Below are 72,089 nucleotides of genomic sequence, written 5' to 3' on the forward strand. Positions count from 1 at the left end.
ATGTGCGTGCGCGGCGCACGATTAAGCTCAAAGCTCGAGGTGCACAGGCATGACGCTGCAGAAACAGGAGGCCGAGGATAAGCGGCAACGTCCATGAAACGCTGCACTTCAAAAGCGCGAAGCGGGTGCACACATCGTGAGCATGCCGTATAGTACGGGAACGTGGGGAGCACGTAAGGCGACAACGCCGGCAAGACATTGTACTCCTAACCATACTGCTCTATGGTTATCGAGCTCCCTCTGTTCATGTGTCTACCACGTGACACCAAGCGTGTTTATTTAGTAAGCTTATGTGTATCGCAATTCGTGCCTGTCAGTGCATCTACGAGCCTTGTAGTACGTGTACTGGCCTAACGTGTTGATATCGCATTCATTGCTTCACGCTTGCGGTTGAACTGTTTTTTAATAAAAATTATCAATAAATAAAATTGCCCTGTGACCAGATTTGAATAGAGAACCCCTAGCACAGAAGCCATTACGTAACCATTGCGCCATTGGCGCTAATCTCCCGCTACGGCGAAACTGATAAACACATCCCCGTTTTGGCATTTAAAGCTCGAGAAATTATTTAATTTAACTACCGCACCATGAAACATCAAAATGAGGGCGGATCCGGAAAATAGTGCACTCTGTAAATGTAAGCCCATACCGTTTATAGTGCAGTTAAAATTGTTGGCTGGTCTCGAAGACCGTGCAGTCGAAACAAAGTTTACAATGCGATACTCCTCCTACGCCCCTCTCTGAGTGGTGACGTGTTCGAGGACGGTACGCAGTGACTGCATCCCTATCTCAGCAACTCGCTCAGCAAGGTTTTGCCTTTGATCGACTTCAAGTGGAAGTTAAATCGTTTTCCAGCAATTTTCTTGTCTTTCATTTTTCTTTTCTTGCCATTTTCCCCCCTCTTTTTACTAATGGCGCGCACAGGAGTGCGACGAGTCATGCAGGAAAACCTGATACCGTTTGCCGCGCCCCCCGGCGCACGTGCCCGTATCACTTGTCACACACGACGACTTGGAACACATGGGGCGGGTATGCGCGAGCGAGTGAGTGGCACGTAAGCCCCACCCGGATCCAGAGACCCTGCATCGATTATCGCGGCCAGTATAAGCCGTACAACGCGAAAGCCCGTAGTAAAGGGGTCGCGATTGGTAGCTCACATCTGAGGTCGATAGTACGCTCAGAAGATTTCGTACTCTCTTCAGGAAGTACAAAACAAACATCTCTGCGCGGCATTGCTTCGTTTCACGCGAACGTTGTGAATGAGAGCGCGTCACCGCGTCCGATGAAGACTTAAAATTATGGAGTTTTACGTGCCAAGCCCACTATCTCATTATGAGGCACGCCGTAGTGGAGGACCTTTAACTGCACCTAAATACACACGTGTTTTCGCATTTTGCCCCCATCTAAATGTGGCCGCGGCGGCCGGGATTCGATCCCGCGACGTCGTGGTCAGCAGCCCAACACCATAGCCACTGAGCGACCACGGCGGGTACGATGAAGACTTCACAAGGCCCGCCGACCACTTGCGACTCCGCACTCGAGTCAGTATACCGGGTGTTTTTGTACAAGAAGAGATTTAGCAACGTTTGAAAGTGGCCGTTCTCAATTAACACCACGCTGCGGCAACGTCGAGCACAGCGGAGCCGCAGGGCGCTGGCTGCCCCCCGCTGGGTGAAGTCGACTCGCCTCGAGGAGCGCCGCTACGCGCGTGCTGCAACCAACCACCTTCGGCTTCGCGCGCTCAAACAACAGAAATTCGTTGGGTAATCGCATTATTCCAGATCAAAAAGATGATATATAGCGTTCGCGGAAAGCTCTCTTCAATATCCCAATAACGCTTAACCCACTGAGATAAAGGTTTACTGTTATATTTTCATTATTTAGCGATTAATTGCCCCGTTTTAGCCATCACCTCATGATCGCCACCGCTAAACAGCACGTCTAAGAAAGAACCGTCCCTTTATTTCAAGACAGCCATACTTAAATACCAGTGAACGTCTTCGTACAAACGCCCAATTCGCGCGAGCGCCACCACTGGAAACACTAACGCTACTGCCGGCGTGACGGGGGATCAGAGATTACGTGGGTGGAGCTGTGCCGCGTAGGCCGCGTCTGAAGCAAAAGTGGGCTGTGAAGAAAAGCTTGAGCAGGGAAGGCCATAGATGCTCTGTGGTTCGCTGCACAGTTCTAATAAACAATGAGACCTCAAAAAGAATTCAGCAGAAAATACTCGATCGTTGCGGAGGGCTATCGCATGTCACCATGGGCAAGGAACTCTCTAGCTGCATAGCGAAGGTATCTTGCAATGACTACAGATGCGATCGCACAACGATGTTTGCGTTTGTCCCATCGAATGCTAATATATGCTGCCACCTAACCGGCCAAAGCGTTACGTGCAAGTAGATTCATTACGTATAGATTTACTATGCTCGTGGCTAAAACGATAAAACGAAACCGGGCAGAAATCTGGACAAGAGCGGACAATACACAGCCTTTATCTGTAGGCAGTTCACTGCTCCGCTGTGCTCCATCGTGTTATGGCGGGAAATATACCTAGCTTCAATTCCGGCAAGCTTGCAATATACAGCTATTTTATTTCGCGAGAATTCTTAATTGCCTTCAAACCGCCATTCAGCCCGTTGAAGTTCGTTCCCACAGATCGCTGACGTAACTTCCACCGCGAACCTCAACGTGCCAGCAACCATATATGAAAATATTCCGCAAATAACTTTTTCATTCTTCCCTCGCGGTTACATGTTGAAATTCTGCAGTCATCCATGCCCAAGGGAAATAATAAGATTCACAGCAATTACGACATAAGTTTCACCAAAATGCGCTACCAAATATATTGACGCTGCTGTTAAGTTTCACAAGAGCCTATCTCGAAAGGTTCTAAAAGGTAATGTCTGCAACGCCCATAGGTATAGTTTAGCATACTTTGGCGACGGATAACTCGAAAGTGATTCTACACTCACGAATTCTACTAAATAGACATGCGTTCGTTGCATGTCAGTTTTAATTTCACAAAAATATAAGACAAAAATGGAAAAAACTCTGTTGGTGGATTTTTCTTATCAGTTACATGGTAAATCAAATTTCTCATGCAAGTTGCAGGTAATGCCGGCCTCGTCATATGCAATCCACCTGAACAGACCGAATCGCGTTATTTTTCGCAGGCGACCTCGAAAGACTCGCTTCAATTAAAAGAATTTGGGCAGACTCACCTACAAAACTGACATCCATTCCTAATGCGACGCCGTGCGCGAATCGCTGCAGCATGACGCGCCCACGCACGTCGAGCTGATGGGGCCCTGTAGCGGCCATATATGCGCGCTTTAGTGCTTTGCGATCGCCTATAGTGTTTGAAGACGTCGAATTTACGAGCGCAAAAGCGAATGTATTCCTTGCCGAACACTCGAATAGGATTTGTTCTTTGATGATCTGGAGCGCCTGCGTAGCCACGAGTTGGTTCGCGTGTTTTGCTCCAGGTAATATGATAGCGGCCAGAAGGGCGCGTAGAAAACAAATTTCTGCCAGCCAATGCTTTTTCTTCGGTTCACTATACCTGAAGAACGAAAAACACTAGTAAGAACTCTCGAAAAAACTCCAAATAAATGTAACAATTTACGGATATTACACCTTTTATTATGGATAAAAGTGAGGATTTTATTTGGACGAAGATGGAGTTTTAAAAACACTAAAACAATATTGGCATTCGCTGCTCATGACTTTCAAGCACATTTGAAGAAAAGGAAATTGCAAAATGAATTGCTCGTCGTCAACAAACTCGCGCATTAAAATGATCAAGCAACACCTCCATGCATTCAACACTACCACTGCACAGTCTGCGAGAGCCTCTAACACGTAGTTGGTTTTCCGCAGGCCTAGATGGTCGTTCTTTTGGCAAAGCTGTTTTGGCGGCGGTTCCAACGGCGTTCATTCGCCGCCTCTATCTTCACGCTCTCTTGCAGCCATTTGCTCTGTCCTGTCGATGCTAGCGGGGACAACGCCCACAGGGCGTCGATGGCTCTCCTGCTGCCCGTTCGTCGTTGCATTATGTTCGGCCATCAGGCACTTCGCCTACCGAAGCCACCGCCGCGATCCGGCGCACCGGGTTCTCCAACTGCCACGTCATGAACAAACGATACCCCCTGCGCAGCCTGTTGGACACACGAGTCACGCAACAACCGTGGAAGGCGCCGGTTACGAAAAGAACGACGAGTTTCCAGACGAAACAGTTGCGCTCAAGCGCTTTGAACGCCGTTGCCTGTATGACCAAGGAGAATACTGCTACTGATGTCACCATGGCGATGTAGAACAGGTCGCTCAGCAACGCTCGTCGCAGCCGCATGTCGTTCCGCGAAACATAGTGGAAGAACCGGCGCGTGCTTCCGGGTTGGGCCGCCATCGGGAAACGCTTACCGCAGAGCTCGCAGATGTCGACGTTCCGCTCATTCAGCCAGTGCTCCAGGCAGGACACATGCACGAAGCCCATGGTGCCAGAGCAGTTGCAGAGGGACACCAGTGGATCCTCTTGGTCACCTTCATGGCAGATCCGGCACATGGGTCCACTGCTCGCAGCCGCGTTAATGTAACTAGTGGGCTTATCGGAAGAGACGAAGTTCCGCCCGGGGTGATCCTCAGAGTCGCTTATGGCTGCAGGACTTCGCAGCAACGACAGTCGAGCATCCTCGTGGTCTTCGCCCTCCAGGCTCGAGTCCACGTGTGCAAGCTGGGGTGGGATTGCACTTGATTGTGAAGGCTCGCAGTCAGAGGCCGGGATGTGGCGAGGGCCATAAGCCTCTGGGTATTGAGAAGAAGGCAAAGATGAGGGAAAGCGGCAGCTCTTTTCTTCTGGTACTGAATCATTGTCCTCGTTTTCGCCGCGGTACCGATTCCGTAGTGTTCGTACGTTAACTCGACGAAAACAGGAGTGGTGGTTGCGCTTACCAGATTCCACGCGGGTATCCTCGTTCGAGTTTTTGTAGTGGTTGCTGGCCATTGTGCTGTTCTTCTGCCCCTCCTGCTAGCAAACGTTACGAATGGCTGAGCAAAGCGGCTGGCAGTGCTCTTTATACTGGTCTCTTCCTTCGTACTCCAGAGTGAAATGTCATCCACACGTGAGTACAAGTCTGTAGAAACCTCTCTCACCTTCTCGCCTTCCGTTATCAAGCAATAGCGCAACATATATATTGTACCATAATGGTGCGGCCAGCGACACGCAGTGTTACATCTTTCGCAGTGTTTTTCCATATCGAGTGACCGCCCACCATCAACGAATGCAAGGTTGATGTTATACTTAACCACAAAGGAATGTTTCGACACTTTAAGGCGATACTGGCCATCTGGTGATAAAGGAGCTGCTGCGCTACCGGGCACTCTGGGCGATTCTCGAAAGGCATTACTATCATATCAAAGTACTCTTCAAAGGGCTGGCGCCATCTTCCAGTTATACGTTAAACAGAAAACATTCTAATCAGCAAGGCACGCGTAGATGTTCTAGCGTTGTATTATGCGCAGACGCTTGACAAAACCGCAACTGCATGACCGATAAGTCGAAAGTTCTACACGCTAGTATTTAACCAGACCAAAGAACAAGAAAGACGGTACCGCCACTGTGAAGCCTCTAGGGTTCCCCACCAGGTTTGAGCCTTGCAAAAGAGCAACTGTGGTGCCTAGATAGTGCGGTAACTATTGTGTCTGCAAAATATTACACCGATGAATTCGCTAGAAAACGTGAGAATTCAATGAAAATTCTGCGCAGCCTTATTGAAGGGACCACTCCGAAAAAGACTATAGATGACGTCACACGTGTGGCGTCACCCTGTCAGAGCCCATATAACCAGCGTCGGTGTGAAAACTCTGGGGTTCCCGTGAAATGCAGTGAGGAAAACAGGCTCTGAAGACGTTGCGGTTCCTGCAGGGAAGCCGAGTTCGCTGTCATTTCTTGCTCTCCTAAACATTTGCCATTTTTGTTGTCGGTGTCTGTGCTGATTACACAACTATGTCATGTCATGTCAAGCCAACAAAGAAAGACACCAAGGACAACACAGGGGAAATTACTTGTACCTACTTGGTGAATAGAAGAAATGATAAATTAATGGCAATGAAAGTGGAAGAAAAAACAACTTGGTGCAGGTGGGGAGCGATCCCATGTGTTGGCATTTCGCGTGCGACTCCAAGCAATTGATCAACCGCGGCGCCGTTTCCCCATCCACTATCTAGGGTATTTATGTGTTATTACTAGAACTAACCTTGGGAATGTTACCTATTGCCCCCACTCACAAACCTTGGCGGTAGTCGTGGAACATCCTTTCTTCCGCAGGCGTCGCGAGTACTTTATCTTTCTGGGTGAAGGCAACTGCTCAAACCCGAACATGCTACCTGAAGGCATCAATGGTGCCGGATTCGAGCCCCTCGTTATGTAAGAATTACAAGAAAGGGGGTTAACCGAGGGGCCCTTTTTTATTAATCATATTATGAGAAGCCAACAAAGAAAGACACCAAGGTCAACATAGTTAAAATTACTTGTCCTTACTAATTGAGTTAAAGAAATGATAAATTAATGGCCATGAAAGTGGATGAAAAAAGTATTTGCCACAGATGGGGAACGATCCCACATCTTCGCATTACGCGTGCGATGCTCTAAGCAATTGATCGACTGCCGCGCCGTTCCCTATCCACTTTCTTGGGAATAACACCCGAGCACCAAGTATAATACCGAATAGCACCAGGAATCTACTTTCGCGAGGACGTCAGCCGAATAGGCGCTCCACACCAACTGCTGACGGACCGTGGTAGTACATTTCTTTCTAAAGTCATCGCCGACATCCTGCAGTCCTGCTCAACCAAGCACAAGCTGACTACGGAGCGTCTGAATCGCACCCTAACAGACATGATTGCAAAGTATGTGTCATCCGACCATTATGGTTGGGATCTTGCCCAACCCTATGTCACTTTTGCATATTGTCACGTGGTGGTGACGTTGAAGAACACAGTAGCAACACTGTGAACGACTAAACTAAATTTTATTGGGCGAACCTGTGCCCACAAAACAGGCTACACTTATAGCACAACGATAGCGGCGAACACAGTCGGCGATCGTCGAAAATCTGATCAGCGGGCCAAGCGCGTCGGCTTTTATACAGCAGTCGTCGAATGTTCCACACTAATCGTTGGGACCCGCGTGCCTTCCACAAAGTTCTACACCATTCGCGTCACGCGATGAAATCTGATAACACAAGGTTCGGCGACAATAGACAGCTGGATAGAAGCATCGATAACTTTCCAGAAACTTCGGATGCATGCAGGCGCGTCCCGCGCTGTGCGATAACATTTGTTAGGCGGCGAAACGTGGTCGCCCGATAAAGATAAGTACACGTGTCAATATAATTCTTCGCGTCACCTCACTGCCGGTTATTCCCCGTTATGTCTGTTGTTCGGCCGAGAACGCGCATTGCCACTGGACGCATCCCTTCCATTCGCCAAAGCAGAGACCAGCGAGTATGCACTTGACGCCATCACCAGTGCAGCTCAAGCACGCGAAATTGCCCGCGCTCGCCTCCTGGCCTCGCAAGAGAAGCAACGGCGTTTGTACGATCGCCAACACAGAGACGTCCACTTTTCGCCTGGATCTCTGGTATTCCTGTGGTCTCCTCCGACTCGTCACGTTGGCCTGTCAGAAAAACTCCTGTCTCGGTACACAGGCCCATATCGAGTGCTGCGTGCCGTGACTCCAGTTACGTACGAAATCGCCCCAGTCAGTACCAGTGCCTCATCTGCCCCGAATTCTACTGACGTTGTGCACCTTACTACTCTCCTGTTATCACCGATATTTAGACGCACCGGGACGGTGCTTGCGCCACCGGGGATAATGATACATGCATATTGCGTGTTTCTTGTGGACGATGCACGCGGCCGCCCCGGCGAAGATGACGATCGCTCTCTGGTTCTCGAGCTGTCAGCTGAACTGGCCAGCGCTGCATTAACCTTCGTAAACATACATTGTAAATAGTCTCCAGTTCTTAATACTTCGTTCGCGTAACAATATGATACGTGTCTGTACCGCTTTGAGACTGTGCGGAACATTGCTGCAGAACTGCGACAAGAACCATTTAGAAACAGTGGGGTGCAGCACATACATGAATAACCTTATGTGAAATATTCATAACCAAGGCTAGACCTGCGGCCACAGACGAGAATATAGGAGACATTCCTAAATGAACTGTACTGAGCCAGGAACATACATATGTTGTGCAGGACATTATCAAATGAGCGGCTGTCTTAGAGTATGGCGCAAAAAACGTTCTTGCCCAATTTGTGTTACCAGCCCCACGCTTAGCAGCTAATCTGCGAACCGCTACCATGTAAGCGCATGCGGGTTTTGCTAGAAATGCGCTTGCTGGCGAGTAATATAGCGCATATTTTTCTTCGATCGTAATGCAAATACTTTGTGAGTTTGCGAACGTTTGTTCTATGTTTAACTTTCCATTGTGTACTTTATTTTTGAAAAGGTGGAGGCAGGTAGAAATAAAGGATATTTCTACAATCTAATACTGATGAAACTTTACAGAACATACGTATGTTTTATAACAAGATTTGTTCTAAAGATCATGGGCGTCACTGTAATCTCATTTTATGTGTGTGCGGGTATGTTTATCGAATTATTATGCAGTTTTTCTTGTGACTGATCAATAAAGATTTCAACCTATTAAGAGAAAAAATGTCCCATTTGAGTAACTCAGCGACTACAGATTACATCCAATTGACCAAGCAAAAGTGCAGGAGCTCCTTATGAAGGAATCAAATATTCCCCAAATGTAAGTATTGCGAATCCCTTCTAACATGACCATGGCTCTACATCGTGAGCGCTTTCACACTATTCGGAAGAGTACTAGCACTCTGTTCTGAGGGAGTGCAATCTCTCGCTCAGGACTAGAAGCACTCTGGGGGGAGTAGAAACACTCGGTTTTGAGGAGTAGGTGTACTCGGTTTGGAGGAGAAGCACTCTGTCCGGGGGAGTACTATTGCCCTTTTGGGGAGAGTATTAGTATTCTGTCAAGACTACTAGCACTCGCTTGCGTTGGAGTAAAAAAAAAACTCTGCCAGATGGAGTCCTAGTCTCTCTCAAAGGGAGTCGATCTATTCTCGAAAAGGGAGGGAAATATGGGACAAGCAACTACTCCCTCGGAGAGAGTTTCTGGAACTCTGTTTTTAGAGTACCCGAGTATAAGTGTTACTAACGCTTTAAGCAACGAGAATATACACGCTAATGTACTTTTGTCTGGAGGCACGGTACCTGGAGTGACAACTGTCTCGTAATATGTGAAGTTGATCATGATACATGTTATGCCGTGAGGCGACATATCATTTTCATAGCATACTTTAGTTTCGTGGTGCAAGAAGAATATGCTGTTGAAACTTTAAACGCGTTGAGTTCTCAGTTTATTTCCTCGCAAGAAATTTAGCGGCAACAGCAAACAGCGCTCGTTCCAGCTATGGAGCGTCCCACCTAGGCCAGCACCGCTAGTTTGCTTTCCGACACTGTACACACACCGAGATTCTATTACAACTGGTTTATTTTGTTTCCAAGTCATGAATTTACCCTAATACAAGTGGCTTTGCTCAAAGGGAAACCCTCGCTAAATTTTGCAAACCTGTTTGCAGAAACTCCAGCTTGGTCCGATTGGTTGTTATTCACTACTCGCGTTTCACTAGGGTTGCAGAATTCCTACGGGCAGCGGGTGTCTGCCGTGTTCGGCCCCCCGAACCCTACCTCGAACACTGCGTACTGCAAGCATGAAGAAGCACCAGTCATCGGACGCAAACGACCTTTTCATACGTATCAGCTAATTATAAAAACGAAGGTGCGGCCCCGACTTATAAACGGCGCTCTCATTTATCTTCATCTCGAGACACACTGACCAGGTATACCGTTTCAGTTTTTAGCCGCAGTTCAGAGCACCCGTATGTAGCTTCTGAAACGAACAGAGACGATACTGCCTAAAATTGCCGCACGACTGGCATGTCCAGGCAGTTAGCGTGTATTCGAGGGCTTCTATCCCGCTTGGAAAAAAAAAATATTGAGCAACTATTGAGCAAAAGAAAGCTGTATTGGCGCTTTCTCATGCTGCTCTACAATTTTCGCATTGACACTTTTATTCTAACTATATTAATTGGAAAGTTGATTACTTAATGAAGAACGGAATGCAAAATATAATCTGAGTAACTCCAAGCGACGCCAAACAATACTATCTTGGTTTGGTCCTGCAACGTGGCATTTGCACAATTTTAAAGTTTGCCTCAAGTAACGTGAAACACCCTGTACATTGTGAGATGTTTTATGCGATGTACTACAACACGAGGCGCAGTGCGGTGTTGCCTATAGATGTTTAAAACATTCTAATGCGGTACCTGTACCAGTGGACCAACGCCGCAAACAAGTACTTACACATTTCGGAGGCCGGCTACGCACAAACACCTCCATTTTTTTAAATTCTCGGGCTCGTTTGAAAGGTTCCTTGTGTTAAAAAAAACAATCTGATGCAGCTTCCTGAGCCGGTTGGACGTTTGCACGCACAGCGAAATGACTTCCGCAGTTTTTTTGGCTGAAAAAATTAAATTATGGGGTTTTGCGGCCCAAAACCACTTTCTGATTATGAGGCACGCCGTAGCTGTGGACTGAAGAAATTTAGACAACCTGGGGTTCTTTAACGTGCACCTAAATCTAAGTACAGGGGTGTTTTCGCATTTCGCCCCCATGGCGATGCGGCCGCCATGGTCAGGGAGTGGATCCCGCGGCCTCGTGCTTAGCAGCCCAACACCATAGTCAGTAAGCCACCACGGCGGATGGCTTTTGGCTGAAATCCTTAAACCTTTCAAAACAACGTAATCGGCTGCACGGGCCCGTTCGGCTTCAACAAACACCTCGATTTGACGCCATGAACGAGGACCGCGTGAGCGCAGCAACAAGCGAAAGAGCCGCCGTGAACCTGGGTGCCCGTAGCTATCTCTGTTTTACATCTTGAAGGACTACCACAAGACGACTAAGACAGAAAGCGGCAGTTAATACACAGGACAACGCTCAACTCGCAACTGACTTTATTAGAAAGCATGTACATAAGTACTATCACCTATACGAACGTGCTCTCCCATCGATGGTCTCCTTATAATGGCACAGGCAAACAGTAAAACCCTGTAATCTAACGCATACTCTGAAGCGGTCTAAAATGTCAAATTCACTGTCATGCAACATGAAAGCATGCTTACACAACGCGTTCTATTTTTCCTGATATGGTAGGCCTCAATAATCTCCCTCATAGTTTGATTGCTTTCTGAGGAAAGAATCGTGGTATCTCCAACTTTGCATGACCCTGAATTTGCATTTTCAACCGCTTCAAAGTATAGCATCAGAGTACAGGGTTTTGCTGTTTACATGTGCATTGATAATGACGCCATCGATGGGAGAGCGCACGTGGGTATAGGCGGTAGAACTGAAGTATGTGCTTGCTTTCTGATAAGGCTAGTTGCGAGTTCAGCGCTGCCATCTGTCTTTCCTACTTTTTATATTAGTCGTTTTGCGCTGCCCCTTCATGATGTTCAAACAGCGCCGACTTGCTCAAATCTCAATTCTTCTACACCTTTCTTTATTTGGACACTGTGGCCAGCACAACTAAACGATTCTGGAGTTGTCAATCTGTCACATTGTCTTCGGTATCGGCCGACTTTGCAGTGACACTTCCTTGCCAGGGCCAGCCAGGTTATTTGGGAAATGACATAATCATACAACACTCGCCAGTCGCCATGCATAACAGGCTGCATAATGACTGCAGGCGTAAAGCGCAAGCGTTGGAACTATCAGCGTGTGAGTGCCGCTCTCCGCACATGTAGATGTGGAGCCTAGTAGTTAGTGGCACATACGCACTTTGGGGGATTGGCCAAGAACCAGGTAGTTCAATATAACGAAAAGAAAAAGAAATATAGAATATTCTAAACAATATTCGTGAATAGGTATACGAGATGTAATAGATTGTAACTTATGATTTTAATAGAAGAAGGAATAAATGAAAACAAAAATACAGGTAATCGAAATCGATTTTGTAGGAAGATACTGAACATTAAGTTCTAATTTATAGTCGAAATCTCTCTTGCCCTGCAATAAACTCCTGGATGCCAGCACCAACCTTGTTGTCGCTGTGTTCAGGGGTCGAGGCCCCCAAAGATAAGAAGGCGAAACGGTTTTTCTAAAGTTCTTTTTCGAAAATCAGGTCTTCGAGAATCAATGAGAAAATAAGCAATTGTTTCATGTTCCACACAAAAGGGAAAGTTCTGTCGGGAGGTCAGACCAGCTCTGTGGAGGTAAAAATTTAGAAATAGAATTCGGCAGCCTATGGTCTAGCGTTAGCGACTTCAAGTGCTCACGCTTGACAGTTTCCTATTCGAATAATGCTACAAGTGCTGAAATTCAGAGGAGCTAATTAATGAAGGGGCGTGAAATTCATGCAGCGTCATTTGTCTCCATATTCTAGCCCCTACAATCTTAAAATAAAGTTAGTAAATAGCTAGTAAATGCACACGTTTACTAGATTAATCTGTATTTTACTACCTTCTCACTAGTTCTGTACTAGCCGGCGGCTATCGTAAAGCTAGTAAGTGTTGCCTTTAACAACAAGAAGGGCTTCTTAGTAGTTTTCACTAAGTAACTACTAAGCCACAACTACCTCGCCTGGTCGTGACCTATTACGCTGTAATTGTGAAAGTTTTATGAAAAAGTGAGATAAACTGCAGTGTTGTTCATTATGTTGCACTAACAGTTATGTGCGACGTCGTAGCACACATATATGAAGACAGTAGGATTCAGAAATTTGTGCACAAGGCTTTGATTATTTAACCAAATACATAGGTGCTCTCCGGTGCAGTATGTGCTCCTTCAAATTGGGGTTATAAATACTCTTGAAGTTGCTTTTTGAGTAAGTGCCACGGAGCGCCTCTCTCATTCTGTATGTGTGCTTTGCATACCATCGCTTGTTAGAAATATGAACGTGAGAAGAAAGGGGGGTTAACCGAAGGGCCCGATTTTTATTGATCATATTATGAGAAGCCAACAAACACAGACGACAAGGACATGATAGGGGAAATTGCTTTTACTTACTAATTGAATTAAAGAAATAATAAATTTAAGGCAAGGAAAGTGGATGAAGAAACAAGTTGGCGCAGGTGGGCAATGATCCCACGTTTTCGCATTACGCGTGCGATCCTTTAACCAATTGAGCTACCGCGGCGCCGTTGCCCCATCCACTTTCTTGGGTATTTATGTTTTACTATTACAACTAAACTTGGGAGTGTTAGCCAGCGCCACCCCTCACAAACCTTGGCGGCGGATGTGGAACATCCTTTCTACCGCAGGCGTCAGGAGTACGTGATCTTTTCGGGTGAAGGCAACTGGCCAATAAACTCATACACGCTACCTTTAGTATGCTACCAGACATGTAGTGCATCCTTACCGGAGTTAGTGCACCTTTATGTCCCTGGTAAACATTACCTCTATATTGTGCTTAATTTATGCCTTAATATACAGCGAAAGGACGCAGTTCTCTTTTTTCCGTATATATATATATATATATATATATATATATATATATATATATATATATATATATATATATATATATATATATATATATATATATATTTACGTTCTTGGGCTTTTACAATACCATCGACTTCGCATGCCAATGCAAGCGGCACTTATGAATGGAATAGGCTTCGTTGTATTGTTGGTAATTATATTTCGGTTGCGTTAACTGCCCTACCCAGGTTGTATTTACTTAGTACTAAGTCAGTGCCTTTTGCTAGCTTCAGCAGGTAGTGAAAGTAATAACTATCATTTTACTACCAGCATTTGTTAAGAAGGCGGCAGTTTTTGGGACAAGTAACGTGTTAGTATTTAGTAAGTGAAAATTACGACCACTTTTTTTTCTTTAAGAGTGTATGATAAAAACTGATGCCGGTAGAATTTGAATTACCGGGCTATTCAGGGACACTTTCGCCAACGAATCTGCCATTTCGTTTGGCAATAGGTACTTATGGCCTGGCACCGAGAAGAATCTAATCAAGGCTAAATGAGGGGGACTAACGATTTGAAACTTCGCATAACCTGGGAATCCTGAAAAGCAGTGTTGGAGGAGCACACAGACAGAAAATCCGTCACGAACACTGTGGAACATGCTGATATATTTAGTTTACGGAGTTCTAGAATTACAGCTAAACATTTTGCTAGAAAGAGAAAACGACAAATCGAGAATAGGAGAAATATTTCCAATTCCAAACTTTGCTTCGTTTTAGGAAAAGTCAGTGGCCATAATTAACTAAGGGATGCGCGGAGGCTTGCGGGAGTGAGAACGAGGGTGGCGTGGTGTCGCGCTGATGATCTCACCTCCCGTGCCGGTACGGCAGCAGCTGCTCCCTTTCGCCCGCTGTGCTCCGTGGAAGCTCGCTCCTGGCGTGGCGTCGCAACCAATGGGAATTTAGGTGCCGTATTTCGCTTATCCAGGTGGCAGACGCCGGCTTTTTCGTTCAGTGGGTCATTTGATGCTTTCACATCAATATCATGTGGTCACCACTACCATATGCTTCGGAGATGTCAATGGTGACTAATGTCGCATACTGCTTTTGAGAGCCGTATTTAATACGGCTCTCAAGGTCAATATGAGCCTGCCATATTGAGCACTCTGACCTGAACACAATTTTTTCGGACTCAGGATTAATCGTTATTTAAGAAAACTTCTCACACAAATATTTATAACACTTTCAACCAATTTTACAAAATTTAAAGCTAATGGGATGGGCCAAATATATTCCAACACATAACCATCACCCGGATTTTTAAACAAGGGTATGACCTTGGCAGTGTTTCATTCCAATAGAAGCCATACACTTCTGACTGAATAATTGATGATGTCTAGTGAATAATCTTGTGATTCTTTATATAAAATTTTCAACATGGACGAAGTGAATCCATCGGGACCCGGTGCCGATGATGGGAAGCTCAGTGAAACATGTGATAATTCAGACCTGGTGATTTCCGTAAAATTTTTCTCAACTGGTGATATCAACGGAACTTATTGACGTTGGAAAGCCCTCTAGCCCTCAGGCTGTCACCTCCAATGAATTGTTTATTTCTTCAGGAGACATAAGAGCGGATTCTGCATTTTCGTGCGCGTAACTATTTTCTTGGCGCGCGGAAAGCTGCACAGTGGCGTCTGTAATTTGTTTTGGAAGGAAACTAAACATACTGAATGTCGTATCATCCTTTGCCTTCAACACTGTCCGTCTAAAAGCACCTGTGCCTAATTTAAAATCCATCCAGTTCTGAGTGCATTGATTATGTAATAGTTTCTGCCAAGCTGCCTTCCATCACCTGTGGTCACACGAACAATCATTCCATCTAAGATAAGTATTCGTTTTAACCGATCCTACACAAAATGTAATTCTTCACGGGAATCTTTTAAAACAGAACAAATGCTCAATCTTTCCGATTTGAGACTTGCATCAGTCAGAGAAGGCAATGAGTATCGCAAGGAATTTTGAAATGTATTGTATTTTATGAACGTTTACGCACAATAAAAACGGAGCAGGTTACTGGACATGTAATAGAAAAAATTACCGGCATATGGTTCCTATTTGTGGCGTAATAAAAAGTTGACAGGCGGGCAGGGAGAGGCTTGCGATGAGCTTGTAAAAGTAAAGGGCAGAAGCAGCCTGACCTCGGACGAAAGTAGGTTGTCCTGAATTTACACATGTAAGGTTGTTCTGCTGGGACTAATCCCAGAAGGCAGTGCCACTCGGATCTGTTTTTAAACCTCACGTAATACGATACGGGTTAAAGTCCCCCGCAAGTAAAATATCCTTTCCGCAAGTAGTAATTACAGTGTCTAAAGGGCGCTTGTCATGAACGCCTATTTGAAAATATGCATTGGTTATAAAGAATGTCCGACAGGCCGTAAGTCTTACGTCTAACTCTAGTATTTCGAACTCGAAGGACTGCAGCTTTAAAGGTACGTTTGCCTCATGGGGAGTTCTGGTTGATATCAATGGGAGTAAACCACCGCCTCTCGAAACTCGAAGATCGATCTGATCGGAATGAGCGACAATTTTCGAAATGAAGATTTCTATCTCACGCAAGGCAAGTTTATGGTATTAAGATTTAGTCACTATTTAAGTGAATGGCAAGACAATTTAAATCCGCATAAACAGCAAAGCAAGCAGCAAGCCCGCCAAGAAGTGTTAACGAAGACTAGTACCTACCGCCCCTGCATTCATGCACTGCTGCAATAAAGTTACACTGGGAGTAAAATTGTTGTCGTTGACTTTTGTGCTTTTAGTTTATACGTGTCTAATACTAGCCGAATGAAACCGTAAATTCTACGACGTGCACGACAAGGAGTTAGTAATAAGGTCCTTAATAAGGATAATCCCTGGCGTCCGTTTAATACACGCGTCAAAAACGTAGCTAGCCAAGCACCGCACCGTGGCGGTCGCAACCGACCTGACTAGTGATCACGTGTACGGGCTGACTAACTAGAGACGTTGAGGATCGCACCTGTGGTATTTGCAGTTGCAGAATGCGTCGGCAAGTCGCGAATGTGTTGCACAATTTCGTAGGCGTCATAATCGCGGTCGGCGTCATCGCTAAGTCTGGCTGACAACTTTGTGTAAGCCGGAATCGATTATATAGCTGGTGTAGCGAACCATGCTCCATTTGACCGAGTGCAGAGCCTGCGGCTCGGAAACTCATAGCGCTGCAAGCGGCGATGTAGGCTGACACGAATTGAATGAGCTATCGGTTGGGCCGCAGAGTTTCACAGAGTAATTACTGGCGAAAACTCCGACACTAGTGTCTACGGGAGCTGCAAGCGGGGCAGTTCAGCCAGCACGGGATTAAGGCTAGTACATCTATATATGCCTTGATATCGTTATTCGGGCATTAAATAACGGCTTCACGACATTATGAACTAGTCATTTTCGACAAAGTACTGTGTAACAAATAAATAAATAACCATTACTAAAATTGTCCAAAGGCGGGACCCCAACACAGGCCCCATAGAACAGAAGCCCGATATTGAAACCTTTACGCCAGGGAGGAATGCACCGGCAAGCGCCATAGAACGCCCTTATGAATTTCTCGCAGGCAAACGAGACCATTGAGACACTTAACGTGTTTTATTGCAATGCCTATTATTTGAACACTTTATTTATTTATTTATTTTACATACTTCAGCGCAATACGCGCTATAGCAGGGGGGGGGGGGGGTTAACAGTGGCATATTGTACAGTGAAAAATACGATACAACGATGAGAGTGATATGGTAAGGCCATACATCTTGGATCACAGACAGAACATTTTGGGATGGGCGTGTCCTAACAGACCCAGGTTAGGAATTCCAGTCTTCTATGGAACGAAGGAAAGAGATCAATTTAAACATAGTAGCACGTGGAAAGTAGGGCATCAAGTTTAATTTGTGATGTCGTCTCGTCGATCACTCTGGCGCGAGGATAGTAGAGTTATATTTTGAAAGTCTAATGGAAGAATTGACGATGCTGTGCAAGAAATCTAATGATGCTATGCAGTGACGTGAATGGAGCGAAAATAAATTCAAGGAACGAAGTGCAGAAGAGGGTGAATAGTCACGATCATAACGGTGACATAAATCTTAAAGCTTTTTTTCTGAATTGATTTAAGCCTGTTAATCTCCCACTGCTTATAAGGGTTGCAAACGACACATGCGCAGTCAAGAATAGGAGAGATTCTCGATTTATGTAATAGTAGCTGAGTAGCTTTTGGAGAGTTGAATAGTGTACGATGAACGTAACCTATTTTTGTATTGGTTTGTTGCAAGTGTAATCAATGTGATTAGACCATGACATGCTATGCGTAAAAATGACACCGAGCTACTTATACACAGATACCCTACACACAGTCATTGAAGAAATAATAAAAAAGAGAACGAGAAAATTTTTTACAGAAGGACATAAGGACGGTTTTGTTATACTTAATGCTCATTTGCGAGGTGTTGCACCGAGTGCGAAAGCTAGCAAATTACACGTGGAGGCGGAAATAATCATTAAAGTTGTTCGTCATCATAATCAGCCTAAGTTATGTCCACTGCAGGAGAAAGGCCTCTCCCTGTGATCTCCAATTACCTCTGCCTTGCGCCAACCAATTCCAACTAGCGCACGCGAATTTCCTAAGTTCATCGCTCCATCTATTCTTCTGCCGTCCTCGACTGCATTTTCCTTGTCTTGGTACCCATTCTGTAACCCTAATGGCCCAACGGTTATCTAACCGGCGCATTACATGACCGGCCCAGCTCCATTTCTTTCTCCTAATGCCATATAGAATATCGGCTATACCCGTTTGCACTTTGATACCAACCGCCCTCTTTCTGTCTCTTAACGTTAAGCCTAGAATTCTTCGTTCCATCGCTCTTTGCGCGGTCCTTAACCTGGTCTCAAGCTTCTTTGCGGATCTCCAAGTCTCTTCCCCATATGTCAACACTGGTAAAATACACTGATTGTACACCTTCCTTTCGATGATAATGTTAAGCTTCGAGTGAGGAGCTGACAATGTCTGTCGTATGCGATCCAACCCATTTTTATTCTTCTATAAATTTCCTTCTCATGATCAGGGTTCCCTGTGATTAGTTGACCTGGGTAAACGTACTCCTTCACAGACCCTAGAGGCTGACTGGCGATCCTGAATTCTTGTTCCCTTGCCAATCTATTAATGGTTATCTTTGTATTCTGCTTGTTAAACAATCTTCAACCCCACTGTTACACTCTCTCTGTTGGGGTCCTCAATCATTTGTTGTAACTCGCCTGCACTGTTTCTGAACAGGACAATGTCATCTGCAAACCGAAGGTTGCTGGGATATTCGCCGTTGATCCTTACCCCTAAGCCGTTGCAATTTAATACCTTGAATACTTCTTCCAAGCAAGCAGTGAATAGCGCTGCAGAGATTATGTCTCCTCGTCTGACGCTTTTCTTTATAAGTATCTTCCTACCTTTTTGGGTAGAATTAAGGTAGCTGTGCAAGATATTAACGTAAGCGGTCTGTAATCCTTGATTACGTAATGTCTCTATGACTGCTGCTGTCGCTACTGACTCAAATACCTTTTCGTAATCTATAAAAGCCATATATAGAGGCCGATTGTGCTCTGCGGATTTTTCGATTACCTGACTGATGACATGGATGTGATCCATTGTGGAGTATTCCTTCCTGAAGCCAGCTTGTTCCCTTGGTTGACTAAAGACCAGTGTTGCCCCTATTCTATTTGAGTTATTTTGGCAAATATTTTATGTAATAATGGGGGTAAGCTAGTAGGCCAATAATTTTCGAATTCTTTAACGTCTCCCTTTTGGTATATTCGTATAATGTTTGCATTCTTCCAGTTTTTGAAGCTCTTGTAGTCGATAGACACTTCGCATATAGAGCCAACAGTTTTTCAAACAGTATGTTTCCTCCATCTTTGATTAAATCGACTATTATTCAATCTTCTCCTGCCTCTCTTCCTCGTTTCATGCCTTGCAAGGCCCTTCTGACCTCATCGCTGGTTATAGGAGGAGTTTCTGTAACCTGTTCATTACTGTTTCTAATGGAGGTATCCCGACTCCTCTGGGTACTGTACAGGTCAGTATAGAATTCTTCCGCTGCTTTTACCTTTTACCTTAGAGATTTCTGATGATATTACCCAGCTTATCTTTCAGTGCATAGATCTTGGTTTGTTCTATTCCAAGTTTCGTTCTCATTGATTTCAGGCTGCGTCCATTTTTACGGCTTCTTCAGTCTTTCTCACGTTATAGTTTCGAATATCACTTATTTTCGCCTTGTTGATCAGTTTTGACAGTTCTGCGAATTCTATATTATCTCTTGAGTTGAACACTTTCATTCTGTGTCGTTTCTTTATTAGGTCCTTTGTTACCTGGGAGAGCTTGCCTATTCGTTGCCTTGGTGCCTTGCCTCCCACTTCAATAGCTGCCTCTGCTATTGTTACGGTTTCATTCATTACCTCTATGTCATCTTCATCTCTCTGTTCAAAGGCTGTATATTTATTTGCATGTACCAGCCTCAATTTGTCTGCTTTTACCCTTATTGCCTGTAGGTTGACCTGTTTCCTCTTGACGAATTTTACTCTTTCTCTCATCAAATTGATTCGAATCCTAGCCATCCCTAACCTATGGTCACTGCACCTTTCCCTACATATCACTTCTACAACCTGCACTATGCTGGGATCTACAGAAAGTATGAAATCAATTTCGTTTCTTGTTTCACCGTTAGTGATTTTCCAGGTCCACTTTCTGTTGCTACGCTTCCCGAAAAAGGTGTTCATTATTCGAAGCTTATTTCTTTCCGCTGATTCTACCAGCATCTATTCTCTAGCGTTCCTAGAATCGACGCCGTAGTTGCGAATTGCCTGTTCACCAGCCTGATTTTTCCACAGTAGCCCATTACTACAGTATACTGAGTTTGCACTTTTCTCATCGCTAATTCAACATCTTCATAAAACTGAGCTACTTCATCATCATCGTGACTGGATGTTGGATCGTAAGTTTGTACTACCTTTAATATATACATCTTTCTAAGTTTGATTACCCCTACTGCTACACTCTCATTAATACTGTAGAATTCGTCAATCTCGCTCGCTATGTCCTCATGGATTAGAAATCCTACCACGTATAGCTTTATATCTGCGACAACTCAATAGCAGAGGACAAGGCCGTTATACAGTAATGCAAGCCTCACCTGTTCTTTGCGAAGTGAAAGAAAGCTTGAAGTCCAGTTAACCAGTTGATGATTATTTAGTACAGCGTTAAGTGTAGAAAGGAGTTTAGAATGCAATACTGTGTCAAATGCTTTACAAAAGTCTATAGAGATGGCATCAACATGGATACCAATATCAAGGTTAAGGAAAATGTCATGCGTAGACTCAACTAACTGGGTTGTCATACTAAACCGTGCCTAAACCCATGATGTATGTTAGCAGATTATGTGATGCCAGGAAAAGCACTATGTGTTTATGAATGATATATTCTAAGATTTTAAAAGACTGTGATGGTATTGAAGACTGTTTATACTTCGACAAATACTGTTTATCACCGGATTTATAAAGAGAAAGCACTTTAGCTATTTTCCTTGAGGAAGGAACAGTGGCAGATGATAAATATTTGTTGAATATGACCGTCAGATACCCTGATGGCCACAAGGATTAACGAGCCAAGAATGCATTGTGTATCCCGTGCGGTCAGGTGCATTTCTTGGTACCCAATTTAAATATGATGCTAAGAATGCCTTCATTCTTTATTTCAGTATCAATCATCGCTTCAGAAAAAATTATATTTGTGAGAGAAGGAATGAAGTTGTTATCGGGTAGAAATGCGGGCTGAAAATACTTGTTGAAAGCATCCGATATTACTGACGGATCCCTGATGACGTCATTATCAATTTTGAATGAAGTAGGTGAAGCATTCTGAGGTAAAACAAAAGAGCAAAATTTACGAGGGTTAATCCTCAGCAGCTCAGGCAGATGAACTTGCAAAAAGACATCTGTAGGCGATGCAGTTTTACATTAAGTTCATATCTTGCCTTGTGAGGCCTATCCAGGGTTATGTGGGTAGTTGGTTTGTTTAGAACGCCTAAGCCTACGGACACGACGAGATAAATGCAAGATGTCGGGGGTCATCCAGGGAAGGCTCGCTTTACTTTTCTTAGCTTTAAAGGGCACAAATCGTTGGATACGTGTCGTGATAATATCCTCAAAGTATTTAACAAGACAATTTACATCCTGACTGTCTGAGAGAGAGAAAAAGGTATCGAAATTATTAGCTAAGAGGCCATTAATGGAACTGTCATCCGCACAAGGGAAGTCAGGGAAACTAGTAAACGTATAGGGTGATTTGGAGGTTGGTCAAGAGATTGATAACAAAACGCCTTTACGATTTGAGAGTCCCTGGATTACATTGCAAGAGTAGCCATTTTTCGCTAGATCAGCAGTTAAGAAAACTAAGTCGAGGATGTAATTTAACCCAGTAGCACTAGAAACAAGTTGAGTGAGCCCAATGGACAAAGAAATATTTATTCATTAAATACATATTGCCACGTCACGACCTATTGTATTTAGTGATAGCCAGTGGATGCCAGGAGCATTGAAGGGACCCAATCAGGCAAATCGTGATGAAGCACTATTAGCCAGGCACATAAAATTTGCAATAGCATGAAGGACATCAAGGCAAGAACCGGGTGGACGGTATATAGCGCTAATTACAATACACATTGATTATTCAGGAAAATTTCGCACCACACGGATTTCTATCCACGGGCGAGGGCAAAAACTGACAAACGAAGATCCGAACGGATAAGCAGTACAACGAGGCCGCCAGTGCAGGGGATCCTGTCCAAGCGCATGGCGATAAAACTGGGCGCAGTAAACTCGGAGTCATAAATATTACTATGTAGCCATGACTCAGTGATGCCTATAACATGAGGCGAATAAATAGAACTAAGAGGCACTAAGTCTGGAAGTTTTTTGACAATACTGCGAGCGTTAATGTTCACATCGACGACGTTATCGAGATGACCAGAACGATGTCAGTGCATGGCCGGCAGTCGAAGACACAGGCACACAAGGTAATGGTTGATTAGGTACCTCTACTAATGTGTTTGAACTTTCATCGCACGTATAACGAACCTCATCAATGAAAGCATGATCGTAGCTTAACTTTGCGACAGAACTATTGTTACGGAAAAGAATTTATGCTTCCCAGATTTCTTTCGGAATAGATCTAATCCTTGCAGAGAAATGTTGTGTAATGAGGAGATTTGAGCCATTAAGTTCATAACTGTTTTGTTAGAACCATGGTTTTGCCGTTTAAGTTAGAAAGCCATAGAATAAAGTATAAACCCCATGGAAGCTATCCTGCGCGCGACAGCGACAAGCGACGCAATGGAGGTGGCTGTCGCGTTCACTCGTCGTCTGCAAGTTGTACCCCATGCGAGCGACGACTTCGAGCGACGGCGACGTCTCCTCGGTGTTGCCGGCATGAGGGCAGCAAATACGTGTCGTATCTGGCTTGACGGCTGCTTTATTAATATAAGTTTTGATGTGTTTTACTGTAAAAAGCAGCATAAGATATTTCTGAAGGTCTTGCAGTAGCTTCTTATCCTTCAATCGTTTGCTCGTTCCGTGCTACAATCAGTAGTACTTGAGGGATGTACATACATCCAGTTTCGGCTTCGCGATATTGGCTAGTCGCTCATAGCACTTCCTGGCGACGAGCGACAAATTCTAGATTTGTAGATCCGAGCGATCGAGCGACAAGACCGAGCGATCTGTTCAAGCAACGGCCCGATCCGTCGCTCGAAGCCGTCGCTCGTCGCTGTCGTGCCCAAAATCGCGCTCATGAGGTTTAGCCTTAATAGGACGAGTGCGTCCAGCGCGCGCTCTACCAAGCCTGTGGACGAGTTCAATGTGAGGACAGCTTATCTTCAAGGCAGGCGCGTACCCAAGGGGGGGCCCGGGCCCCCCCCCCCGAAATTAAGTGGCTTACCCCCCCCCCCCCCCCCCCCGCCACCATTTCTCACACATTCCTAAAGTGCCGACAAATCAATCTACTCGGCGGTCAACATTTTGCTGCATTTTACAGCGAAAGCAGTGTATGACCAACTTCCGTAGTTTTTTTTTTTCGGCGTCCGTTAACAGAAAAACTCATCATGTGGGCCGATCCTGGTGATCGTGCAAAAAGGGTCCAAGATCAATGGCACATACGCCTCTGGACTCAGTAACCTATAACGCACCCCTCAGAATCTTCGGGATGGGCCCACGTATGGGGAGTGCTTAACGCCTACTTCACCTCCACCGCGTGTCGGCCCGGCATTGCACTTGCTTCGGGACGGATCCACGTATGGGGAGCGCTTAACGCCTGCTTCACCTCCGTCGCGGATGGGCCCGGTATTGCAATATCTTCGGGATAGGCCTACGTATGGGGAGTTCTTACTGCTTGCTTCACCTCCGCGGTGGGTCGGCCCGATATTGCACTATCTTCAGGCCGACTCGCTGCGGAGGTGAAACACTTTGGTATTCGTTTGAGAGGTGTGACTGTGATCAGCTTTCGCTGCCATTTCATCTTCACAGAGTGCAACTGTTGTCAAGTTTTTCACTCCTTTTGGATAGCGGTAGTTATAGGCTTCTCCTGGGGTGTGGAGGCCAGTTTTCTCATCGATTCTGTGCCCGCGCGATTAACTCATGATGAATTCAGTTGTCACTATCTATTGCAGCAGGCAGGACGTAGTTGATTGTTTTAATTACAATATTTTATATTATTTTAAATGCCCAACACAATTCTTATGTCACCATCTATTCAACGATAAAGCGCGTCGCTGTTGCTACGTTAGTTCAACCTTCTTCGTTTAGAATGATCCAGGGGTTGCAGGAAAGGGACTCGGTTCATAGCAACGTTTGTTTGGTTCATAGCCAGCTGGTCTGTATGCTAGTGGAACGAGTTGTGGCCGGAGAACACGCCAGTTGCGTTTAACTTTTCCTTTTGCTTCATTATTTCCTCGAGTGACGACTCGCAGCTACGCTGGCAGATTCCTCGGAACCATATATCGGCGATATGGTTTAGATAACGGGGAAAATAAAATATTGCGAAACAGCGTCGGTCATCAGACCCTGCAATAACCATTCAACCCATAAGCAATATGACTGTCACCCCTTACCTCATCTGGTTTTTCCCTAATTTTACAGCACTGTTCCTGCAAAATTGGCAACTGGAAACAAGAGTCGCAAGGAGATTATAAATTAAGCGATCTACTAAGGGAGAAAGCGAAGGCAACAGCCAAACAGGGAGGAAAAGCGAAAATTGTTTGCGAAAATATTTATGGATCAACATCTTTTCATTTAAAAAAGAAGTAGAGAAAACGCTGCTGGAAGTGGAGGAAAATTCCGTGTGTTTTGAATGACTCTTCTACAGTCATCAATCGAGCCGCCTCCCTGCTGTGCTAATGGGGGTGTTTTTCTAACCTTCCGCGGTGGGCGCAGTACGTCTAGGGCCGGAGCGTCCTGGGCTCTACGCGGTTGTGCGGGACAGGTGACCACGCATCGTTACGCAACTTCCCAAATAACAACACGAGTCGGTTTTGGCACTTGGTAAGGCAGTAAAGGAGGGATTCAAAAGAACTGTGATTGTTCCGCAAATATACATTTTTCTATAATTCTTCAAGAGCTAATTAAAAAAAAAAAGAACGTTACTAGAAATTTCTATTTTGCACTTTCGCTGGTTAACTTGTTCTTGGCAAGGTTCTTCCTGCGCATCTTTCATGCGCGAGTCCGTTTGATGTGGTTCTTTGTTTACCAAGTAAAAAAGAGGTGTATCTCACAGGCGTACCTGTGAGATACACGTTATTTCAAGTCCCTTTTCAGAGCTTACGCGTCTGTATGGCGAATGGTGGGCATTAGGCACATTTGTACTTGTTAAAGTACCCTCCCCCTCATTTGCATAGAAAAGTTACCTTGGGTTGCCCCCCCCCCCCCCCCCCCCGAAAAAAAATCCTGCGTACGTGCTTGCTTCAAGGTATCACTGAATACGGACGTAACGTGGGACAACTGTATGGGAGCGTTTTCATTGGTGTTTTTCAAAATACCGTGTATTATAAGATTATTTCTTCGAGAACGATTCTCTAGGTGATCATTTCTTAAGTCCAGCTTGGTAATGTGAGAAGATATGGAGTTGATTTCTGCACGTAATTCACAAATAGAACTGGAGTCATTAGGTGAGGATTCTAATGCACCAAAACGCGACTATAAAGCGTCAAAACGGCAGGCGATGGCCTGTTGAAATGGCTTGACTTTATGTGAGCAATGTCTTGCCCCAACTTATTTTGTCCAGTCAGTAGTTGAGAGAACATTTCGGATACAGAAAGATCATGAGCGACATAGCATACAGAAGGAGAATGTGCATCAAGAGCCTCATCGAAAGCGGAGTTGGAACCAATCGCATTCCGGGCTCCAGGTTTATTGCCAGACTGATTGTTTTTCCTGGCATTCGCTGACTTGGACTGGGGAACCAGAGTGAGTTTCACATCAGCGCTCTTGATAAGCCACGTTCTCCAATATAAAACGTGCAAACACAAGTGTACACGATTATGTGGGCAAGGGAGCAGCAGCAAAAAGCGATCGTCAGATCGGATACATAGAGCGTTGGAATAGTAGCGTACCTGCATGAAGGGCAAGCAACGCTTAAACATCTTACTGGTGTTGCTGCAACCTGGCCCACTGAAGAATGGATCGATGCGCAGGAAATTTATATTCCTGATGGCTGACGTCACAGTCTGGCAGTCGTCGTTAATGGGCTGATCAAAAGGCACGTTGCCGGGATGACTGACATCCAGAACATTCAAGAGGGACCAGTCAGAGCTAGTCAGAGCTAGGACACATTGATAGGGTATTCCCAGAACAAGCAATCGGTGGCATTCATGTGCCCGGTCAGAAACGACGGAGCAAGGTGAAGCGAAGCTAACCCATGCTATGGGACAGCCAAGAAGTTGCGATGAGCAAAACAGGCGAGGCACTGCATCAAGAGCACGCAACAATTAAACGTCGTACTGCAGCTGCTGCAACCTGCTGCGCGATCTTTCGACGTTATCAATAATTACACATAAATAGTAATTTTTTTAGCTTCAATACGTTTTCTGTAGAACATTACTCACATTAGAGAGATTTAGTACTGCTCCATGATGATACGTACGCAGAACACAAGCAGTTCCCGGAACGTGGCAGTGCTTGTCATGACAGACATTTTAGTACATTGGAAATGCCCACGTGCTTAAATATACGTAACACTGTTGTACAACTTAGATGGTAAAAATAAAAGCGCTTGTTATCTACACCCAAGACAAGCCAATTCAAACGTGCTAGCCGCATTCCTAGCCAGATTACGCCACATTAGCCGGGTTGTGAACGTGCGTTCGCTAAAACGCTTCCCTGAAATTCTGCACCCGGCAAACATCACCACCGCGCAGTATGCTGAAATAAGTTCTTCGCATTGAATTCGCAGAGAAAAAGCCTAAACGTATGCCATCCAAAAATATCCTTCCTCGTGGTCCCCTCTGAAGCCCTCATTTTGCGAAAATGAAGAATCTCCCCCTGTCCCGATGAAACGGTAACTATGAGAGCTGCGCGCTTGTTGCGCTTGTTGTCCACACCCAAGCCAAGCCAATTCAAGCGTGCTAGCCGCATTCCTAGCCAGATTACGCCACAGTAGCCGGGTTGTGAACGTGCGTTCGCTAAAACGCCTCACTGGAATTCGGCACCCGGAAAACATCACCACCGCGCGGTATCCTGAAATGAGTTCTGCGCATTGACTTAGCACAGAAAAAGCCTAATCTAGGACATGCAAAAATAGCCTTCCTCGTGGTCCCCTCTGCCGCCCTCAGTTTGCGAAAACGAAGAACCTCCCCCTTGTGTCGATGAAACCGTAACCATGAGGGCAGCGCGCGAAGCGTCTCCCCACCCTCACCCCCGCCCCTACGTGCCCATGAATCGGATGTGTGCGTACGCAGCGGCCGCATAAGCATCACGTACCGCTTGTGTTGCGTTATGCAGATGCGCGCTATGCAAAACGTAGCGTTCTTACCTACGCAACGCCTTTGGGTAATTCCACGCTAAACGTGCTAGACCCTGAAAGTGACCACAGCCGATTCTTGTGGAAAAAGTTAGGCTTATTGGTGATTGTGTGAATGAGGCTTCACAAAAGTATTTTTCTTGTAAAAAAAAAAAAAGAGGTTTTGATGACGTAAGCGTTCTTTGACATTTCCGCGAAGAAGTAAAAGTCCGTTTGAGGTAAATTTTTTAATGAAGTGTGATGCTAGGTGCAATGACAACTCTTGTTCGAAAAGATTCTACTGGCGTGGTTCTTTCATGGGGCGTCATAGGTAAGCATATTTAATATTTTTCCGCTTTTAATTGGCTCAGTTAAAAAGCAAGAACCAACACATTCTAACAACTTTTTTTGCATAGCGATCATTAGGGTCTCAGCCACTACATTTATTTTTACTATGTTTGCTGGTTGCTACATAGTTTATGGTAAAATTAGTTTACCTATGAAATCAAGTATTTAAAAAAATTACTTCCAGATTTGGCAAAACGTAATTTTTTGACAACTTTCAGGCATAATTTAAGCTTTGAGGGCCTCCACATAACAAATACTTGAGATAGCTTATTATACGTGCCACCCTTTTAGCTTGTGATCACGAAATTTTAATTTGATTAGATATTGTTTAGGCGAGAAATATTTTTTTGAATTCGACGACGAATTTCACCGATAGGCACTCGGGAACTGCGTCTTCACTGCAGAAATGAATTTTGTATTCTCGTCAGGAAGTACAAAACGAACATCTCTGCACAAAGTTTCCTCGTTTTACACGAACACTGACAATAAAAGCACGTCACCGCGAGCGACTAAAACGGCGCGCCATCCACTGACAGCTCCGTTGAGAGGCGCCACTCTAGACAGTCTATGCAGTGTTTCTACGAAGTCTTCGCAATATTTAAACGTCGCCGCTTTGAAATAATACCACGCTGCGACAGCGTGTATCACGGAATCGTAGCGTGCTATAGAGAGTGGCGGTTACGCGTGCGCCGAGACCTCCCAGTTTCGGTTTCGCGCACTCTGACAGCTGACGGTGTGCCACAGTACGGTGGGTAGTCGCAGTAGCATTGCGATAGCAATTACATGGAGATTCCCGGCGCATTTCCGCCGTCGTCGCCGCCGTCGGCGTCACCGTCATGTTCTGCATAGCCTACAAGGCCGATAACATAGTCGCCGCGCGCCGTATGCTGTATGTGTGGGTGAAAGCCTGCGAGAGGGAGCCGACGACGGCGGCTCAATCTCGCACGCGCAAGGAAGGAAAGCGGCGAAGAAGCACGCCGTCTTCTTCCAGATCCAAGTTCATGCAGCTTTCGTTTAGAGCTCGCTTCAATATCCCGATTACGATGAACCCACTGAAATAACGTTTGAAAGTTTATTGTTATGTTTTCGTTAATTAGCGACTGATCAACTCTTATCAACCAACCGCGCACACCCACGATCGACGCCGCTAACGGCATTTCTCCGATGGAATCGTCATTTTATTTCCGAACAATTATTTTTAAATGTCACAGAAGCTATTCGTACTAACACCAGATGGGGTGAGCGTCGCCACTGGAAAGAGCAACGCAATACTGTGCGCGTGACGGGGCTTGAGAGATCACGTGGCTGGAGCTGTGCCGCGTCGGCCGCGTCGGAGGTAAGAGAGAGGGCTGAGAAGAAATGCTTTAGCAACACCAGGGAAGCCTTGGCCGCACGGTGGTTTGCCGCTCAGTTACGATAAAGAATGAGACTTCAAAAATAATTCAGAAGAAAATACCCCATCGTTGCGGAGGGCTATCGCATGTCACCATGGGTGACGAAGTCTCTAGCTGCATAGGGAAGACATGTCCGAACGTCTCTAGAAGCACAATGATGTTTGCCTTTGTCCTGAGAAACACTAGTATATGCTGCGACCTTAAGTCCAAAGCGTTACGTGCAGATACCAGCATTACGCAAGTATTTACCCTGTTGGCGAAGAAAAAAACTGCATGGAAAACGGCGCAAGAGGGTACAATAAACCATATTTACCTGTAGGCTCTTCATTGTCCCATATTCCTGCTTGGTTTTCCGGCGCGAAACCTTGTACCTAGCTCGAATTCCGGCTTGTTTAGACTTTACCGTCATTTCATTTACTTTAGCTCCTGAAGATGTTCAATTGGCTTCAAGCCACAATTCGGCCTGTTCAGGTTGGTTCCTAGAGATCGCTGACGCAACTTGCACAGCGAACCTCAACGTTCAAGCAACTGCATGTGAAAATATTCCGCAATTAACTTTTTCAAAGTTGCCTTTCGGTTACACGTTGAAACTGTGCAGTCATCCATGTATGCTCAACTGAAATACCAAGATTTGCAATTACTACGTTATAAGGGTAACAAAATGTGTAACGAAATATATTAGCGCTGCTGTTAAGTTTCACGAGAGCCTCCCTCGAGAAGTTCGGAACTAGAATGACTGCAACGCCAATGTGTATAATTTCGCACACTTTGGGGACAGATATCTCGAAAGTGATGCTACTCTCACGAATTCTGCTAGATAGACATGCCTTCGCTACATATCGGTTTTAATTTCACAAACTGACTAAGAGAATAATTCAAAATACCGCGGCCCAAGCATTCTCTACAGATGGTTAACCAGCCAAGCTGAAACGTGCGGCCCCGGTGTTTATCACTGGGTTTATTCATTCATTCATTCGTAAATATACCACAGCTTCCAATAGCAACATTGAGTGATAAAGGAGGAAGTACTACAAAAATACATAAATCATAAACAGGAACAAGTGAACGTTGTTAATGACTATAAAAATTCTATACAATACTTCACACACAACTTCACAACAAGTGAGTGTACAAATTCTCGTGAAATGTTTCACGGTTAGTGATGAGGCAAGGATATCAGGAAGTTCATTCCAGAGTGCAATGACTTGTGGCAACGCTGAGGAATTAAAAGCTTTGGTTGTACCAAAGATTCGCCTGATTCTGAGATGATTATGAAGATGCCTAGAAGTACGTAGTGGGGTTACAAGGGGCAATTAGTGTTGTGTTGTGCTGTGAATGTATTTGTGTATAGGATATGTGCGATTGTTCTACGGGTGGATAATGCTTAAATGGATAATTCTGCTTTTTTCCGAGTGACACTATAGAGTACCGGTCATAGTTGAATCAAATGAGTCAGGCGGCTCTGTTTTGTACTGCTGATACGTAACATTGAAATTAGGTTCTTTATGAGTTGACCAGATTGACGAGGCGAATTCAAGATGCGGACAGATGAAGGTTAAATAAGCTAATTTGCGTGTGCTAGCAAGTGCGTGTCGTAGGCCTCGACGTAAATAACCTAGTGTTTGTGATGCCTTAGCGCATATGTTAATGATATGGGTTTGCCATGAAAGATTAGACGTGAGATTTAAGCCGAAGTACTTATATGACTGCGCCCGAGCAACCGGAGAGTTGTTTATTGGTAGCAGAAGTTTTAAATTGATTATTTATGAGAAAATGAAATTATCTTGCACTTTGACGAGTTGGGGGTAATTACTCCATTAGAATACCAGGAATGGACTAGGTTCAGATTGTTTTCAAGGCAGATGTGGTCGTCAGGACTTTTAATAGGTCTATACACAATGTACTCGTCGGCAAATAATCGCATGCAGCTAGGAGGCAATGTTGGAGGGTAAGTCGTTAATGTACATTTGAAAACGTCGGGGTACTCAAGAAGTCACATCAGAAAGAGAAGTAGTATTTGCTACTCTTAACTGCCTAAGAAATCTAAAAAAAATCCGAAGACAAGATAGCACTTGTGAGTCAATACAAGAGCAAGTAATTTTGAAATTCGCCGAGAGTGACCAACACAATCGAATGCTTTAGAGTAGCTTAGTAAGGTACGATAAGTTTCATGGTTGTTATCATTGTTAAAATGCAAGTCGGTTGTGAATTCGAACAGCTGTGTGTCACACAAGAATGACTTTCTGAACCTCTGCTGAACTCTGCAAAGAAGTTGTTAGACTCGAGGTTGTTAAAAATATTAGATGCACTTATATCTTCAGGAAATTTATAACCGACACAGGTTGGAGAGATAGGGTGGTAATTTCTGATTAATTCTTGTTAGCGCTTTTGAACACAGGAACTATTTTGCCAACTTTCCAGTAATTCGGGAGCAGTCCTAATGATAACTATTGCGTGAAAATGATGCATAGGATTTGGCTAGAGGGGGAGAAGGTATTTTTTAGCATCTTGGAATTTATCTTATCTATGCCTGTCGAGGGTGACACTTTGAAATTTGAGATTAGTTTTGCTATCACTTCTGGTGTAATGTTAATTAGTGCAATAAATCGAAAATTGAGATCGGAAACAATGGGTACTCGGGAATGATCTTTGCGAATACTCATGTAAAGTAGCTGTTAAACTCGAACGCAGATTGTTGATCGGGCATCACTGCCTGGTTGGTAATCAATAAGTATTGTTACGCTGTGGGTGAGACGATCAGGAGCAATATTTCATCAAAACTTTTTCGAGTCTACCTTAAGAAAGGATGGTAGATCATGAGAGTAATACTTGTATTAACCGAGATAATTTCGGCGAAGTAATTCTTCAGGTAATCTTTTTAAGAAGTTCATGCAGAAGGACAGCTCGAATTTTTGCAGGTTTATAGAGTAGATTTTTTCGGTTTCGTGAAGTACGAAGATAATTGTTAAACCAGGGTTTAGACTTATTAGTTGTTGTAATCAAGGGAACGTACTTATCAACTAACGCTAAACGACTTTATTTAAAGAGCACCCAGTTTTCATTACCTGAACGACAGGATAAAGAGGGTAGGAATGCATCACTACAAAACTGAGTTAGATCAGTGTTCATATCCAGATAGTTAGTCTTATTATAATCACGGATTTATTTGACAGCTACGCCTGCAGACGTTAACAGAATATTAACCTGTGAGTGCAGTAACCAGACAAGAAATGGGGCCAACTGTTTGGAGACCATTAGTCAATGAGGCATGGAGGACATTCGAGCTTTTAGTAGGCTGAGACACTACCTGATGGAGATTAAAATCTCAAGCTAAGTTAACGAACTCGGTCGAAGTTCGATTGTTAGAAGACAGCTGGGAACAATCGATATCCGGCAGACTAAAATCACCGGAAATATAAATGAGAAGAAAGGGGGTTAACCAAGGGGCCCGATTTTTATTAGTCATATCATAAGAAACCAACAAACATAGACACCAAGGACAAACCAACAAACACTGACACCAAGGAGAAGTTGTCCTTGGTGTCAGTGTTTGTTGGTTTCTTATGATACAGAAATACAAATGTTACAGCTGTTGAACGAAAATGTGGTCCCGAACTGATGAGCGGTCGCAAATACAGCGTAATGCCTTAACGGATGGGGACGAACGCGCAACCCGGAGAATCTCCAGATCACAATCGGCATGAACAACAAACAGCCTTTTTGATAGCCACTAAGACGCCACTTCCATTTTTTTTTGGTGAGGCCATGTGCGTATACAATATACAAAGTTTTACAACAACAAATTACGTTGTTTGTAATATCGAGACCCAGCCACGTCTCAGTTAGTAAAAGTAAGTCAGAACAGGTATCTTCAAGGAAACAGCACACGAGATCGCGCTTAAGCAGTAGGGTACCAATATTAGCGAAAGTCAGTGATGATGAACATACTGGCGGGTCTGGTTGGGTTCTTTAGTCCCGAAGGTTCTTTAAACGGCGGCTTGGCAGGCTGCGGAATCCTGGGTATGCAGTTGTTGCTTGCGTTCGGGTGCACGAACCTTTTCTGGTGCCCGGGTACCGCGTAGACGAGCTCGTTCCCTGTTCCGCTCGCGGCGTTGTTGGTTGAAAGCTGCCTGTTCATAAGGAGTAGGTATGACGCGTGGCCTACCCATTTCGGAGCCGCAGAGAAAGTGCCGCGCGCGCGCTCGGCTGCGACGGAGAGCAACAACGTCACTACTGCCGCAGCTAACCCAACAACACCACCTAGATAGCACAAGGCCTTTCCACACCGATCCATTATGTCATGTTACCTAGCCTGGCTGCCATATAATCTAATGAGGATGCTCCCAAGTAGGCAACAGCGATTTTGACGTCACTGCTTTTATCACGCCAGTCTTGTCAATGGAAATTTCGGGCCAGGTAGCGTGACTTCATGGATGAGAGTAAATAGGTTTTGCTCTACCTAGGTGGTCTTGGCTAATTACGTGCCTCTCTCATTATTGTCGCGCATGCGCACGGGGTGGCGCCGGAGGAGTTTTCGGCGTCCAGGCGACCGACCGACGGACAAATCAGCTAGTCATATACAATTTCGCTGTGGAACTTTATTGGCGCATTTCGCTTGACAGCTACATGGTGAGTTAAAGTTGTCACGCAACTTGCAAGGAATGACTGTCTCTTTACATTCGCGTATGTTAGGAAGAGATGCGCGTACAAAAGGTCGAGCAGAGGAATAAATTATATAGACGAAAAGTGTGCAACTTCGCCGTCCTATATAATCTACCGGAACAGACAGAATTGCGTTATTTTTTCACAGGTGATGCCGAAATACGTGTCAATGAGAAAACAAAATATACAGACTCACCTGTAGAATTGACATCCATTCGTGATGCCACACAATGTGCGAATCGCGGCAGCATGAGACACCCACGCATGTCGAGCTGATGGCGCCCTGTAGCGGCCATAGACGCTCTTTATCTCTTTTCGATTGCCCACGGGCAACCAGCGCTAAAGCTTCACGTGCCATCAGCACACAGCATAGCACACGTGCCATCACACACGTCATAGTGAGCGGAAGACAGTTTCCAGTAGCACATGCAGTGATTTCGGGTCAGGGAAGTCGCCGATCGTCTTGAGACATACTTTTCACGGCTCCTAACAAGACGGGGAACCTACGTGCTAGGACGTAGCAGCGCATGCGCTCAGCGGAACGCGCATAGCCATGGACAGAACTTGGCCGGGCGCATCGGGCTAAGCAAATTTTGATACAGGCACGCCTTTCTTATCGTTAAATATGTCGTACCATCTTCCTAGCCTCCCTACCCGACGGTGTCAGCATATTTTAGTTGCACATCAAAACTATAGTAGGGCCTCCAGGCCAGGGCGCTGGTTCCCCATACTGTTTTAAGAATCCGAAGGAACAAGCGACAGGGCGAATGTTTTTCTTGCCGAGTGCTCGAATACCATTTATTTGTTGATGAACTGGAGTTTCTGCGTAGCCACGATTTTTAAGCGTCTCTTGCTCCAGCTAATACGATAGTGCCGAAAAGAGCGCATAGAAAACGGACATTCCTACCCGCCAATGCTTGTTTCTTCGGCTCAGTATATATGTATACGAAAAACATTAGTATTACCTCTTGAAAATTTTCAACTGAAACAATTTCCGTCCGCAGATTACACCTTTTATGATACATAAAACCAGGAATATATTTGAACGAAGGCGGTAGTATTAAATATGCTAGAACGCAATTCGCATACGAGGCTTGTGATTATCGTGCACATGTGTACAAAATTAATAGATAATGTATATGTCGCCATCACCAAATTAAAGCATTAAAATTATCAAGCAGCATGAGGTACACCTTGATGCATTCTAAACTACCTCGGTGCAGTCTGCTAGAGTCTCAAGCCCGTAGCAATTCTTCTACAGGCTAAATGGGAGGTCAACCTAGGTGGGAGGCCTTCTGGTAAAGCACCTTTGCAGCGGTTCTAACGGGGTTTATTAGCCGCCTATAACTTCACGATCTTTTTTAGCCGTAAGATCGGCCCTCCTGTTGATGCTAGAGGCGACAACGCCCACCGGACGTCGATGGCTCTCCGGCTTCCCGCGCGTCGTTGCGTTCTGTCTGGCCAACACTTACATCCCTGACCGAAGGCTGGGTTTGCAGAATGCCACGTCGAGAACAAATGGTACTGATTGCGCAGCCTTTGGAACGAACATTGCAAGCAATGAGCAAGGAAAGCTACGATGGGGGATTGCCAGACAACACCCTCCGACTGAATCCCTCCCTACGCTGCCACCAGCATGACCAAGGAGAACACTATGGCTGATGTCACCATGGCCAAGTAGAATAGGTCGCTCAGCAGTGCTAGTCGCTGGTGCCCCTCGCTCTGCCAAACATAGTGGAGGGACCGGCGGATGCTTTTGGGTTGGGCCGCCACGTAAAGGCTGACCGCAGAGCTCGCAGTAGCCTACGTTCTGCTCGTTCTGCGAGTGCTCCAGACAAGACACATGCAAGAAGCCCATGGTGTCAGAGCAGCTGCAGAGCATTACGAGTGGATCCTCTTCGTCGCCTTCATGGAAGATCCAGCACGTGAGTCTGCTGCTTCCAGTCTCGTCGAGTTAACCAGCGGATTCATCGTCAGAGTCGCTTGTGGCTTCAGGACTTCGCAGTGAAGGCAGTTGAGCGTCCTTGGACTATGCGGCGACGTTCATTTTCCCTGCGTGACCTTCACCCTCCAGGATCGAGTCCACGCATGCAGGCTAGCGTGTGATTGCACTTGATTGTGAAGGGTCAGTGTCGGAGGACGGGATACGGCGTGTATTCTAAGACTCTGGGCTCTGTCAGAATGAAGGCAAGGACGACGGAACGAGCAAGTTCTTCTCTTCGGGCACTAAATCCTGATCGTCGTTTTCGCGGTGGTATCGATTCAGCAGCGTTCGTGCGTTATCTTGACGAAAACACAAGTGGTGGTCGCGCTTACCAGATGCCGTGCGCATTTCCTCGTTCATTGATGTTCGCTTCTGTCACTCCCGCTGGCAGGAGTTACGAATGCCCACGTAAATCAACTGGCCCACGCAAAGCAAATGTGAAGCGAACATTTTGGTACGCGATTAATTAAAGACAATACTACCACCAGATATGGTCACAATTATGTTTACTTTCATCCTATGCAATGTGTAGTCCCGTGCAATGTTTGTTTTTCCCCCACCAAGGTTACAGCTGTAAAATCATGAAATGTTTATACTTACGCCGAAGAAGGATACAGGGATAACGCTCGAACAAGCAGATCCCACGCATGGCAATAATACAACGACGACGAAGCAATGACGAAGTCGCCATGACGACGACGGCAAGACGATCATGAAACGATCACGACGGCATGACACCTAATGTACGACAACCGTGCATTGGCGACGATGGAATGTGACAACGGCATAGCAACAATGGGATGATGACGCTCGAATGACGGCGATAGTGTGACGACAACGGTGTGATGACAAGAGCATGGTAAAAATTCTATGACGATTCTCGATTCTATGAGAATGTTTGCTTTTGTTCCGTCAAGTGCTAATATATGCTGCGACGTAATGCCCAAAGCCTTACGTGCAAATAGACGCATTACGTAAAGATTTTCCGTGTTCGCGACTAAAAATAGAAAAAAAAATTAAGAAACTGCGCAGCCACTGGACTAGAGCGGACAATACAGCGCCTTTATTTGTAGGCTCTTCATTGCCCCACTTTGCTCCTTGGTTTTCGGGCGTGAAAGCTTATACCTAGGTTCAATTCCGGCGTGTTTGCCATATGTCGCGATGTTATTTATTTTACTTTGGGAGAATACTTAATTGGCCTTCAAAACGCAATTCGGCCTGCTCAGGTTGGTCACCAGAGATCGCTGGCGTAACTCTCACCGTGAACCTCAACCTGCAAGCAGCCATATGTGAAAATATTCCATAATTAATTTTTTTCATTCTTCCTTTTTGGTTACATGTTGAAATTGTGCAGTCATCCATGCTCAACGTAAATACTAAGATTTGCAGCAGTTACGATATAAGGGTAACCAAAATATGTCACGAAGAATATTGAAGCTGCTGTTAACTTTCACGAGAGCCTCCGTGGAAGAGTTCGGAACGATAATATCTGGAACGTCGATATGAATAATTTAGCATAATTTGGGGAGAAAAAACTCGAAAGTGATTGTACTCTCACGAATCCTACTAGACAGACATGACTTCGCTACGTATCAGTATTAATTTCACAAACTGACTAAGGCAAAAATTGAAAAGCTTCATTGGTGCATTTGTCTTGTCAGCTACATGGCAAATTAAATTCGGCGTGCAATTCGCAAGTAATGCCTGCCTCTTCATAAATAATCCACCTGAAAAGACAGCATTGCGTTATTTTTCACAGCCGACCTCTAAAGACTCGCTTCAATTAAAGAAAGAAATTGGGCAGACTCACCTGTAAAACTGACATCCATTAGACAGATTTAGAATAGTGTTTGTCGCCCTACGTATGTTAAACGTAATCACCTGTGCGGGACGTTACGGTGCGCGTCCTTTCAAGGCATTTTGTTTACCCTACGGGAACGCAAACGTTGCAGCTCGGCTTCCTCGTTATTTAATTTGTCTAGGGATCAAATACATGAAGAACGGCATTGTCATTGCCAAATATGCTGCAAACGAATTTGAACGCTACAGACTGTGAAGACAAGTAAAATATCTATTTTGTCATGAAAGAATATACATCGTATGTCCCAAAAATTGTACCCGAAATAACTGATATTAATGCTTCCACGTTTTTGTCTATTTAATAAGTAAAGAAAATGTCACACCAAATTTAGAACTATATCAGTTCGAAACCAGCAAATCAGTGCGTGCCGCTGATATGAAAAATGTAAAGGCCATCAAATGGACAAGTTGAGCACAAATATTTTAATGAAACTTGGTCATTCAAGAGCCTTGCTTACATTTTTGTACAAATGCAACGGCCAGGGAAACATCAACGACGCTGTTCTTTGTTCTAATGTATTGCACAGGAGCAGCTTTCACCGGTCGTGTACTGTAAGTAATTGCACCGAAATTATAGTCGGAACAGAGAGTACATATAAAAAGCGGGAATTCTGCAAGATATACCAGGGTGAGTCAAATGAAAGTGAGCGGATGCGAATATATGACAAACGGTGTACTTTATTTAAAAGTAGTCTCCATGACTATTTAGGCATTTGTTTCATTGACTAACCAGTCACGTGATTGATGTCTCATAGAACTCCTTGAGGTGGTGCTTCAAAAAGTCTATAACTCACTGTTTCACGTCATCGTCAGACACAACCATGTTCAACGTAGTGTATGAGACCATTGGGGAAAATTTATCCTCACACCTGTATGTCACTTTTGCAAATGAGAGATGCCTGTGTGCGACGCGCATGCCTCGCCGATAATGAACCGTACCATTATTGCGCGGGATGGGTAGGCTCACTTTCATTTGACTCGCTCTCGTACATTAGAAATGCGAAGATTCAGCTTGATAAAGGGCAAAAGAGTGTCACTGGAAACAAAGTTGACAGCAGGTTTACAAAAAAACCTCGCAACAAGATATTTAAATAAACGTAAAAGTATTCAATCAATCTACGTATCTAAGAAAAAGTCGCTGCGTATAATGCGCCAAAGAAGGGAAATAAATCTGTTGCGCAATCACAGATTCACAGAATCCTAAGGCCCCCCCTCCCTCTGCTCCGCCTGACGGTTCGCGGTGCATGACAGCACAAAAGAATTGCAGGGTGGGGGGGGCCTGAAGCCTCATAAGCCCCCCCCCCCCTCCTGGCTACGCCCATAATTATCTTAGTGAAAGCAAGAAAGCAGTTTCGAAGATATCAGTTGACGGTGGCATGGTTACAAATTATGACGATATAGCAAATCATTTTAACGCCTGTTATCATAGCGTATTTTCAGTATCCGGACCATGTACGCCTACCGCAATCTAATTTCATCCATGCGAAGTCAATTTTATTTCATATCCTGGTTTGGTTTCTAAGCTTTTAAACTTAAACACGAAAAAATGTTGCGGTACTGACGATCTTCCAAACGTGTTTCTTTGACGATATTGCGAATGGGTTGCCAAGTTCCTTTTTATTATTTTTAATAGTTCCTTGTCAACTGCAACCTTGCCGCGTGACTGGAAGACGGCCTGAGTAATCCTTATCTTCAAGAAAGGCGACAGATCATTACTATCTAATTACAGACCGATATCTCTAACGTCCTCATGTTGTAAACTTATAGAACATAATATAGCCACTCAGATTACAGAATTCCTTGACAAACACTCCATATTAACAAGTTTTCAGCACGGATTTAGAAAGAAGTATTCGACCGTGACGCAACTCGTCGTTACAAGGTCATGATAATGATATTCAGATAGACACAAATTTTTTTTAGATTTGTGTAAGGCCTTTGATAAAGTTCCTCATGACAAACTAATCTATAAACTAAAGAACATTGGTCTTTCGAAGGTGTTGGTCGCTTGGGTGGCTGAATATTTGAGAAATTGGGTGCAGTTTTTCACAGTCGAGGACCTAAATTCGCGCCTTCTACCAGTCAGGTCGGGTGCTCCCCAAGACAGTGTGCTAGGGCCCTTGCTATTTTTGTGCTATATAAATGATATCCTAGATATAATTGATCCAACTGTTCAAATTCGATTGCTCGCAGATTACTGTATATTATTCCGTGAAGTTTGCAGCATACATGATCAACTAGAACTAAACAAAAATCTAGATTACATATACCAATGGTGCAACCAGTGGGGCATGGCCATAAATGCACAAAAAAAAACAGTTTCATTTTCTATAACTAAAAAAAATCCCCTTTTCAGTATGCGTACTCCCTAGGTTCATCTACAGTTAATCATGTCGATAGCTACAAATATTTAGGTGTAACGTTCACTGCTAACCTCTCCTGGAATTCACACGTTGATAACATTTGTTCTGCTTTCAGAAAGTTGTGTTTTTAAGACAAGCCTCGTAATTCACCACCAAATGTAAAACTTCTATGCTATCAAGCATACATCAGACCAAAGCTAGAATATGCAAACATAGTATGGGACCCTCACAAGAAACTTGCCGTTGATAAATTCGAAACAATTCAAAGAAAGGCTGTTAGATTTACCTTTTCTAAATTTCGTCGTGTGGACTCTCCGTAGGAACTAATGACAGCCAATAACATACTCCCACTTCAGTACCGAAGAACGCAATTTCGCTTGGGCTTCCTGAATTCTCTCCTTAACCAGAAATTCACTATTGACCCTTCATTGTATTTATCCCACCTATCAACAAGAAATACACGACATCCACAAACAAGATCTTTAAAGCCATATTTCGCAAAAACAGATGCTTATATTTTTTTTATTTTTCCCGCACACAGTGTCTCAATGGAATTCTACACCAGAGTGCGGTCGTCTTGCCATCATGTGGCACTGTGTACATTTAGCCATTGTGTTTATTTTTGCTATTTATTTGTCTCTGGACATAAAACACAATGTATGTTCACCCTTATACGCAATGTGATTTGTTAAAAAAATGCCCCTCCTGCTTCGACCACGTTAACTGGTCTGCAGTATGTATATATAAATAACATATCGGCGATAAGGGCGCGTAGAAAATGTATTGCTACCAGCTAATGCTCTTTCTTCGGTTCACTATACTGAAAATGACGTACACTTGAATTAACTCTTAGAAAATTATAAACTAAGTAAGTCGAACCGGAGATTACACCATGTGTTATACATAAAAGTCATGATTTTATTTGCATGAAGGTGGACTGTTAAAAATGATAACACAAAATAGCCGTACGACACTTATGATTTTCAAGCACAGGTGAAGAAAAAGAATAGCAAAATGAATTGCTCGTCTTCAACAAACTCCAGCATTAAAATGATCAAGAAACCTGAGCAACACCTCCGTGCATTCAACGCTACCACTACACAGTCTGAGGGAGCCTCGAACACGAAGCTGGTCTCCTGCAGGCCTAGATAGCAGGTCTTCTGGCAAAGCGGTGTTGACGGCGGTTCCAACGGCGTTCATTAGCCGCCTCTATGTTGACGGTCTGTTGTAGGCATATCCTCTGTCCCATTGATTCTAGCGGGTACAACGCCCACAGGACGTCGAAGGTTCTCCGGCTGCCCGTGCGCCACTGGGTTATGTCCCGCCAACAGTCACTTCTCTGACCGACGTCACCTCCACCTTCCGGCGCACCGGGTTCTCCAACTGCCACGCCATGAACGAATGATACCGACTGCGCAGCCTGTTGGATAAACAAGTCATGCAATAACCGTGGAAGGCGCCGGTAACGAAAATCACGATGATTTTCCAGACAAGACCGCTCCAATCAAGCGCTTCCAACGCTCTCCTATAGTTGATGAAGGAGAATAAGGCGACTGATGTCATCATGGCGAAGTAGAACAGGTCGCTCAGCAACGCTTGTCGCAGCCGCCCCTCGCTCTGCCAAACATAGTGGAAGAACCGGCGCACGCTTCCGGGTTGGGCTGCCATCGGGAAATGCTCACCGCAGAGCTCGCAGATGTCGAGGTTCTGCTCGTTCAGCCAGAGCTCCAGGCAGGACACATGCACGAAGCCCATGGTACCAGTGCAGCTGCAGGGGGACACGAGTGGATCTACCTGGTCGCCTTCATAGCAGATCCGGCACATGGGTCCACTGTCCGCAGCCCCGTTTAGGTAACCAGCTGGCTGATCGGGAGAAACCAAGTCCCGCGCGGAGTCATCCTCTTGGTCGCTCATAGCTTCAGGACTTTTCAGCAACGGCTGTCGAACGTCCTTGGACAGTGCGGCGGCGTTCGTTTGCCCTGCGTGCTCTTCGCCCTCCAGGCTAGAGCCCACGTATGGTAGCGAGGGGGTGACTACACCTGATTGAGAAGGCTCAGAATCAGAGCACGGGATGTGGCGAGCGCCATCAGTCTTTGGGTATTGCGAATAGGAAGGCAAAGACGAGGGAACGGGGCAGATCTTCTCTTCGGGTGATGAATCCTGATCGTCGCGGTGGCATCGATTTCGCAGCGTTCGTACGTTAACTTGACGAAAACACAAGTGGTGGTCGCGCTCACTAGATTCCGCGCGTGTTTCCTTGTTCGAGCTCTCGTTGTGCTGACTGGCCATTGTGCTGTCCTTCTGCCACTTCTGCTCGCAAAAGGTATGAATGCCTGCACAAAGCGGCTGGCAGTGCTATTTATACCGGTCTCTGCCTTTTTACTCTACTGTGCAATGTCATCCACTCGTGAATATAAGTCTGTGGAAACCTGTGTCACCTTCTCGCCTTCCGTGAACAAACAATAGTGCAACATATATATTGCACAGTAATGGTGCGGTCAGTGACACGCAGTGTTACATTCTGCGCAGTGTTTATGCACATCGAGTGCCCCTCGCTATCAGCGAAAGCGAGGCTAATTTAGTATTTGGCCCGAAAAGAACGTATTAGCCCTTTATAGAGACCCTGGCCATCTCATGATAAAGGAGCTCTTGCGCTGCAGAGAACTATTGGCCACTCGCAAAAGGCGTTGCTGCCATATCAGTGCCCCCTTCAAAAGCACCGGCCGGCGCCGTGTTTCTGTCAGTTGGTAAACAGAAAACATTCTAATTAGCAACGCACGCATGGATGTTGCAGCATTGTATTATGCGCAGACGCCTGACTAAACAGCGACTGCAGGACCGATATGTCGATGAGTCTACACGTTAGTATTTAACCCGAGTAGAAAACCAGACAGACCGTATCACCCCTGTGAAGCCACAACGGTCGCACACCAGGTTTGAGCCTTGCAAACAAGCAACTGTGGTACGTAGCTTCTGCGGTAACTATTGTGTCTGCAAAATATTACACCGATGTAGCCGCAAAAGGCTACATCGGTGTAAGGGGCCACTCCGATAACAACTGGAGATGACGTCACAGGTGTGGCGTCACACTGTCAGAGCCCAAATGGCCAGCACCGGTGCGAAAACTCCGGGGTTCCCGCGAAATGCACTGAAGAAAACAGGCTCTGGAATATTGCAAGAACGTAGACAAGAAAGAAAAGGACCAGTTGCGTAAAAACACGGACACCGACAACAAGAATACTAATAACTTAATAGAACAAAAGACGTTGCGGTTCCTACAGGGCAGCCTTGCTCACAATCATCTTCTGCTTTCCTAAAAAATTTAGTATTTTTGTGGTTGGTGGCCGTGTTGATGACACACTTATGTCGTGATTCTTGCTGACTAAAAGAGCGTTCGCGAAACCATCAATTTCTAGAAGAAATGCTGTGTTGGTCCAAAACACATGTGGCAGTCTACGTGAAACGAAGTTTTAGGTACGCGGGTAATAAAGGCTATACAATCATGCAATGATTGTGCAACAACAAGGCTGCACAACAACTTACAACGATGTTTATTGTCGTCCTGTTTATTGTTGTAGATTTTTTTTTCACCACAAATGCCACACCTTTAAAATGACGAAACATTTATATTTATGCCTGAGAAGGAGCCAGGGCTAACGCTCGAACAAGTGGATCCCACGCATGGCAATAATGGATTGACGACGAAGTAATGACGATGTCGGAATGACGACGACACCGTGAGGGCGACGGCTTGACGATGGTGAAACCATAACGACTGCATGACGCCCAATGTATGACCACAATGCAATGACGACGATGGAAAGAGACGATGGTATAGCGACAATGCCATGACGTCACTGGAATGACGACGATGGTATGATAACCACGGCGTGATGACGACGGCATCACGGCAATGCTATTACGATTCTCGAACGATGACGACGAGAACCACCGTGCGACAATGACATGTCGAAGATGGAATGACAACCATGCAGCGAACACGATAGCATTGCAACGACGGTGTGACACGATGTCGTGACGTTGACGGAATGGCAATAAGGGTACGCCAGGAACACCTCGCCGTATTGTTTTGAAAATAAAATAATATTTCATCCCAACGCATTAATATTTGTTCTCGTTCACAAGGGTGCACTTTTAAACATGAAGTCTTTCTTATGGGTAGTCTTTTCATATGGGGTATGTTTCTAGCCTCTTTCGTGGGCCGAATCCGGGGATAGTCCAGCCTAGAAAATGTCGGCCAATATAGGCTACTGGGTATGTGCCCCAGGCACATACTAAGAAGAAGAGCTACTTGCAAATACAACTTGGAATGCACGCAGTCTACAGAAGCAACTTGCAGCAAAGAAGATGAGCAGGGGTACTGCTGGCTGCGAAGTCGTGGCCGAGTATACAGACACTTTCATAAGGTATTCACATAGCGGCTAAAGCAGTCATAGCAGCGTCTACAAGCACAAAAAAAAAACTCTTCACCATAAAGTTATTCATAATATTACCACAAAACACACACAAAAGAAGAAGCAGTCGTGGCCGAGAAGTAAATATACAGGATATTAGAAGGGCGATGGCTTAGAAATCCATTGGCTTCTTCCCACACAGGCTGAAATAGTGTCCACGGCGTGAGTAATTATTTGCAAGCCTGAGTGGGACCTTGTGCGTTTTTGTAGAGGAAGCAGATGCGCGTAGAACATTTAGTTAACGCATGTTCTACGTGACTTCGCGTAAGTTTAAAAGGTGGTCACATGCCCGACCACCACGCGCCTAGCGAAAACAACAGCAACCTGCAACTTAATTTGTTCAGAGCAGGGACCATTCAAAGAAGGGGTACTCCCATCAGCGACCGTTGTAACCGAGCAATAAATAAAAAAAGCGATCGTTGTAACCGAGTGGTTACGGCGATGCACTGAAATCCGTTGCGATACCGACGCAAGGTTCGAATCCTCTCAGCTGTGTGACTTATTTTTTATTTTTTTGCAAGTCTGAGTGGGACCTTGAGTTGCAAGGGTGGTCACATGTCTGAGCGCCACGCACCGAAGGAAAACAAGAAAATCAATTGCATTTATTCAGCGTAGTGACGAGTCAGAGCAGGCATGCTGTTACCAGTTACAGCCGCGGCCGAGATCAAGGTCCATTTAAATAGGTGGCGAAGCTTGGAACGAAAAGCGTGCCAAAACCAATCGCCAAGGATATCAGTTAGTCTTGCACGATTGAAGCGCGACGTGGTGAGGGGAAAACACTGAAACTCAGAATCAGAATACTGGCATACGAATGACTTTTCTGTTTCAGTAGTTTTCTTGCACTAAAAGAACAAATGCTAATTTGGTTTGTATTTCACAATTTATTAGTTCTTTCTCGGCGACTCGTACCAACCAGTGATTCTGGCGCAAGACTTGGCAAAGCTGTGCAAATCAGCTATTACGTCGTGAGGAATAGCGTTGCTCACTTGAACGCGGCTGTTTGTCCGAGATTTTTTTTTCCTGGAGTGTTTCTTCAAAAAGTGGTGTGCGCTTCACTTCAAACGTTGCGTGACAGAGCGCACTGCATTCGTTGGCGATAGGTGTGACTGCAGGTTTTTTGTTATCGTGCAAGTTCACGCTGTGGCATCTGACGCGCTTGTCTCGTCGTGACGATAAATGCGGAACGCCCCTTGAAGAAACGTCACGCTATGTTTGTTTACGCTCGGTAACACAGGCTCTGATTGTCCGACTGGCATCAAAATTAGTAAGCAGAATGTTTTCTAAATGATTATGATGATCATCATCATCAGCCTCGCTACGCCCACTGCAGGGCAAAGGCTTCTCCCATACTTCTCCAACCACCCCTGTCATATGTGCAAATTGTGGCCATGTTGTCCTTCCAAACTTCTTAATCACATCCTCCCACCTAACTTTGTGCCGCCCCCTGCTACGCTTCCCTTCTTTTGGAATCCAATCCGTAACCCTTAATGACCATCGGTTATCTTCCCTCCTCATTACATTCCTTGGCCATGCCTATTTTGTTTTCTTGATTTCAACTAAGATGTCATTACCTCGTGTTTGTTCCCTCACCCAATCTGCTCTCTTCTTATCCCCCCTTAACGTTAGATCCATCATTGTTCTTTCCATACCTCATTGTGTCGTCCTCAATTTAGGTGGAACCCTTTTCGTAAGCCTCCAGGTTTCTGTCCCGTAGGTGTGTATTGGTAAGAGACAGCTGTTATACCCTTTTCTCTTGAGGGATAATGGCAACCTGCTGCTCATGATCTGAAAATGCCTGCCAAACGCACCCCAGCCCATTCTTATTCTTCTGATTATTTCAGTCTCATGATCCGGATCCGCAGTCACAACCTGTCCTAAGTAGATGTATTCCCTTACCACTTCCAGTGCCTCACTACCTATTGTAAACTGCTGTTCCGTTCCGAGACTGTTAAACATTACTTTATATTTCTGCAGATTAATTTTTAGGCCCACCCTTCGGCTTTGTCTCTCCAGGTCAGTGAGCATGCATTGCAGTTGGTCCCCTGAGTTACTAAGGAAGGCAATATCATCAGCGAATCGCAAGTTACTAAGGAATTATCCATTAACTCTTATCCCCAATTTGTCCCAATCCAGGTCTCTGAATACCTCCTGTAAACACGCTGTGAATAGCATTGGACAGATGGTATCTCCCTGCCCGACGCCCTTCTTTATTGTGATTTTGTTGCTTTCCTTATGGAGGACTACGGTGGCTGTGGAGCCACTATAGATATTGTTACGGGGATGTTGGGAGTATAGAAGATTATATTTACAGTATATATACAAAATGAGTCTGAGTAGTTACGATGGCTGACCACCAACAGCCCGCAAGAGCCAGCGTCTCGCGATCTTCTCCTTCCTCTCTTCGTTCAACCTTCAGTAACAATATCTTTCATACAACTCGTCTACACCCTGATTCCTTAATGCATCCATGACTGCTGAGGTTTCGACTGAATCAAACGCTTTCTCGTAATCGATGACAGCTATATATAAGGGTTGGTTATATTCCGCGCATTTCTCTATCCTCTTATTGATAGTCTAAATGTGGTTTATTGTTGAGTAGCCTTTACAAATCCTGCCTGGTCCTTTGGTTGACAGAACTCTAAGGTGTTCCTGATTCTATATGCGATTACCTTAGTAAATACTTTGTAGGCAACGGACAGTAAGCTGATCGGTCTATAATTTTTCAAGTCTTTGGCGTCCCCTTTCTTATGGATTAGGATTATGTTAGCGTTCATCCAAGATTCCGGTACGTTCGAGGTTATGAGGCATTGTGTATATAGGGTGGCCAGTCTTTCTGGGACAATGGTCCCACCATCCTTCAACAAATCTGCTGTTACCTGATCCTCCCCAGCTGCCTCCCCCCTTTGCATAGCTCCCAAGGCGTTCTTTACTTCTTCCGGCGTTACTTGTGGGATTTGAAGTTCCTCTAGACTATTCTCTCTCACATTATCGTCGTGGGTGTTACTGGTACTGTATAAATCTCTATAGAACTCCTCAGCCACTTGAACCATCTCATCCATATTAGTAACGATATTGCCGGCTTTGTCTCTTAACGCATACATCTGATTCTTGCCTATTCCTAGTTTCTTCTTCACTGCTTTTAGGCTTCCTCCGTTCCTGAGAGCATGTTCAATTTTATCCATATTATAGTTCCTTATGTCAGCTGTCTTACGCTTGTTGATTAACTTCGAAAGTTCTGACAGCTCTAATCTAGCTGTAGGGTTAGAGGCTTTCATACATTGGCGTTTCTTGATCAGATCCTTCGTCTCCTGCGATAGCATACTGGTCTCCTGTCTAATGGAGTTACCACCGACTTCTATTGCGCACTCCTTAATGATGCCCATAAGATCGTCGTTAATTCTTTCAACACTAAGGTCCTCTTCCTGAGTTAAAGCCGAATACCTGTTCTGTAGCTTGATCCGGAATTCCTCGATTTTCCCTCTTACCGTTAACTCAGTGATCGGCTTCTCATGTAGCACTTTCTTCCCGTTCCCTTCTCATGTCTAGGCTAATTCGTGATCTTACCATCCTATGGTCACTGCAGCGCACCTTGCCGAGCACGTCTACATATTGTATGATGCCAGGGTTAGCGCAGAGTATGAAGACTATTTCATTTCTAGTCTCGCTATTCGGGCTCCTCCACGTCCACTTTCGGCTATCCCGCTTGCGGAAGAAAGTATTCATTATCCGCATATTATTCTGTTCTGCAAACTCTACTAATAACTCTCCCCTGCTATTCCTAGAACGTAGGCCATATTCCCCCACTAACTTGTCTCCAGCCTGCTTCTTTCCTACCCTGGCATTGATGTCGCCCATCAGTATAGTGCATTTTGTTTCGACTTTACCCATCGCCGATTCCACTTCTTCAAAGAATCTTTCGACTTGCTGGTCATCATGACTGGATGTAGGTGCGTAGGCCTGTACGACCTTCAATTTGTACCTCTTATTAAGTTTCACAAGACCTGCCACCCTCTCGTTAATGTTATAGAATTCATGTATGTTAGCAGCTATATCCTTATTAATCAGGAATACGACTCCTATTTCTCGTCTCTCCGCTAAGCGCTGTTATCACAGGACGTGCCCACTTTTTAGCACTGTATAAGCTTCATTTGTCGTCCTAACCTCACTGAACCCTATTATATCCTATCTAATGCCCGCTAATTCCTCCAATAACACTGCTAGACTCGCCTCACTAGATAACGTTCTAGCGTTAAACGTTGCTAGGTTCAGATTGCAATGGCGGCCTGTCCGGATCCAGAGATTGTTAGCATCCTGTGCTGCGTCACAAGTCTTACTGCCACCGCGGTCAGTTGCTTCGCAGCTGCTGGGGACTGAGGGCCGGGGTTTGATTGTTGTATTCATATAGGAGGTTGTGGCCAAGTACTGCACCAGGGTGGCCCATCCTACTCTGGTGAGGGAGTGCGTTTCCGGTTCTGGTCACCGGGGTCAGGCCGCAGTCCAGGCCTGTTTGTACAACTTTATCAACACGCGGATATTTTTTTTTTAATTTGGTGGAAAATTGCCCGGCACCGCGATTTGAACCACGGTCATTTTGCTCGCGAGGCGGATACTCTACCTCTACTTCATCGCTGCAGCTCTAAATAATAGTGTGGGGCAATGTTGTCTGATAATTGTTGAATATGAATGGATGGTTTCGCAATTAAGGAATTAGGAATCATTCTATGAGAGGCATTCGCATAGGTTGCTATGCATTACGACCATGTGCTGGTCATAGTACTTTTCACCACTGAGACATGTTTTATTTGGTCAGTTATATCGGTTCCATTTTTCAAGATGAATCAAATTGAAGTTGATTTTGAGAGCTCTTTGGCAGTCTCATTTATTTCCATCCTACTCGCTCACCTTCCTATGGAAGCTGCTGGAACAATTGCCGTCAATGACAGGCTAATTACGTTCAAATTAGGACATACGCCACTCCTAATAGTTAAATGACACCCTGGCGTTTCAGCTGAGGTGGGTCGCAAGCCCGCCTCAGCCACAAAAGAAAAATAACTGCTGTTGAGCGGCCGTAAATCCGGGCGTTAAAGGAATTCAAACATTCGCGCCAAGCAGCGGAAGATCGTGACGTCATTGCCATTTCCGTTTGTGACGTCACTTCTTTCTTATTTATTTTTTGATGAGTGTTAGGTCTCCTCACGATACGTAGATGGCGACGGTTACAACGAGCCCCACTTTTTTCACATGTAGGCTTCTGTGGAAACTTCGCTACCAGCTCTCACATACCTTGGCCGAAATTGCACGTCCGGCCCCCGCACTGATCGGTCAACATGGGCTCCCTCGGAGCGCTTACAGGACTGAGGTGTTATGACCAACAGGCTGAAGATTATCAGGTTGTTTTTCGCATGTGCGCACAGGTGATTCTGCTTTGAATACAGTTTTGTTGTACGATTGTCTAAAGGCAAGGCATTATGGTTGCGAGCACTTCCGCCACGCTCTCGGCCGTCTTGCGCAGCTGCCGGAGGTGGTTTCCTTAGGGTCATACCAAATTAATCACCTGTGGGAATAACGTTTTTTTAGAAAGAAGGAAAGAAGGAGATACTGGCTGCAGACGCCTTAAAATTCAATACCGAGCGCTGTATGGTTATAGACTCCTGCAACCGAGGCGTACGTCTAAAGCTCCACTGGCTACTTTATGGTGTACCGGAGGACGATGTGCGAACGGCTCTGGAGGCCTTCGGAGAGGTGACAGAAATTACCAAAGAAAATATAAGGTGAAATTATGCATCGATGAATGGTCGACAGCGTGGTTCCTGACGTTGAACCTGTAGGTGGGCGTTACTATCGAAGATCTGCCTCATCGGTTGCGTGTCGGTACGCTGAAGATGTCGCACTCGTCTACGTCCCAGGCAGAGTTCCGTTCTACTTCAGTTGCCTCGACATCCGTCACATATGTCGCGAGTGCCGTGCTCCACGTTGCGGGCTCTGTAGTCGTTATGGCGACTGCGAGATCCAGTGCGTGTGCTCTGATGGTCACGTGAGCACATGATGGACGCAGCTGATGCGGAAGAGGCTGCGTGAGGACATGGCGACGAAGAAAAGGCGGAGGCGCCAGAGCGTCTGAACACTCCATGGCGAATACGTCAAGGAACTGAGTCAGGAAGAAGGCCTTAGCTGGGACTGATGCTATCGCAGCAAGCCTCAAAGCACCGAAAGACGACGAAAGCAAGACCCAAGACTACACTGATTGCACTTCTCCTGTCAACATGAAAGCAACAAGGGAAGTTTCCACCGCTCTCGTCATGACAGCGTAAAGACCTCTAAAGAGGACGTGATAGGAAACTGGAGACGCCACTGCAATTTCTGTTGAAGCAAGCACCGGTGAACCGCCCACGCAGGCTGTAACATCGCGACAGCAGTAATTCAAACTAACGCCAGACTTCACGATACACATTGCGCTATACGGCTGTTCAGCGGCGGCGTTTTTTCTTGTTTTTAAATTACCATGTCCAACCTCACTCAGTGAGCCCGTTATATCCTGGAACTTCAGCGAATATGGAGCCTACTTCCACCACGGAGGGGTGTGTTTGACGTAAAAATGTGAGCAAAATAATGGCGATAATTCCAAGATCAGGTGGCAGTTAAGTTTAAAAATGTTCTGCGTATCGCAACCTGTAATACAAAAGGCCATTCTGCACGAAGGCGGCTATACGAACTGAGTCGCATTCTCTTAGAAAGGGATATTGATTTGCTAACGGTTCAAGCGACCAAAATTGAGAGTGAGGACCTTACTGATAGAATGATTGAAGTATGTCGTGACAGAATGTATGCGTCAGTCTTGCACTTGGTAGGTCAGGTGGTTGTGCTATCTGTATGCAGGAAAGTGCTGGGGTCATTGAGTCTTGATCTCCTTGCGAAAATGGATGACTAGTCTTGTCTCATTTTGTGTTTGCTCAAATTTACTGGCGTGTTTGTGTCTGTGAACCGAATAGAATATATGAGGGAGAATCCTTTTTTTATTACCGTACGACATTTCCTAGAAAGCGTGTGGGTTCTGAACAGTGCTCACGGGACAAATCAACGACAGCACAGTAGTGCATACAAACGCATGGGCTTTTATTGCGCCTTTAATACACCAATGACCATTAGCCGAATAACTACAAATATACCATGCCGATGTGCGCGGACGAATCGAGGAAGTTCGAATCATCGCGACAGGATATTGAGCGAACATCTATCTTTATTCACCGAAAAATCAGCAAATATAAGGAAAATCAGAGACATCGCATGTCTGTGATTTTCCTTATATTTGCTGATTTTTCGGTGAATAAAGATAGATGAAGTTGGTGCTTGTCCTGTGTCGTTCTCCCTCTCGTGATCGTCTTAGTTGGCGCTGTTCCTAAATCTCCGCAAGTGCCACGCCCCGCTGTACCTACTAGCAATTGGAAATACGCATCCCGGTGTCCCACTGTGCTGCCTTTCTCGGGTTGGTCCCACGAACGGTGTCTGCCAGCGTACAAGATGAAAGCGCATGTCGTCGACCCCCACCCAAAGAGGCAGCGGCTACTGCCTTTGACGCCGGAAAACCCCACCTTTAGGTGGAGTTAGTAGCGCAACATTCGTGCCATCTCTCGTACTATTCTTCAACTACACCCGACCACTGGTGGCACTTAGCTAAGCGGCGAAGTCGGTTTACAGAAGGTGCGGCAGGCGTGCAGAAAATAATATTACGGGACGCGTGACAGTCGAGCATCCCCACAAGCGAAATGAGCGTTTTACTGCTGCATATGTAGGGCCGAAGATATATCTAATAATAGACCCATAGTGATTAGTATGGAAGTATTACACGTGACGATTGAGGATGATTAACTCGAAGATATTGGCTTAGTGTTGAGCAGTGGCCTAGCCAGAAATTTCGTTAGGGGGGGGGGGGGCGCTCACTTTGCAGTTCGGCCTCCTCTTTACAGGAATTGTCGAGGGATAAAATACATTAGACAGTATTAATAACTGCATTGCCATTGCCAAAGGGGCTTCATTCTAAATCTTGAACTCTACGCACTGTCAGGACAAGTTAAATATGTATTTTTTCATAAAAGAATATACTCGTATGTTTCAAAAATTGTGCTTGAAATAACTTATATCAATACGTCCATGTTTTTTTGTATATTTAATAAGTAAGGCAAATATCACAAGAACTTTAGAGCTATATCAGTTTGAAACCAGCAAAGCAGTGCATGCACCCGCCGTGGTTGCTCAGTGGCTATGGTGTTGGGCTGCTGAGCACGAGGTCGCGGGATCGAATCCCGGCCACGGCGGCCGCATTTCGATGGGGGCGAAATGCGAAAACACCCGTGTACTTACATTTAGGTGCACGTGAAAGAACCCCACGTGGTCGAAATTTCAGGAGTCCTCTACTACGGCGTGCCTCATAATCAGAAAGTGGTTTTGGCACGTAAAACCCCATAATTTAATTTTAAAGCAGTGCATGCCGCTGATATGAAAAACGTAAAGGCCATGAAATGAACAAGTTGAGGGCAAATATTTTAATAAAACTTTGTTAGCCTCCCTGCCTTTCTCTCATTTGCTTATCTCTCTCTCTGTCATTCAAGAACCTTGTTTCCATTTTTGTCCATATGCAACGACCAGGGAGAAATCGCAATGACGCTGTGCTTTGTCAGAATGTATTGCGCAGGAGCATGTCACCGGTCGTGTATTGAATAATTGCTCTGAAATAATAGTCTCAACAGAGACCACATATAAAAAGCAGGTGTTCTGCAATATATACGAGGGAGAGTCAAATGAAAGTGGGCCAATGAAAATATATTACAAATGGGGTATTTTATAGTCTCCATGAGCATTTAGACGTTTGTCCCACGCACTAACGAGTCGCATGATTACCATCCCATAAAACTCCTTGGGTTGCTGCTTTATAAAGCCTGTAACGGACTCTATCCCGTCATTGTCCGACATGAATCTGGTTTCCTTGAGCTGTTTTTTTCAAAAGCTCCAAAATGTGGAAGTTGCAAGGTGAGAGGTCTGGGTTGTATGGCCGATGTCGCACCGTTTTCCACTTGAACTTTGCCAGTTTTGTATTAACCACGTCAGCCACATGGGGGCGGGCATTGTCGTAGAACAAAGTGACCCCATTCCTCATCTTTCCACGTCGTTTGTTCTTGATTGCGACACGTAGCCGATCCGACGTTTCGCAATATCGGAAACGATTGATAATTTCTCCAGGTTTAGCAAATTCGATCAATAATGGCCCCTGACGATCGAAAAAGAAAAAGTCAACGACACCTTCCCGGCAGAAATGACGTACTTTGCTTTCCTTGGGGTGGTGAATTCAAATATTTCCACTGTAAGCTTTGCCGTCGTGTTTTAGGCTTGTAGTCGTGGCACCATGATTCGCCCCCGGTAACAATTGCAAGCAAAAAGTTGTCACCCTAATCGTGATACCGAATTAGATGAGTCAAGGCAGCGCCGAACCTCTTTGTCTTCTGGCGGTGGTTCAAAGTCTTGGGCATCCATTGCGCACACAAGAGCCTATAACCAAGATGTTCATGAGATATGGTGTGACCTGAAGCGTGACTGATGTTCACACGCCCTGCCAATTCTTCAATGCTTATCCTTCGTTCTTGTCTAATCAGCCTTTGCAATTGTGTTGGGGGTGATTGCATGGCGGCTTTAGCCCGGTCTTGGATCGTCTTTGCAACTTTCACGTCCTTCTTTGCACCGTTTGCTCCAACGCTTCACAGCGGCCAATGAAATGCAATGTTCAACGTACACGGCAGCCATACGGCGACTAATTTCTTTTTGGGAAACATCTTCGACCTCTCAGAAACCTCATGACACCACGCTGTTTAACTTTTGCAGTGTCCATTATGTCACGTAACCATGTTCAACCCAGTGTTTGAGAGCATTAAAGAACCTTGATCCTCACACCTACGTGTCATTTTTGTAAATGAGAGATGCCTCTATGCCACCCGCATGCCTCGCAGGTAATGAACCGAACCATTAGTACGCAGAGAGGATTGGCTTTTTCATTTGACTTGCCTTCTTACATTAACAATGCCAAGATACAATGGAATATATGAATGCGAAGATACAGCCTGATAAAGGGCAAAAAAGTGTCACTGGAAACAACGTTCACTTTACATATACACAAAACCCCACAACAAGATATTTAAATATACAGATAAGTCTCCAATAAATCTACGTATCTAGGAAAAAGTCACTATATATGAGGCGTCAAACAAGGCAAATTCACATGTTGCGCAACCACAGATTCACAGACCCCCCCCCCCCCTCCACTCCCCCTGATGTATCGCGCGCTACGGAAGGGGGACGCTTCCTCCCCACTTTTCTCCCTTGCGCACACAAGACTGAGCCACCATCGTCGGCTTAACGCCTGCTTCACCTCCGCCGCGGGTCGGCCCAGCATTGCACTATCTACTGCATCGGCCCACATATTTATTTATTTATTTGTTTATTATTTATTTATTCATTTATTGGTTACCTTCATCGCCCCGTAGGGCATTACAGCAGGGAGGTTACCGACTTGAATGAATACTTGAACAAATTATTTCAATGCGTGGAAAAAGCGTCATTTTCTGTGATGTATACAATGCTCGATGGCAAACTGTTCCAATCTCGAACAGTTCTAACAAAAAAGGAATAACGGAAGACGTCACCCTTACAAGAAAATTCCTTGACCTTCAAACAGTAGTCAAGTTGCTTAGATATGTAGTGTGGTGCCTGGATATATTGTTCGCGGTTTATACCTGTTTTAGAATAATAAATATCGTGGAAAAATTTTAATCTGATATGCCTTCTACGATCCTTCAGCTCTTGCCATTTAAGTTTAAGTATGCTTTCTGTCATGCTAAGCCGCCGGCGATAGGTACCCAGAACAAATCTAATTGCCCTATTCTGGATTCTTTCTAATTTATTTATAAGCTCAGATGTGTGTGGGTCCCAACAAACACATCCATATTCAAGTATTGAACGTACATGACTCAAATACAACTGCGTCTTTAAGTTACTCGGTAAATAACTAAAATTGCGCCGCAAGAATCCCAAAACTAATGCTGCCTTATTTCCAATATGTTTAACATGCTTGTTCCATCGCAAATCAGAAGTAAAAAACACACCTAGATATTTAAATTCCTTGCTTATGTTTAGAGTTGAATCATGAATTCTATACCTATACGGATGATTAGCTCGTTTTCTTGTGAAGGTGACGGGAACAGTCTTATTTATATTTAATGACATATCCCAATGCACACACCAGTCTGCTATAGTATTTAGGTCAACTTGCAGGATTTGTTAATTGGAAATGCCATCTACGACTCTATAAACAACGCAATCATCGGCAAACATCCTGAATGAAGGCTGTATACCAGTTGAAATATCATTTATATACAAGAAAAACAGTAGTGGCCCCAACACTGAGCCTCGGGGACCTCCCGAAGTAACTGATGCATATTGCGAAGGTATACCATTCAGAATGACAGCCTGTTTCCGTAATGACAAATATACAGCAATCCACGCTATTATTTTACCATCCAAGTTATAAGCTTTTAATTTGGAGAGCAGGAGACTGTGTGCGACTACATCAAACGCTTTACTGAAATCTAAGAAAACGCAGTCCAGAACTTGTTGCTTATGAACTGCCGAGGCTAAATCGTGAATAAACCCAGGATGGGGAGTGCTTAACGCCTGCTTCACGTCCGCCGCGGGTGGGCCCGGTAATGCAATATCTTCGGGATCGGCTCATGCCTGGGGGACAAACGCATGCAACACGCGCTAAGAAACCTCATCCGTATTGCCTAGGCAAAGTCATATCAATATGAAGTCATATGAAAGCCATATGAACAAAAATTTGAATATTGTCTTTGATATTATGCTCACTCATGACCTGTTTCAAATTGTCAAACAGCCCACCCGCATCTAGGGTTCATTTTGCTCGATATTAGATTTGGTCTTTATAAACCGGGATTTTACAGAACACACTATTATAGTTGAAGAAGGTTTATCAGACGACTGTCTTGTATATATGTCAATTCCCCTAGTGAAATTCAATTCTCATAAAACTAGTCTCATAAATAGCATATGCTATTTTAGAGATTACGAAAGAGCTGATGATGCTTCTGTGATTGTGTATATGGAAAACTGCCTAAGTGATTTTACCGAAGAGCATGATAATGTGTCTTTGCTATGGAAAAAGTTTGCTGATATGTGCAAATATTGTTTGAATACATTCGTACCAAACAAGCGAAAGAAAGTGCACAAACGTACACCCTGGGTAACGCGAAAAATTATTCATTTGAAACGGAAACTAAAACGGATTAAACGGTCTGCTCCCAATCCTATTATCATTAATGGTATCAAAAACGGATCACACGTGCAATGAACGAGTCTAAGGACTTCTTTTTCACAACAATTTTGCCCAACTTTATGAATAATGAACCAAGAAATCTTTGGGATTACTTGAGCGATGCTGACAGGCGCGTGACGCAGGTTTCGGTTGATGGTATCTGTTACAGATCCACAAGTTAACGCTGAGTATTTTAATACTTATTTTACTGGAGTGTTTTCTAAAGCGAGTACAACCGTGAATCTTCGTCACGGGGCCTTTTTAGCACCCCATGTTGATTTTATTTAATATCACGGTGTAGTCGCAATGCTGTTAAACCTGAAAACAAAATCGACTTATGGTCCTGATGGTTTGCCCAATATTTTTCTTCGTCGTTATGCAAAAACTATTGCTAAATTTCTTGTGATCTTGTTTCGATGTTCGCTATTAAGTGCGAGGCTACCTGATGAATGGAATACAGCTCAAGTTATACCCGTCTATAAAAAAGGTGACCGTTCGTTATTAGAAAATTATCGCCCCATATTCTTAACATCTTCTTGTTGTAAATTATTGGAACACGTTGTAGCAAAGCGCATCATTCAATTTCTTGAGGAAAACGCTATACTCTCAAGCTTTCAACAGGGATTTAGAAGAAATATCTCTACTGCGACACAATTGGTCACGGTAGTTAATTCATTTGCAGCATGCATAGATAATAATGGACAAATGGACGCGATATTCTTAGATTTTAGCAAAGCGTTTGACAGAGTTGTTCATGATAAATTGCTCAGTAAACTCATAAATATTCACCTTCCCGACATTTGGTCTCTTGGGCTTCCGATTATTTACATAACCGAACGCAGTTTGCTTCAGTTGAAGGTTTTGATTCCTGAAGTCTTCCTGCAACATCAGGTGTGCTTCAAGGAAGTCTTCTGGGACTGTTGCTGTTTCTTTTGTATGTAAATGACATTGTCTCCGTAATTACTCCTGGAACTCAAATTAGGTTATTTGCAGATGATGTTTTATTTCGTGAAATCAGAGGTGTACATGATCAGGTTGAGTTGAATTCTAATCTCATTAATGTATCTAAGTGGTGCACAGATTTTCGCATGGCTGTTAATGCCGATAAAGCTGTTTATCTTTGTGTAACGTTTAAGAAAACTCCTCTTAAATATACTTATAACCTGACGTCCCTTCCTTTGAAACAGGTTACCAGCTACAAGTACCTAGGAGTCACAATCACTAATAATCTCTCTTGGAGTCTGCACATTGATAACATTTGCTCTTCAGCTTTCCGCAAACTTTGTTACTTAACACATTTTTTTTTTTTATTCCAAAGCATCCCTTAGGCATAATACAAAAGATGTCAGAAATACACGAATAGGTTCGACTCGTGCAAAAAATCTAGGAGTGAACGATGATGGGGTCCATGAATCCAACGTTCAAGGTCGGGTGGGCGGCCAGGCCGGAGGCCTGTTGCCCGGAGATGGTGGAGACGGCTTAGATGAAGTCCTGGGCACGTCCATAGTAGGTGTGTCACTGTCACATTTTGGATTACTGTGTTGCAAAATGGGCACGATGAGCCGTAAGGACCATGGTATTGTTGTGGCCAGAGAGCGGTCACAGACGGGGTGAGCGCGACCCCGACACGTAGCCTCCTTAACGTAACCTCCTCTCGGCGGGTTAACCCACCAGGGAAGTCTGACCCACACGGAGGTATGAGAGCTCGTGTGGTACGTCGGAGGTTTACCTTTTCCCGGATCAGTCGTCCACAGGCGTCTTCAGGGAAATGTGGAAGTGGGTATGTTGTAATCTGTGGGTGGGTTGCCATATCTGCTTCAAGGAGACCCGGCAGGGCTGCTCGAGGCACCCACTGGACGCGTATGAGGATATTCGTAGTGGCAGCAAGACGGTGAATGCTATCTGACAATAGAGTGGACCGAGATACCCTACGTATGTCGTGGATGGCTTGAGTCGAGTCTGTGCGAATGATGAGTTGAGAGTATCGAGCATCTTGAACAGTAGGTAGCAACGCGGCCAAGCCGTCTCGTATGGCAGCAAGCTCGGCAAGGTAGGCCGGTGGTGCAGGATCGGCAACATACGAGCACGTTTGGCCTGCCTCTGGTATCAATGGACACACGAGAGCTGTGTGAATTATGGTGCCATTAACACTGGCATCAGTGTATGCTACAAGAGTCGCATCGTCTTGATTGTCATCGGCACGGTGAAGGCGGGAAACATGGGCATTCGCCTGATGAGGAACCGGGCTATACTGACGACCAAGAGGCTTATTGTCACTTAATTGTACCCTTTTCCACGGAGCTACATCGGGTCTCGTAGATGCTGGATTGTCTATTTCGTGTCCCATGTACCGGGCCAGTGAAGCAGCCGAGCCGAAATATGATGGCTTTAGGGCGCGCGCGCATTGACGTTGGTGTACGAGTTCGTCAATAGTGTTGAGTTGGGACTCAGCCTGTAGGGTTGGCAACGGAGTGAGACGTGGTAGTCCCGTTATGGCCCGCATAGCTTCGTTATTAATGGCCTCAAGGCGAGCCCATTGTGCCTTCGTGAGATGACGAAACTGGGCTCTGTAGACGAGTCGTGGTTGCAATACAGAACGGACAAGAAGGCGAGCGATGTTGGTGCTCGCTCCGCCAGATTTCTTCGCAATCCGACGTATCAACTGTATCGTTTCTGCAGCCTGTTGCTTTGCATTCTTGACCCATGGTCCCGCAGATCCGGAGCAATCCATTTCAAGGCCGAGTACACGGAGAGTTGAAGCCTAGTGTAATGGTTGCTGATCCAGAGTTAACTGAAGAGGCCGGAGTGCCAGTAGACAGCGCCCATACTTGTTCGCTACTGACATGTACGTCGTCTTGTCCTTGGAAATGTCAAGGCCTATCTGAGCACACCAGTTGTGCGTCATGTTTAGGGCCTCTTGGAGGGCTTGTTCTTGGTGGCAGATTTCAGGATCAACTGACCAGACAGTGATGTCATCTGCGTACATTATGTACTGTGCGTTATGTATCGTGGCTAGCTTCCAGGCTAGTGGAAGGAGAGCAATATTGAAAAGGACTGGTGCGAGCACAGATCCTTGTGGGACACCCCGATGTGCGACGAACTGACCTGCTGCTTGGCCAGCCAGGCGAATGGAGAAGGTGCGAGCGCACAGGTTGGCTTCGACGAATCTGCTGACACGGCTAGGGAACTGAAGCCAATGGAGAATTCCGATAATTGCTTCGTGACTCACATGGTCGTATGCTTTACGAATATCCATTGCCAGAATCGTGCGAATTCTTCGGGAGCGGCCTCCGATGAGAACCATAGAAGATAGGTACGCAAGGCCATCCTGTGCGCCTAGATGAGCACGGAACCCGATTTGGCCAGGATGATACCATGAGTACCGCTCGAGCCACCATGTAATACGTGACGCGAGCATACGCTCCATCAGCTTGCCTAACGTTGAGGTTAGTGCTATTGGGCGCATATGAGCGATATTATCTTGGGGTTTTCCGGGTTTGGGAATAGGGACCATTTCTGCATGCCGCCAAGAATCGGGAATGACTCCTGTAGCCCAAGCTTCGTTTATGGCCCCCAACAGCACTTCGAGAACCTTGCCTTCCGTGTTTTTATAAAGTTCATACGGTATGCCATCCGGTCCTGGTACCTTGCATGGCTTCGACAGGTCGATTGCCGCTAAAAATTCCGCCATAGTGAAGGCAGCTTGTATACCCTCGATGTCAGAGAGCGTAGGCGGCGTGCCTGCGTCCGCGGGAAGGCAGTTTTGAACAACGAAGGGAGGCGGTGCTGTGTCCAAAGCCGGAAAAAAGGCGTGGGCGACAGTTTCTGCGAATACTGCTGGTGTCTGGCCCGATGCTAACAGGGCGCAGGCTGCGGGCTCTGGAGGGCGCCGACCCCGTTCCATTACTCGGAAGGTGCGCCAAATGGAGGCATTGGACGACGAAGGTCCGAGAGAAGAGCACCAGTCCATCCAGCGGCCACGTTCTAAGCGGTGTTCATGGCGCCGAGCTACTGCAGTAAGGCGTTGGGCCTCTAAGCGAAGGGTATTTGATGCAGGGTCCCGTTCTGATGCAAGTTCTGCTTGGCGGCGTGACGCCCAGAGACGCAGAAGTTGCAAATCAGGAGCGGGACGCGATTCATCAACCCACGACGTACGTGTCGCCTCAACTAATGCCGCCTTAAGACAATGGGACGGGTCCACCATGAAGTTGGATACATTGCTTTCTGATACCGCCCTGTATCGATCCCAGTCCACCACTCGACATAGTCGGCGGAGGTGGCCTGTTCCTCCCGAAGATAAGCCAAGGTGAATCGGATGATGGTCGCTACCTCAGCAGTCGGGTTCACATGACCACGAGACGGTCGTCCTTCCTAGCCACCAAGATAAGTCCGGTGAGTGTGGCGGCGCGCGAGGGTGGTCTCGCCCACGAGTAGGCATTGACACATTATTAAGCAGAGTGAATTGGGCGTCCATAAATGTGTCCAGCACACATGTACCACGCGCACTGGAAATAGCGTATCCCCATGTGGTGTGGGGCGCGTTAAAATCTCCTGCGACCATAATGGGGCAACCAGGATGTTTCTGTCGTAGGTGCGCCAGCCAGCCGTGACACAACCGAGCCGCACGACCGCTGTAGGGGCGGGCATAGTATGAAACGATGATAACGTCCGTGCGTTGGAGACGACCCAATACGGCCACGACTTCTTGCCATAGAGTACACCACCGTGAAAGATCAACGCGAGTCTGATGAACAGTGCATCTTACATACGCTGCAGCCTTTCCTGGAGGGACATCGGGCGTAGCACTCCTGCGATCCAACATTGAAGGCGATGAGTATGCCACAAATCCTGGAATGGGTGGCAGGCCGTTGGATTCTTGAAGCAGTAGAGCCCAAACACGCAGCTTCCCATATCTGAGACGCTGACGCAGCTCTCCGACCTTCCCCGCGATGCCTCGACAGTTCCACTGTAAGATGCCTTCTGGCACACTTGAAAACATAGCAGCCATCATAGATTAAGGTTGGCCAGTAGAACCGAGGTGAGATGCTGGAGCTGTTGCGCAACGAAGCGCAGTAGTTCTTGGGGTGAAAGAGGCTTCGACACAGATGCCGGGTTAGCCATATGAGCAGGACTAGACGTCGACGGCGAATGCGACGGCCGCGCTCCGTCATGACGACGCCGCAGCACTGTACGGCGTTCCTTGAGACGTTGGATTTCTTTTTCAAGGTTGGCCAGGCGAGCGTCGATCTCGAACTCTTCGTCTGCCAAGGGAAGCGGCGTGTCTTCTATCGATTGTGATGCCCGTTGCGGTCGTGAAGTGGACGACCTAACAGCTGCGTTATAGGTACGAGTGGCAGCATCACTTGTCGCTGTACTTGCTTTTGTCACCTGGCTAGCCTCCTCTTCGAGCGAGGCCAGAACGGCGTAACGGTTGTACACAGGGACTTGTTTCATTGATGAATCTCGAAGGGGTCCTTGCTGGCTGTCGAGAATGGCGTTGTCGAGCCTTCTTGGTGGCCTTCAACTTCGTAGGACACGTCGTGGAAGTGATGTCATGATCGTTTGTTTGGCATAGGCCGCATCTAAACGATGCCGACGGTCCAGGCTCCATGGTGTCGTCCTTAGGTGGGTAGGGGCAGGATGATTTCATGTGTCCCTGTCTAAAGCAAGAGTAGCAGTACACAACGGAAGGCTTGAACGGACTCGGGCGCAGTGCGCAGCCGTAATACAGGATACGTTCAGGTGGGGAATTAGGACCTTGAAGCGTGATTAGGCACGTACGACCGCTGCCTAGGTAGCGAGCAGCCACGACCTTGTGTGTCGGACACGATAGTTCCTGCAGGAGCCTCTCGGTTTCTTCGTCAAGGTCAACGCCATTAACCACGTAGTGTCTTAAATCTGTACCACTGGCGAGGTACGCCTGGACTGGAAGGACACACTCTTCCGAGACTTGTATTTGTTGCAGTTCTTCGAGTTTATAAACTAGTGCCATAGCAGAAACCCATACTGAGACCGTATTAGTGGGTTTGTGTAGAGCAAAACCTTGAAATCGGGAAGTCTCGAGGCAGGCGTCCAGGGCCGCTTGAATGATACGGTTGTGCAGAGTGGACATGTCATATCTAGTACGAGGCTTGATAACCACTTTGTACCACGATGTCGTTGGCGACTCAGGAGACGTGCGTGTCGGTCGTGCGGGCAGGCCTTGTGATGAGCGAGGTCTTTTCGGGGCTGCCGGAGCTACATTTTCATCCGATGGGACGCCAGTAGCTTCCTTCGTTCTCTTGGCTGAGATGTGCGCCACGACAGCAGGGCTGTTCTGCTCCATGTTGGTGGTATCCATGCTCAGGGTACCGCCTTCACACGTTGCACTTGTCCCCACGAAGGAGACGTTCCTGGCTTGGATGGCAGTTGCATCGGTAATGTTCCGCTCCCTCGACGCAGCGGACAGCAGCTTGGATGCTCCGCGCCAACGCGGCGAGTGCCGCGGGGGCACTCGCACTCGCGAAGCCGCGCAAGAATTCGAGTTGGACGACGCAGCAGGAGGGTGTAGATGACGACGGACCTTGTAGATAGGCGCCAGTAGTAATTACGAACCGCCAAAGCGGTCCACAAACAACAGAGTTAGAAAATAACCAGCAAACGGGGCGAAAATCCGGAGCTACGGAAAAACACGTCCGAGCGGAACGAGCGCTTGAAACGCCCCCCCCCCCCCCCCCCCTTACTTAATACATAAACTTCGTATTTCTCCTCCTTACGTCAAACTTCTTAGCTATTTTACATTCATACGACCTAAGCTTGAATACGGCTGTTTAGTTTGGGATCCTTATACTAAGCTTAACATTAAAACGTTAGAAAGGATCCAGCGAAAAGCTGTCAGGTTTATCTATTCTAAATTGAAGTATACTGATTCTCCTTCTGAGCTCATGAAAGCTAACAACATTGAACTGCTCTAATCGAGAAGAAAAAAATGTTAAAAATGTTTAACTTGCTTCTTAACAGTAAAATTGCTATTGATCAGACACAGTTTCTTTCCCCTTCAGCCAAGAGACCTACGCGACATTACCAAACACACTTTCTAACCTCTCACTTCGCAAGAACAGACATTTATAAGTTTTCCTTTTTTCCGCGTTCTGTGTCTGACTGGAGTAGCCTAACAGAACCTTATGACGCACTATATGACTAGATGATTATTTCTTTTTGTGTTCTTTCCTCTGGTACTATCACGTTTCTTTTCTTGTTGTTGTTGTCTTTTTGTGTAATAGAAATATTCTGTAAATTGTATTGCCCGTCCTGCTTGGACCAGATTGGTCTGCAGTATGTAATAAATAAATAAATAAATAAATAAATAAATAAATAAATAAATAAATAAATTCAAGGAGCAATTGACAGCCCCTAGATTTTGTCTCTCGCGCCCGCTCTTACTCGCACCTACACACAAGCGGCTGGCGGTCCCTGAAATGAACGTCTCGTGTCTCCTAGTGTGTTAATTTGGCTTGTCTCGTTGTATGGTCCGATGTATGACTTTAGAAAGTCAATTCACCTTTGGTGACAAATGTTTATAACAACATTAAATCCACAATGTTCCCGAATTGAAAATCTAAACCACGACTTTGGAAATGTCAATGCACCTTTAGCATGAAAAGTATATGAGAACTTTAAACCCATAAAGTTTTAGAATTTAAACCCAAGCGCTCCTTAGATTCCGCGGCCTCCGCGAGATGTCGCGACAAGCCCGCTCGCGATCAAAACGCCTTTGAAACTTTGTGCTCGGATAGAGCTCCTGGGCGTTACGATATGTGACTCCCGGTGCAGTGGTGTTGCCGCAAAATCCAGCCCGATTTCGCAATGTCCGCACTGAAATGCCTTTTCGAACGTTAAAAGGACATTCGAAACAAAATCGAGCATTATTTCCGGCGCCGGGGGTTGTTGTGGTCGGCGGCGCATGACAGCACGAAAAAATTTTTTTTGGGGGGGGGGGGGACTGAAGCCCCATAAGCCACCCCCCCGCTGGCTACGCCCCTGGTGTTGAGACATGAAGGCCAAGCAGAATATACCCACTTTGAATATGTCTCTCATGGCAGATTGGACCGATTCTATGTGCCAGTTGACTTTTGTACGGTTATGTATTGAACATGATACGGCAGCATGTGAGCTTTAGTGATCGTTGTTTAGTCATGGTTACCATACGCACGAAGTGTCAAAGTTTAACTGGGAGTTGTGAAACTTCAACAACACATTACTACAAGATAAAGGTTTTGTTGCAAAGATAAAGGAATATGTAGACTGTATGCGGTCGAATCAAACATGTAAGTTGAAGCTAGTGTTGGAACAGTTTAAGTGCGACTTCAATGTCCCCGCATTGAAAAGTGCAAATATGTTAATGCAGAATGAAAAACAGCAAGAAAAGGAGCTGTATGGCGCTTTAAGTTCCATGGTCAGCGCAGATAATTCAAAGCTCTGGTTGTTCTGGAAGGAAATAAAAGAAGTCAGGGCAAAGCTCGAGACCATATAAGCTGAAGACTATCGCGGTGCAATGATAAAAGAGAGGTGTAAGCGGCTTTGATTTGGCGGAACGCCAATAAAACGCGCGCTCAAACATGCAAATTGCAAATTGCAAACATGAACGTGCAAAGAAACATGCAAATTTGGAAGCAATTAACAAAATTAGTTTTCGAAATGACATAACTCAAGTGGGTGAAATGACACAGCTTGCCTTTGCTGAATATTACGGAAAACTATTTAGTCATAAAACATGCGATACTGAACGGCTTTGAACTGCCTTTCTGCCACTTATACCTAGGCCTGATTACGAAAAAATGGTCACTTGAAAGGCCGACAACAGTCGCAGAAGTTGATTCTCAGTCCTATCGCAGTCCTGGTAAAGCGCCTGGTCCAGATGGTCTCGGTGCAGCTGTATACACGCACTTCAGGAGAGAAATTGCGGAATCTCTACACCGGGTTATAAAAAAATGAAAGAATGCTATGGAAAGAAACTAACACCATCGACTTTGCGAGCATCCCACATGATGCTGATCCCGAAAATTAATGACAAAGTTAGACGGACTTCAATAGAAGCATACGGGCCGGTAATTGTAACAAATATTGATTACAAGATTTTCATGAAAGTTTTGACTCACCGTTTCCAAAGTCTTATCAATTCTCCCTTAGGTCAACAACAGACCTCCGCAATTATAGGTAGATCCATTATTACAAATATCCACGTGACAAAAACTGTTCTCTAATGCTGCGATGCCATGAAGGATCGAGTTGTTATGCTTCGAGTAGATTTGAAAAAGGCATTTCATAAAATTGTGGACGAAATATTGTTCCTTATCCTGAATTATGTCAATGTATCATCTATAATTCTAGATGGCATGAAAATGGTGTATGATGAATGTATAGCGAAACTTGGGACCAATAAGAAACTGAGTGAAAGTATTTGCTTTGAATGATCTGTAAAACAAGTATGTTGTTTGTCATCACTCCTTTTTGATCTTTACCTGGAACTCTTTGTATTTGTAGCAAGCCTCCCTCACTTCGTTGTCACCGCTCCTTGGAAATCCGGTTTGCCTCGCCGTGGGGGTCATTGCCCTTTGCTCCGCTCACCATGCCTCGACATGGAGGCCATTGCCTCCTGCTCGCCCGACGGGGGCGCCACCACAGCCTCTCGGCACACCTGCTTTTACGTTTGAATAAAGCCAGTCGACTCCGTTCTCAACCTATCAAAACGTGTGTTCCTTGCCTCCGTTAACCAGAGCTCCCAGCATAATAATCTTCATCATCATCATGATCGCCATCCGCCTATATATATATTACCCCTGCCCTGCGCCGACCGATTCCAACAAGCGCCTGCGAATTTCCTAATTTCGTCGCCCCACCTAGTCTTCTGCCGTCCTCGACTGCGCTTCCCTTCTCTTGGTACCCGGTTATCTAACCTATGCATTACATGACCTGCCCAGCTCCATTTTTTCTTACTGTCAAATAGAATATCAGCTATCCCCATTTGCTCTCTTATCCACACCGCTGTCTTCCTGCTCTTAACGTTACGCCAAACAGTCTTCGTTCTATCGCTCTTTGCATGGTCCTTAACTTGTTCTCGAGCTTCTTTGTGAATCTCCAAGTGTCTGCCCCACATGTTAGCACCGCTAGAATGCACTGATTGTACACATTTCTTATCAATGATAACAGTTAATTTTCCTGTCAGGATCTGACAATGTCGGCCGCAAGCACTCCAACCGATTTTTATTCTTCTGTAAATTTCCTTATCATGATCAGGGTCTCCTATAAGTGGTTGACATAGGTAAGCTTACTCATTCACAGACTCGAGAGTTTGACTGGCGATCCACAACTCTTCTTCTCTTGCCAGTCTATTCAGGATTATCTTTGTCTTCTGCATAGTGATCTTCCACCCGACTCTAACTTCCTTTGTTAAAGGTGCACTAAAGGCAAATACTAAGTCGAAGTGGACTGGTTAACTACCATTCCAGAAACCTCGCGACGCTTGTTTCGCTCCAAGAAAATACTTAGTTTACGAGAAAATTGCTTCTGAAGGGTCCGAATACCTTTTTCAAAATTCAAATCTCCCGCCACCCAACCAGGAAAGTGGTGACGTTGCATACGCCATCCCCACCCTTTGCTGCAAACGCAGAGTAAAACGGTGCCTGACAGACGGCGGTAAAGAGCCAAGACAGGCGGATTCGCCGCAGCAGCTGCTTTGTGGTCAAGTGGCATAGACCGTTCGGGCATCCTGCGACATCACATGGAAGTTGAATTCTCTGCTACTTGCAGTTTGTGCAAGTTTCGCGTGCCAGCTAAACCACCGCAGCACTACCCGATAACAAAACTACTAAAACGCGAAAGCGTGGGTGGCGCGGAGTCGAGAGAAAACAAAACCCTTCGACCGCCCACGTCGTTGTCAAGGGTAATTTCAATCAGTGTTTTTTTTTAGAAATGTAATAGAAATAGACAAGCAACAGTTTATTTCGTCTTATAATACCATACAAGGATGTTTTTTCAACGAGTGATTCAGTACTAGTGACAGAGTTTGAGTAGTGCTTTCGTCATCTGGAAAGTACTTGAATTTCCCGGGGGAGTCTCTAATCATGTTCTGCAGTTACCTCAATTTCTCGATTATTAAGGCTCTGTTCGCGATAATACTCACGCCTTGGAGATTCCCGGGCACTAATCTATCACTCTAGCTTGACTTAATATTTGACTTTAATGACACTTTAAAGTCCTCAATCATTTGTTGTAACTCATCTACAGTGGTGCTGAACAGGACAATGTCATCTGCAAACCAAAAGTTGCTCAGATATACGCCGTTCATCCTCACTTGCCAGTTTAATAGCTTGAACACTTCTTCCAAGCATGCAGTAACAGCATTAGAGAGATTGTGCCTCCTTGCCTGGCCCCTTTCTTTATAGGTATCTTTATTCTTTTCTTGTGGAGAATTTAGGTATCTGTGCAATTCCTGTAGATAATTTCCTAGATATTTACGTAAGCCTCCTGTGCTCCTAAATTGCGTAATGCCTCTATGATTGCTGGTATCTCTACTGATTCAAATGCCTTTTCGTAATCTATGAAAGCCATATATAGAGTGGGACTGTACTCTGCAGATTTCTCGATTACCTGATTAATGACATGGATGTGATCCATTGTAGAGTATACCTTCCTGAAGCTACCCTGTCCTCTTCGTTGACTGAAGTGCATTGTTGCTCTTATTCTATTCGAAAGTGTTTTGGTGTATGCTTTATACAATACTGGATGTAACCTAATCGCCCTATAATTTTGAATTCTTTAACGTCTTTCTTTTTGTGAATTAGTATAATATTTTCATTCTTCCAGTTCGCTAGGACCCTTAAAGTCGTGAGACATTTCGCATAAATTTCACAAGCTTTTCGAGCATGAAGTCTCCTGCATCTTCGATTAAATCTACTGTTATTCCGTCTGCTTCTGCCGCTTTTCCGCGTTTCATGCCTTGCAAGTCCCTTCTAACTTCATCGCTAGTTATAAAAAAAGCCTCTGTAACCTCTTCAATACTACTTCAGTTCATCTTCAGTACTACCGCTCTGGGTACTGTGCAGGTCAGCATAGAATTATTCCGCTGTTTTTACTATAGCTTCGAAGTTACTGATGATTTTACCGTGCTTATCTTTTAGTGCATACGTGTTGGCTTGTCCTATGCGAAGTCTTCTCACTAATTTCATCCTGCGTCCATTTTTTACTGCTTTCTCAGTCTTGCTCACGTTATAATTTCGAATATCCCTTACTTTCTTCTTGATTTGGACACTTTCATTTTTTTCGTTTAAGGCACTCGTAAATCCGAGTATTAATGGATACACCTTCTGCAACAATGAATTTAGGGTCCTTGCTTATGCTGACGATATAGCTGCCTTTTGCACAGATGAAGTAAGCGTGCATGGCATTGTAGAAGCGGCAAAGGATTTCTGTACAGCAACAGGAAGCATGATTAGCTGGACTAAATGTCTTGGTTTGTGGCATGACCACTGGCAACATGCTCCAGACACGTTTTGCAACAGAAAATGAAGCCCAACTCCCGATAGCTATTTGGGAGTCCCACTGAAACACTATAAGGACAGCAAAGACTATTAGAGCAGATAAAGCAAGATTTAACTTACAAGCAGAAAGATTGGGGACCCTAATTTTTCTATGTTTTCAAGAGCCACCGTTTTTAATGCGTTTTTATTTTCTAAGGTGTGTTATGTGCTACAGGTGATTAGCATGATTAGTGTTTCTGTACGAAGACCGCATAGAGGTTGTGCAGTTTTTATCTGGGCGTCTATTTGGGAGCGCATGAGCCGTTGCAACCTTTTTCGTAAAGTTAAAAACGGGAGCTTGGCACTATTGCACTTGTTTTTCAAGCAGAATTTGACGAGGTTTTTCTTTTCTTGCGTCAACAGGCCCACGTTTCTTTTGCGAACAGTAATCCAAGTGCGATTAAGAGATTCCTTGCCAGACTACGTAGTATCGATGTAGTATCAATGTATTTCTTCGGCTAGCGGTCTTATCTGGCTACCTACGAGAAGTTGTAGCATTTGTGGAGATTTTGACTGCAGGCGTTTGTATGAAGACTAATTTGTGACGTTCCCAAGCGTATTACCCGAACACCAGTGAAACCTTCAATGAAATATTTTTTTTCTTCAAAGGCGTACCGGCACCCTCCCTGTAAAGCCATGGTTGCAGAGCAAACGCTTCTTCGTTCCATGGTGCGACAACTTCCTAACTTGTAGAAAACTGGGAACAATTGAACATGTTTTATTCAACTGCCATGACGCGATGTTCCTATGGGATGTACTTCAAATGACTTTAAAAAGACTTGCCTTAAAATACTTTTGTAATTTGGTACCTACCTTGTGCTGAGCCAGAGAAAGTAGCCAGTGCTTTCATAGTGATATGTATGCACAGCATCTGACTAACAAGAGTGCACCTAAGACATGGGAATTTGAATCCATGATTGGCGAGATACTATTTCAGTGAAGCTGTCTATATACGAGATGTCTATAAGGCACTAAATGATCCCCCGGGGGAATTAGTTTTTGATCAATTGGCCAAAATTAAGCTATTTTAGAGCATGCGAACTAGCCGAATGGCGAAGGATTTTGATGTATATTTTGTTTGCCATTGTACTGTTTGCGAAATCTTAATCACAAGGTAATGAAGAAAAACAGCCGACGTGGCCGAGTGGTTAACGCGATGGACGAGAAATCCGTGGTGTCTCCCCGCATAAGTTCAAATCCTGTCGACTGCGTTCATTTTTTTTTCGCTAGCTTCAGTAGGACCATGTGCCTTTTTGTAGAGGAAGCAAATGTGGAACATTTAGCTACCACACGTTCAACCTGACTTTGCGTAATATTAGAGTGGTCACATGCCCGACCGCAACGCACCCAAGAAAAAGAAGAGCAGCTGAATTTGAATCGAATAATGACTATCCAGAGCACTCTATTTGTAGTGGCGGCAGTCGTGGCCGACCATTTCAGTTCCAGTAGCCACACCGAAAGGACGTGTAATCATGTGCTTCCATCAAGCGACTCTGGCGGGCTTCACCTGCGGAAACAGGCTCAACGAGAACGACGATAGGGAGTATCAGATTGTTTTGCCGCAGCTGCCCATGCTCCGCGTCGCGTTAAACACCGTGTCTTTACACGGCAACATCTGGGCGAGGTCCTATAGGGCCAAAGGTTTTCGTGACGCGCTAATGTACTGGACTGCTGGCTGAAGACGTCACACTGTGGGCGTACCAGATAAATTATGTCGGCATTGGCGGTCACTATATGTGGCGCTGATGCAACAAAGAGGCTGCTGGCCTTCAAGGAGCTTCAGGTGCAGGGGCTGTGCTGCCTCATCATCGGACCCTTGGATAACTTATGGCATCGAGGGAGAGGATGTGAAGATGGCATTTGCGGTCATTGGCAAGGTGCTAGAGGCGAGCTGGGAACGCTGGCGCGTCGAAGGCGTCAGTGACAAAGGCTCTACCATGAGGTCGATATTGTTGAACTTCAAGAGCGGTGCCACCATGTATGACCTGCCCCAACAGGTCTGGGTAACCGGTAAGCTGGCCCTCGTTGTAGCCCCTGGCCGGCTGATGCAGTGCTTGCACTGCAAATGAAACGTCCACGTACGCCGTGACTGCAAAGTGCCAAGATGCTCACTCTGCAGACGTTTCGGGCATGCTGACACCAAGCGGTGGTCCTACGCCCCAGCGGCGGGCCAGGCTGAGAGTGACAAGACGTACAGCAGAGCAAGCCATATACGTGGTTGATGCCGAGGACACGGTCAGGGCTACAGGGTACGTGGCGAATCTACAGGAAGCGGCCACCACAGTTGCACCTGCCAAGGAGGAGGCACATTGGTCGTCTAAACCCGCGAATAAATCTTCAAAGACACCGGAAACGGAAGCTAAAGACGCCTCTAAAGAGGACTATCTGCCTTAAGTTGCTGTAGTCCGCGCTCGGACCACC

At 45.3% G+C, this 72,089-nt stretch overlaps 2 protein-coding genes across 2 annotated transcripts; both read right to left on the reverse strand.

Moving 5' to 3' along the window:
* Positions 1-3,623: 3,623 nt before the first annotated feature.
* Positions 3,624-5,305, reverse strand: LOC140215342 (E3 ubiquitin-protein ligase MARCHF4-like). Its single transcript, XM_072285941.1, has 2 exons — positions 4,951-5,305; positions 3,624-4,803 (listed from the first exon to the last, which is right to left on the reverse strand). The coding sequence occupies exons 1-2, from the start codon at positions 5,000-5,002 to the stop codon at positions 4,055-4,057; spliced, it is 801 nt and encodes a 266-aa protein (XP_072142042.1). The 5' UTR covers positions 5,003-5,305; the 3' UTR covers positions 3,624-4,054.
* Positions 5,306-41,243: 35,938 nt separating this feature from the next.
* Positions 41,244-42,562, reverse strand: LOC126516900 (E3 ubiquitin-protein ligase MARCHF11-like). The gene has a single exon (XM_050166986.3). The coding sequence runs from the start codon at positions 42,550-42,552 to the stop codon at positions 41,578-41,580; it is 975 nt and encodes a 324-aa protein (XP_050022943.2). The 5' UTR covers positions 42,553-42,562; the 3' UTR covers positions 41,244-41,577.
* Positions 42,563-72,089: the final 29,527 nt, after the last annotated feature.

Source organism: Dermacentor andersoni, chromosome 1, assembly GCF_023375885.2.
Source record: "Dermacentor andersoni chromosome 1, qqDerAnde1_hic_scaffold, whole genome shotgun sequence".
NCBI lineage: Eukaryota > Metazoa > Arthropoda > Arachnida > Ixodida > Ixodidae > Dermacentor > Dermacentor andersoni.

Coding starts and splice junctions, on each gene's coding strand:
- LOC126516900 (XM_050166986.3), bottom strand. CDS start 42,552: ATGGCCAGTCAGCACAACGAGAGCTCGAACAAGGAAACACGCGCGGAA.
- LOC140215342 (XM_072285941.1), bottom strand. CDS start 5,002: ATGGCCAGCAACCACTACAAAAACTCGAACGAGGATACCCGCGTGGAA. Junction 4,804..4,950: donor GGATACCCGCGTGGAATCTG/GTAAGCGCAACC, acceptor CTCAATACCCAG/AGGCTTATGGCCCTCGCCAC.